The sequence below is a fragment of the Phoenix dactylifera genome, chromosome 2, assembly GCF_051530095.1.
Source record: "Phoenix dactylifera cultivar Ajwa chromosome 2, Ajwa_hap1_PhDact_Kaust_v1.1, whole genome shotgun sequence".
NCBI lineage: Eukaryota > Viridiplantae > Streptophyta > Magnoliopsida > Arecales > Arecaceae > Phoenix > Phoenix dactylifera.
Window position 1 is genome coordinate 39,396,640 of NC_143191.1, and position 61,806 is coordinate 39,458,445.

The window sequence follows — 61,806 nt, forward strand, 5'->3', positions numbered from 1 at the left end:
TGTAATCTAACCGATCAATGGAAGCTCACCATGTGGCCTCCATTAAAGAGTTCATCAAGGCCATTAAAACTTTGTTCGATGCCCACGAACACACATCCTGCACATTTAAGCCAAACATCATGCGTAATGTGAATGGTTACCGAGCAGTTAAAGTACATATCTGTCTTTCTCGATAACAAAAACTGATCGTCATTCTATGTAAACAATATCTAGAGAACCTCCTGGTATGCACACTCTTATTTTTATGCTAATTGTTATTTTCTCTCAAGCCTCCATGTTCTCCAAAATCTTCACCTTACTTAGGCATCAGGGATTTTCTATTGGACAAAATCCGAGGACCTAGGGTGTCTTATCTTCTGTTTTTAGGTCGAATTCATAGCCCCAAGATCAGCCCTCATTCGCCAGCTCATCCACTCTTTCTAGCTCGAATTTTGGACGGCAAAACAAAAGTGGGAAATGTTGTTAGTTTTGAAGGCATGGCAATAGTAGTCCATTATTGCTCACCTCTCTAGCCAGATTGGAAATATCAATTTTATAAACCTAAAAGCCCCTCTTGGACTGACCTATACCGAGAAAAGACTACCAAAACGTCACATACGATGATACGAAGCTTTGGATGCACTTTCCTCCTTTTTTTTCTGGTCGAAAGAGAGGGTAAATGGCGGGATAACATTTTCGCTTACCTAATTGTTGATTGAAATAACTATTTTTATGTTTGAATTATGTTCAACTTGCGTACACGGCATATATTGAACAAACCCTTCAACATCAAATAAATAATAAAAAAAACATCTTTCAATCCATCGCAAAGCCTTTCATGACAACTGGAATCTCAAGATCAATGGTTGTCATGCATGCAAAAGATTCTCTACTATGAGGTTCAATGACTCAAACTAAATACATCTTATGAAACTCTGTCATTGTATGCCTCCTCTGCACCCCCACCCTAACTCCTTTTTTTTTTTTGGTGCTATGACGGATAATTCACACAATACGTGCATGGATATATCCAATAAAGTCAGAAAATAAAATATTACAGAGCTTCCGAAACAACACCCTATTTTCTGTCCACACGGTACTACCGGCGTGGTTGGCCACGTAGGTGGCCATCCAGTCCGCAGCTTCATTAGCTTATCTAAACACATACTTAGTGTGGATAACTTCAAATGTCATGAAGCAATAGATGGCCACCAGTAACGACCCTCGGACTCCCCCAATACAATTGATGACCGTGGCTAAGTCACCTTCCAAGATGATTGAACTAGCTAATAGCATATATTGAGCATGTCGAAGATCCGCCCAGACTGCCCTCAGCTCCAATTTTTTTAGTCCAAGTTCCATGCGGTGGACCATCCAACCCCCCAACGCATACACACAAATAAATGTCTCCTACGTGCATGTATAAATAGAGTTAGATCCTTTATAATATGCATTCTGTGTCAGAGAGTTGTAAAATCCTCTATAAATGGCCGTTGTTGATTTCAGAAATTAAAAGGATCGTGTTTAGAAGCTAAACATAGCATGTTATGAGATTAAGTGACAAATGTCCGTATTCTATATAAATAATATGATAGCTATTCAGAGCTTTATATATATATATATTTCTTTTTTGCTAAGGTGAATGAATCATATCTGATGGATGCACTGAATAAAATTAAAAAATGAAATATTTTGAAGTACCTGAGGTAACTTTTCATTACTACGGAGTTTTATGACTTTCTGTGATGCAAAACATGTATCAAATATCCCAACTCTATTGTGCAGGCAGGCCGGCGTGCACAAATATTGTAGTGCAGGAATTTCACAAAACCCATACCACCCAAATGCATGTGAGGTTTACGCGTATGGATGGGTCTACAGGGTCAGACCAATGCATGACCGGCATCCATCTTTCATGACGAGGGCGGTGGCTATAAAAGGCGGCAAGTTCTGTTGTCTTCTCCTGTGTCTTCGCGGCTGCCCTCTATTCTTCTCTTGAGCACCCTTTTCTCCTGTCATCCATCACCTCTTTCGGCCGCGAGACATCGAAAGAGGGGGTCTTTTCCCTTTCCTTCTTCTCCACCCCAACGAAATTCAAAGAAAAAGGAGAAGTAATAGAGTGGAGAGAAAGGAAAGGATCCGAAAAGGAGCCTCTTTGCCGCGTGAATCCTTGTTCCTGCTGGTGCGTTCGCTCTGCCGCCTCTCTCTGTTTGTTTCTTGAAAATCTTGAGAAAGATTGGATCTGTTTGCGATTGTAGCTCGTTTCCTGAGTTTTTCTTTGGTTTTAATGCTTTGCGCTGCAGGTGAAAAAATCGGTGTTCTGTTGGATTCGTAAATCGTTCGGTTCTTGAGTTGGTTTTCCGATTTCGATCTGAATTCAGCCCTTCCCCTACCTTCCCTCTGCCCATTACGAAATCTGAAATCAGAAGACAAAAAACAAAGCAAAGAAGTGCAAGAAAGAGAGCAGAGGAAGGAAAAGACCTGACAACGAGAAACAGAGGAAACAAGAGGAAAAGGAGCATCATTGCCTTGTGAATCCGTGTTCCTGCAGGTGGGTGCGCTCTGTTGCCCCTCAAGTTGCAGTCCCTCCGCGCCCTCCTATTTCGATTGGAAGTCTGGAGAAAGATTGCTTATTTGGCAAACGTAGCTCTTTTCTTGAGTTTTTCTTTGGTTTTAATGCTTTTCTCAGGCGTTGGAGTTGAAAAAATCGGTGATTCTGCCTGCTGGTTTTCGGATTCCAAACTGAATTGAACTCAAAAAGGGGTTATTTTTCATTGGGGTTTTTGTAATTTTGTTCCCTGTCTCGGTTAATCAAGAACTGAGTGAATAAGGTTGCAAGATCAATTAAATTGGAAAAGAAAAAAAATGTCTGGTTACGTTGGGGTTCTTGTCTCCGATCCCTGGCTCCAGAGCCAATTCACCCAGGTTGTACTACGGGGCCTCAAATCCAAGGTAAGATGCTAGAAACCAGACTCAATTCTTTTGTTTCGATTTCAAGTGGCGTTGCTTGTTGGCTTGTTCACTTAATTATTTATTTTGGGGTGGGATCGAACAGTTCCTCTCTTTGAAGAGGGAGTCGGGCCAAGTGGCGGTTAGTAACTTGCCGGCAGCGATGGGAAAGCTCAAGGGTCTCAATGAGGTGCTCACCGAGGAAGAGATCTCTGCAGTCTTGTGCGAGTCATACCCTGATACCAGCCAGGAGATTGACTTTGAAACATTCCTTCGGGTATTGTCTTGTTTTCTGTTGTTGTCATTGTATCCTCTTCTTTATGTAGTAGGATTGGGGTCAAGATTTGGTGAAGAAGAATTGGTGAATTGAGCAGGCATATCTAAATCTCCAAGCACGGACTGCAGGCAAATTGGGCGTTTCAAAAGACTCATCAGCATTCCTGAAGACCGCTACAACCACACAAGTGCACACTATTAGCGAATCAGAGAGAGCTTCTTATGTGGCACATATCAACAGTTATCTTAGAGATGACCCATTTTTGAAGAACTATCTCCCGCTTGATCCGGGTACAAACGATCTCTTCAACCTTGCAAAGGATGGTGTTCTCCTCTGGTTAGTTGTTTGGTTCTTGTCAATCTTCAACAAATTTGTCATTGATTTATTTTCAGTGGCTTGAGATTCTCAAATTTTATCTTGGCTGATGGGATCTTGTAAGTATGTGTGTTCTAATGATTCTACTGGATGCATGTTAGATAAGCGGCTCATTATTTGGATATTGCTATTCTTATTTTCATGATTTTGCTTCAATTTTATTTAGCAAGTTGATCAATGTTGCCGTGCCGGGGACCATAGATGACAGAGCAATTAACAAAAAACGAGTACTAAACCCATGGGAGAGAAATGAGAATCACACTCTTTGCCTCAACTCAGCAAAAGCCATTGGGTGCACCATAGTTAATATTGGAACACAAGATTTAGTTGAAGGAAGGGTAAGCCTGAATGGTTTTGCTATTTGGCTTCATATGACTTTTCTTTAGTTATTTTGCTGCATTTGTTTTTTGGAGTACCAAATGTGGTCATGGCTCCCCACTTTATGTAATTTTGTTGTCATGTTCTTCAAATTCCCTTTTCATTCAAATAAGCTGAAATAGTTAGTTTTCATTCATCAGCTTGGTGGCCCATTGATTGAGCCTTATTCCATACTGTATGCAGTTGGCTTTTTGAATCCTTTATCAAGTTCTCAAGGGCTATTTTTTTTACCTCAAGCAGCTAGAGGGAAAGCCATGTTACTAATAAAAATAAAATTGTAGTCACTTTTATATTTTTGACCTCAATTTTTCTATCTTAGTCACACTATTAAGACACCCTTTGAATTCTTTTTTTATGCACGCATCTAAGCCTTGTGGTTTGATGGATGTTCAATGCATACAATTAGAGAACTCTCAAACTTAAGTATTTACGCATTGGTGAGTATTAGAGAGAGAGAGAGAGAGAGTTCATCATGATGAACTCTCTCTCTCAAAGTCATAATAGCTTACTTCTTTAACTCAAATTTCTTTAAGAATTTATCCTTGACTCAAATTTCTTCCTGTCCATGCTTGGATCAAAGTCATAATAGCTTACTTCTTTAACTCAAATTTCTTTAAGAATTTATCCTTGACTCTTGGAAATCATTTTATCTTCTGACTAAAGTTTAGTTAGGTGATGGGAGTAGCTTCTGCATCTCGATACTGCAGTGCAGTGAGAAATAACAAATTGACAATTCTTTTCTATTTTGCTGCAAATTGTAACTCTTACTATTGATATTTGGAGCAACTGAAGTTTCTTGCTAGCATTCAATTTTTCTTGTGATACCACCCTCCCATCTGTATTATATTGGATACTGACTATCTGCAAGAGTTTCCTTTGAAACCTGAGTTTGTGGTTTTACGTTCCAATGCAGAAGTTGATTTCTTCTTTCTATTTCAATTATTGTAACTTTATTTTTGAGGATTTAAACCTTTTTTTTTTTTTTTTGCAATGCAGCCACACCTTGTGCTTGGATTGATATCTCAGATTATAAAGGTACATGCTGGTTATTCTTGTCTCATGGGTAAATCTGTCATTACATTTTAGCATAGAATGGTGGTTCAGCTTATTTGGTGCTGGGCTCATTTAATTGCACTCTCTCTCTCACTCTCTCTCTCTCTCTCTCACACACACACACATGCATGCATGCATGCATGTCAAGGCTATTTAAAATTAGTATTGCAATTTCATATGTTGGAAAGCAGATCAGCTAAGTCCTATGTTTTGCCTTGGTGTATCATATTCTCAGATACAACTGTTAGCTGATCTCAACTTAAAGAAGACACCTCAACTAGTGGAGTTGGTAGATGACAGCAAGGTCAGCATTCGCTTTTTGGTCATTGTTTGGTTATTTTGGGTTAGCAGATTCTATAAAAGCATTGTTTTGTTAAGAGATGTTGGTGTTATGTTTTACAGGATGTGGAGGAACTTATGAGTTTGGCACCAGAAAAAATGTTACTTAAATGGATGAACTTTCATCTCAAGAAAGCAGGCTACAAAAAAAATATAACAAATTTTTCTTCTGATGTTAAGGTACTTTTTGAATCCAAGAAAGTTTATCAGATTCTGACATTCACATGTCATTTTTCAAGGTTTTAGAAACTCAAAATTGTACAACAATATAACTTAGTATAATGTATTTGTTCTCATAAATTTTCTTTGGTTGACATTTTTGCAATCTGCAGTGAATTTAACCTATATGCATATGGTTTTAAGCTAGATGATAATGTTGAGATTGATGACCATTTTATATCATCCACTGAAATGACATTATGTTCATTAGAAAGTTGAATTGGTATCCTTCTGTGTTTTTACAAGTTTCAGTACCCCAACCTTGCTCAAGCCTTGCAAGATTTTTGTCTTTGATTACACATATGCAAATCAAATGGGTGACTGAATCATGCTGAAGATCTAAAAACAATTAATATGCCAATAGTGCAATACTTTAGTGCTTAAAGAGATATTAGTCATGGGAGAGAAGGCTGTGGTGCATCTTGGTGTATATTTCAGCACCTCAGCAATGCTCAAGCCCTTCCAATACCTATATTTCTGATGACTCACTTGTGAATCAAATGGATAACTATTGAGGACTTAAGAGTATTCAGCAGTAAAGCAATATCTTAGTATTTCGTCTGAGATCAGTAGTAGTTATGAGAGAGTCTGCGATGCCTCTGAGCATTTATTCATCTGGTTTAACCAGGAATGGCCATAGTTGTATGCTTTTGTTCTGGCAAGGACCTGTTATCATTTCTTCATAAAGGAATAAGATATCATCTTATCCTTTCTCTGTTTTGTCCAGACTGACCATATTAAAAGCTGATATTTGTGATCCAGAAGAGAATAACGTACCCTACAAGTCACACTTAATAGACCCTGCAAGCAATTCCCATATAGAGGCGAAGCACCAGCTGTTGAGATGCATTCCCTAGCCGCTAGATGCCATGTCATTGATAATATATTTTCGGCTATTGTTATTTTAGTGTACTGTTCATTATACATGCAATGGTGGTTATTATTTAACATCTCATTTATTTATTAGAATATTTTTGCTGCAAAAGGTATATTTTACATGCCCATTGGTTACAGGATGGAGAGGCTTACGCATACCTTCTTAATGTTCTTGCCCCTGAGCATTGTACCCCGGCAACTTTGGATGCCAAAGATCCTACTGAAAGGGCTAAAATGGTGCTTGATCATGCAGAGAAAATGGACTGCAAAAGATATCTTAGCCCAAAGGATATCGTTGAGGGCTCACCAAATCTCAATCTTGCGTTTGTTGCACAAATATTCCATCATAGGTATACATGATTGGCTCTCTTTTTCTTTCTTCCTAGAACCTCTTCACCCATTGGATTTTACTGTTACATTCATCTTATTTGCACATATTTTTCCTGTCAGTACTGCAATGAAAGGTAATGAAAAGGTGCAACTTGACTGCATCTCGTTCTAAGAGAGAAACATATTAGTGAACATGAATAGCAAGTTATTCTTGACCTTGTGAATCTTTGCTACTTTTTTTTATCCAAAGTCAGGTCCTCATTACATGCTATTAAACTGATTTCAATTATCTTCTTATTGTGAATGTTTTGATCTTTTGATAAACATGATTTGCGGTGAAAATATGAATCATTAATTGTAGAGATATTGTGTAGGGAGAGGAACAACCTAAAATCACTCCCATGATGGTAATTATAACTGAGGGAATTTCTTGTTGGAAACCACATTTTGAAGATGAGAGCGAGCTAAGTATTCATTTGTTGTTTTTGTCGTTCGTCTTCTATTTGATGCTTGTGATTAAGTATTCAGTTTTGGGGTTATCAAGTTCCAAACTAATACCAGTTGGAAAGTCCTACCTGATAGATAACATAGACAGATGATATAGATCTCACACATTTAGTAAGTGATCCGAACGAGGGAGGTCACATCGCGTAGCCTTCGTCCTGATTGGAAAACAAGAGGGAGGAGATTGAAGAACAGTAAGCTTTAGTGGAAAGAACCCTCGGAAGTCCAATGGACTCTCTCTGTTACAAGAACCATTTTTTGTTACAGAGGCTATTGCTTTCTTCTTACCTCCAAAACTCCCCTCCCTTGTTTTCCTCCGGACTTCAGCTTTTAGTCGTCCTCCCTATCACAACTGACGTGAGACTCTGCCAATACGTCAATTCACTGGCTTCCCCACGTCCCACGTCCTCACAACGGAAAACGTGCATGACTCGGGATGGCTCGAGAAGTGTTTTCTTCCTCTCATTTATTGTGGCTCTCTATATCCCACGGTGAGGCTCGGGAGACCAAGGCCTGTCATGCATGGGATTCGGCACGTTGAGCTTCCTCCCTGCATGGGACTCGGGCACGTCAAGCTTCTTCCCGCTCGTCGTGCGTGGGACTCGGGCACATCGTTCGCACGTCGTTCTTTTTCCCGCATGGAACTCGGCACATCGTTCGCACGCCATTCTTCCTCCCGCATGGAACTTGGCACGTTGTTCGCATAGAACTCGACACATCGTGCTCTATCCATCCGAGATGCTCCCGAGTGCAGGAGATCGTCCCGGATCACGGCTCCCCTTCTTTGGGTGGAGCCAGCTCCTGCTGGTTCTAGAACTGAAGGTGGGGAAACTAAGACTGCCCAGTCTTCCTTGAAAACTATTTTGCTGCACTGGGTCGCTGGCCCTTCCGTCCAACCCGGAACAATTTCCTGGTGCCGCGCGTAGTTGTGGTTGTCTTCCTCTCCAAAATAGTGTCTTCTGCCAACACAGATTCCTGTTCCGTCACCAAATTCTCTATGGTCGGCAATGTCTCACCGGGCTCATCATCCAGCATTGATGGTTTGAAGGGCTTCAATTTCTTGACGTTAACCGCGTACATCTCCATGTAGACTGGTAGTTCTAGTTGGCATGCGTTGTCGCCGACATTTCGGAGGCTCCTGAAAGGCCCATAACGGATGGGTTTAAGCTTTTTACCTTCACCTTTCTGATAGGGGTGCAAATGGGTCGGGTCGGGTCGGGTTCTGAGTGATCCCCACCCGATCCAGTTTTTTGTTCGAGTCCTAATTTTGGACCCAGACCTGATCTGGTTGAAGATCGGGTCGGGTTCGGGTCCGAGTCAGGTCCGGGTCAGATGTTACCACTTTCTTTGTGCTTTTGGGAAAGAATTTGGGCAAATCTAATTTGGTCATATCATAATTATGAGGTGCTGGGTGACCCATGACTTGAAAGACTTGCAATGGACCTCCAGTCAGAATAGATGACCCATGACTTACTAATTCGGTCTACAAGCCAAATTTCATATCACACTATTTTTTATCTATATGACTGATTGGACGGAACTTGGTGTCTCCCTGCTCCCTTCTCAGGAGGACAAAAAAAATCCCAGACCTTCTTCCAAAATTCAATTCCATTGCAGAAAACTGGCACATGACCCATATTTAGTTCAGTGTTCCCTCACTTTCTCCCTTCAAAAGTTAAAAGAATCAAAAACCAAAAAACAGAAGGAAAAAAAAGGCCAGCTACCGAGACACTAGAGGTATCAACAGTGTAATAGATCGAGAGAGAATCCTGATGGGCCGAGGTTCCTTTGGATTCTGTGAACCTATGCTTGTTGCTATCCTTCCACGCTTGAACCCTACTCCCCTTAGGGCTGTTCCTCCTTTTTTTTTTTTTGGTACAAAGCTTTTCCTCCTCATTGGCTGGCATTTCCCATCCCTTAGAGAATAATAAGGCCATGGAAGCAAGATAACGAGCTCCTAAGAAACCCATATCTCCTTCATGTCTGCCTTGAAAACCCGCCATAAATTCACTTAAAAACGACCAATAGTACCACGACCCACACACAAAAAAAAGAAGAGGCTCTCTTTTGCTTTTCCTCTCTCTCTCTCTTCGGGTCCGTTCAGGTCGTGTCGGGTCCGTTCGGATAACCCAGACCTGACCCAGAAAATGATTCAGATCCAATTTTAGGACCCAACCCGGACCCGCGGGTCCTAAAATTCGGGTCATGTCGGGTCTACGCAGGTCATGTTGGGTCGGGTCATGGGTCGACCCAACCCATTTGCAGCCTTACTTTCAGACGTTCCTTTTCCAAATGCAACCAAACAAGGTCGCCCACCTGGAAGTAGCATTTGACTCGGTGTCGATCATGGCGTTCCTTATACTTTTGTTGCGCTTTTTTGAACTGTTGCTCCACCTCATGGTGCACCTTCCTAATGTTCTCCAAGAAGCATTGCGCTCGTACCATGCCGCCTTCTTCTTTGGTGGTCTGAGGTGTAGGCCCGTTCGTAAACTCCAGGTCAAAAGGGCTTTGTGGTAAGAAGCCCAGGCAAACTTCTGATGGCGATTTATTTGTTGAGCTGTGGATGGTGTGGTTGATGGCAAATTACAAGAAGGGAATGCTCTCGTCCCAAGCTTTTGGGTGTCGAGCGTTATATCCTCAGAGTAGGTGTACGACAGTTCTATTAACCACTTTAGTCTGACCATCGGTTTGAGGATGGAATGCGGTACTCCGTTTTAGCTTGGTATCCATCTTGGCCTACAAGGCATACCAAAATTTTTTTCAGGAACCGGCTGTCTCGATCAGATATATTCGAGCTGGGAAGCCCAAATATTTTCCACACGTTTTCGAAGAAGAGTCGTGCCGCCTCCTCCCCGGTGACCGTCTTCTTGCAAGGCATGAGTACCACCATTTTTGAGAACCTATCGACTACTACAAATAGGTAGTAGTGTCCTCACTGCGTCCTTGGAAGGCCATCCAAGAAATCCATAGCGACACTCTCCCATGGTCGTGTCGGAACGGGCAGTGGGGTGTATAATCCGACCTTTTGATTGGCGGGTTTGGATGTGCTGCACAATACACACCCTTTGACGAAACGGGCCACGTCTTGTTGCATTCTCGACCAAAAGACGTAGCGAAGCAGATTTTGTAGCATCTTCGTCGCCCCGACGTGACCGGCTATCTTTGATGTATGTGCCTTCTGCATGTATCTCATGCACTCGGCAGGTTGTGGTATGCATAAAAGCGCTCCTTTGTAAAGGAGCCCATCACGCAGCATGAAGTCGGATGGTTTTCTTGATTTTATGTCTACCAATGTGTTTTGAAAGTCGGGATCTTCATCATACCAGCCGGTATACTCATGAAAAGTTGGTTGTACTTGCATGAATATTGATAAGCAAAGTGTCGCTACCGGTGGTCGTCACAACATGTCCGCTAATTTGTTGTGAATGCCCTTCTTGTACTTGATCACAAGGTTGAATTGTTGCAGGTATGTCATCCACTTCATGTGTCGGGCTTGCTGCAGTCGGGTCTGCGTCTGTAGGTACTGTAATGGCCGGTGGTCAGTGTGCACTACTGTCTCCTTGCCAAGGAGGTAGACATGCCAGTGCTTGACCGCCTGGTGTAGAGCAAGTAGCTCTTTGTCGTACGTCGGGTAGTTCTTCGCAACACCTTGAAACATCTCCAAGTGGTATGCCACGGGTCATCCTTCCTGCATTAGGACAGCCCCCATGGCATATCCCGATGCGTTTGCTTCAAGCTCGAACCTCTTCTGTAGGTTCGGCAAGGCGAGAACCGGCGCCTCGCTGATCTTCCTTTTTAACAGGAGGAACGTATCCTCATGTTCCTTCATCCACGCGAACGTTTGATTGGTCTTTGTCAATGCATGTGGCTTAGAAGCTATGACAAAAAAAATTCGGATGAACTTTCGAAGGTACTAACAAGCTCCTATGAAGCTCTGGACCTTCGTTACCGATTGTGGACGCGGCCATTCTTTGATCATCTTCACTTTGTCGAGGTCGACTCGTAACTCGCTGCCACCCACTACAAACCCAATATATACTAAGGTTTGTTTGTCAAGCTCGCATTTCTTGCGGTTTAGGCGCAATTGATGTTGCTCCAAGATTTCGAACACCTTCTGTACGTGCATGAGGTGCTCCTCCCAAGAACGACTATAAATGAGGATGTTGTCAAGGTAAACGATGACAAAGTTGTCGATGAAGGGCGGAGGACGTTGTTCATTAGCCGCATGAAGGTGGCCGGGGTGTTGCAAAGACCGAATGGCATTACAAGCCACTCGAATAACCCCTGCCGTGTCTTGAATGCAATCTTCCACGTATCATCTTTGCGGATTCGAAATTGGTGATATCCGGATTTGAGATCGAACTTTGTGAAGACGGTTGCGTGCTTCAACTGGTCCAATAAGTCGTCGATGCGTGGGAGAGGGTACCGGTTTTTGATGTTGATTTTGTTAAGAGCTAGGTAGTCAATGCACATGCGCCACCCGCCATCTTTCTTTGGTACCAGCACGATCGGCGAGCCACAAGGAGAGCTACTTGGTTTGATGACGCCGGCTTCAAGTAGTTCGTTCACCTGCCACTTGATCTCCTCATTCTCCATCACTGAGTTGCGGTACATGAAAAGGTTAGGCAATGTGGAGTCCGAGATGAGTTGGATGTCATGTTCTACCGCCCGCTTTAGAGGTAACCTATCCGCTTCTGTGAACAAACTCGCATACTTGTCAAGTAGTTCATTCAACTTGTTGTTCAGCTCTTTACATGATAATGTTAGAGCTAAAACCTTTGCTTCAATTTCTACCGGCCGGATCATCAACAGGACAAACTTTTGATAGGCACTTACCATCCGTCTTGCTTGGCAAGCAGTCACCAAATCCACCTTTTGGCATGCTCGATTTTTGTTGACGATGTATTTCTTCTCGTCTGTCTCGAACTGGTACCACTAGGCGCGTCGGTAGTAGATAGCATCACGCTCCCAAAGATACAGACTGCCAGAAATCACCTGGCAAATATCAAGAGGTACCACTTCACACGTCACTTTGTCGATGTATTGACTAGTGATGGCGAAGCAAAATTTGCACTGGCGGTCAATCTTGAGTTCCACGTCCTTCTGGATCCATCTAAGCGGGTATGGTCGTGGATGTAGTGTTTTCTCAAGTCCTAGTTTTTGAACCAAGCTTGACGAGATCAGGTTCTTTTGACTGCCGGTGTCGATGATGGCCTCGATGATTTCTTGCTTCACTTGAATTCGCATTGTGAACAGCTCCTCCTTCTCATCGAGTACGGTCGGCGAACTCGAGGTTGTCTCCTTCGGCATTGCCATCAAAGACAAACTCTTGTCTGCTCCTATGATCCGTCTGAGTTCGATGTGGTCATTGGAGATTGTTGCCGCCGTTGTGCGTTTAGCACTTTCCCTTCTTGTGTCCTGTGATTTTGCAATGTTCACAGAACTTGTTTGATTTGGATGAGGAGGAAGAGTTACTCCTTTGGGCGTGCTTCTTAGGATGATGGTTGCCGCCACTCTTCTCCTTGCCGCTATCAGACGCACGTTGTCCGCCGGGTTTGTTCTTCTGCTCGATGGCCATAGCAATGCTACTAGCATTGGAGACGTTAGTTGCTTGATATAAGCGTAGTTCGTTTTGGATTTGTCGATGCAGGCTAGCTACAAACTTGGTGAAAACGTCTTCGTTGTCGAGTTAGATACCTAGCGTCACTGCTAGGCACCGGAATTCCGTAGTGTATTCTTGCACTGTTTGGTTCTGTCGCTGCCTTAAGTTGTGCCAACGCGACCATCAATCCTGTGAGTATCCCATCGGATAGAATTCTTGGCGCAGAAGGTGAGAAAATTCTTCCCATGTTACCTCCCTATTGTTGTTGGTCTTCAAGTACACGTTCCACCAAGCTAATGCATGGCTGGTTAGCTTTCGTCATGCAAACGTGACTTTCTCGCCACTACCAAACCCGTAGAGGGTGAAGTAGGTCTCTAGCTGGTCCACCCAAGAGTCCAGCTTCTCCGCGTCGATGGTGCCGTCGAACATTGGAATGTCAATTCTGGCCTCAACTTTGAAGGGTTGAGGCCTTCCTTTCGTGAACAATACAATACTAGCATCATCCCGGTTGTCATGGTCCTCCTCCTCCTTCAAGACCGAGGTACCCCCAGTCTTATTCTTCACGGTCGTCAAACGAGCTCGTGGCGGAGAAGGTTTGTTGCTATCGTTCTTCACCATCGTGGGTAGTGGGGAAGATGTTTGAGCTTGAATCCACGTTAAATTGAGTGGTCAGCCTATCGACCTTAGCTGAGAGGTTGGGCTGATCTGGTGTGAAATCATCGTCGGCCGACATTGTTGATGAAGATTCGGCCTTCCTTGTTGGCCGATGGTGAACTTGCAAGATGGAGAGAGGTTCGCCGGTTGTCTGATAGTCGGATTTGGTTAGAACCATGCACAGGTGGAAAACCAATGCTCTGATACCAAAACTTGATCCGAACAAGGGAGGTCACGTCGCGTGGCCTTCGTCTTGATCAAAAAACAAGAGGGTGGAGATTGAAGAACAGTAAGCTTTAGTGGAAAGAACCCTCGATAGTCCAATGGACTCTCTCTGTTACAAGAACCATTCTTTGTTACAGAGGCTACTGCTTTCTTCTTACTTCCAAAACTCCCCTCCCTTGTTTCCCTCCGGACTTCAGCTTTTAATCGTCCTCCCCATCACAACTGATGTGAGACTCGGCCAATACGTCAATTCACTGGCTTCCCCATGCCCCACGTCCTCACAACGAAAAACGTGCATGACTTGGGATGGCTCAGGAAGTGTGTTCTTCCTCCCGTTTGTTGTGGCTCTCCACGTCCCACAGCGAGGCTCGGGAGACCAAGGCTTGTCATGCATGGGATTCGGCACATTGAGCTTCCTCCCTGCATGGGACTCGGGCATGTCGAGCTTCTTCTCGCTCGTCGTGCGCGGGACTCAGGCACGTCATTCGCACGTTGTTCTTCCTCCCACATGGAACTCGGCACATCGTTCGCATGTCGTTCTTCCTCCCGCATGGAACTTGGCACGTCGTTCACACGTCGTTTGCATGGAACTCGGCACATCATGCTTTATCCATCCGTGATGCTCCCGAGTGCAGGAGATCGTCTCGGATCAGTAAGTTTATCTATAAATTCTGATTATGATAATAAAATAAAACTAGGAGAGAAAGAAACATAATCCTTTCTCTAAAACCAGTAGAATATCTCGAATTAGTTAGGAAAAGTGAAGGGAAAAGAAAAATATAGACCTCATTAAGAGCGAGTTGATGGGAACTTCAGTGTTAAAAAAGGAAAGGCATGCAAACTTCTATTAGGGCATGGCGTGAGCCCGAATCTTAAATGATAAATTTGTTGTAATTATTTAACAGAAATATTTAGGTGAATAAAAAAAATCTTGTAAGATAAGACAAGGCAAATGATGCCAAGGAGGTATTTAACTTGGATACTTCTCTAATATGTGTCGGTGAGGGTCTTAACAATGTGTTAAAAATGTCAGCAAATCATGAAGCAATCTTACAGAAAAATTTGTTTTCACATGTCATTGTGACTATTTAAAATCTAAATGAAATTTCCATCATTTCCTTTCTTCCAGTTGTGAAAGTTACTAAAAACTAACTGGATTGAACTTAGGGGTCTGACTTGATTTTTGGGAAAAGGTAATACAGCACAAACAATGATCGTTAGTGGCTAGTTAGCTTACTTCCTCGTTTAAAAATTTGATAAACAGGTACCGAGGGGAAAGACTATCGATGTACTTGATTTTGGAAAGAAACTTCTATGATGGGAGAAACTAGAGAAAAATTAGGTAGGTGTCAGGAAGAAAGTATCGTGATAGTTTTTATTCAGAGAAATAAGGACATGTAGAAGGTGTTAGGGCTCGTTTGGTTCGCGGGAAGCATTTTCCCTCCTAGGAATATGATTTCTGGAAAACAAATTTCTAGGAAGAGGATGCCTAGGAAAGTACTTTTGGCATGTTTGGTTGATCATGGAAAAGTGACAAATTTCCAAAGTGCTTATGTTTGGTTGGCCATCCACTTTCCTAGGAAAGTTATGTATAATTCCTATTATGCCCTTAATAAAAATTAGGTGTTTAATGCCTCTTTAATGCTTCTTTAATGCTGAAGGGCCTTTTTGGAAAAAAGTAAAAATGAAGTGATTCCCGCCTCATGGGAAAGTAACTTTTCCATGTTTCTCATGGAAAAGACTTTTCCATGAAATGTGGGAATCATATTCCCATGGGAATACAACTTTCTCGTCTCTCTCCTTTGAAAACTCCAACCAAACAAGAGGCATCTCATTACTTTCCCGTTGACCACACTTTCCCCCTTCTTTTCCCGCGAACCAAACGAGCCCTTAGTGAAAAATGTGGCAGTAGTTATTGTAAGAAGAATAAGTTTTTAGCTGCTGTGAGCCTACACCAAAGGTTCAGTCTTTAGTCCTTACCTCTTTATAGATTACATATCACCACCTATGGTGCATGCTATACAAACATTTAGTGTTATGAAATAAGAAAAATAAAAGGACACTATAAATCATAGTATTTGTTGAATAAAAATGGGACATGTTGAATGCAGTTTTACTTTGAATGCAAATGATTCTAGGCCCTAGACTAAGCGTTATTCAGTTGCAGAAAGTTATAAGGCAAGGAACGTAATTAAGTACATACTTGTATTTTAGAGAGAGGATAAAGTAATGATGATTGAGTTTGATGACAAGATAATATACCTTTACTAAAAGAGGTTCAAATGTGTAAACCAGTTGCGAAAGAGGGGGTAAAATGTTAGAAACATGGATTTAAGTCAAAGGAAGCATTTGTGGAGAAAAAAACAATAATGGTTGAGGATTTGCCGTTGGTAAGAATGAGGCTGATAAAGAATTTATAAATCTGATGTCATATAGATGGGATGTGATTTATTGGCTGTGTACGATTATTGGTGGAAAAGTCTATTTGCTACATAGCTTATTTGTTATGTGTATAATTATTTGTGAAAATATTGGTAGTATGTAGCGTTTTACCCATGCAAGTTCTTGGGGCTGACAATGTTTCTCCCGCAAGGTTTTAAATCCCATGGGACAAAGCTTTTTCCATGGAAGGGGTGTGCGGCTGTCCCACCTCGTCCCGATATGTGGGATAGGAGATGTCTTATGATGTGCCGATCGAGATACTAGAACGATGATGGGACCTGTCCCAACACGTGGAAGACTACCTCATCCTATTGTCCCACGGGATGTTCCACCAGGATTTGAAACCATTCCTGGGAGAAAAATGGTATCATATGTATCATTGTCATGTTTTACATATGAGCAAAAAGTCTTCAAATTTCAGCTCGCTGCTAACATAATCTCTCTCTCTCTCTCTAAGTTGAATATAAGATTCTGTTTAGCTTTATTAAATTAATAAAAAGGAAATTTGGATTTCTCCAGCATTTTTCATGTTCAAACTTCAAAGTATCTCTTTTCATGTTTCTGTAATTATTCCTATTAATCAATTTGTTATTCTAATCAGCTAACACGTTAACGTACAGTATCCTTCTTACTTATATCTTGGCCATTATATTTGTAGCTGGAATACGTGGAATGAACTTTATATTCTGTACCATAACCATCAAGCCTTGTCCCAACTGTTTGGATTAGCACAGTCTTTAAGATGTTCAATTAAGAAAAGGAAAATTGGAATGCGTGTGTTCTGTGCCATTTGAAAGAATCTGCATTTAGGTTGACCTAGAACTCTTGTTTTGTTGTATAAAATTCTTGTGACAATTCATCATTGTTATCAGAAAAAGAATAAGAGATCTTTCTTTCTACTCTTTTGGAGTAAGAAAGGTTATACACTAATCATAAGTCAATTTTTGCAGAAATGGTCTGTCTATAGATAGCAAAAAAATCTCCTTTGCAGAGATGATGCCTGATGATGTGCAAGTGTCTAGAGAAGAAAGGGCTTTTCGGTTATGGATCAACAGTCTTGGAGTTGATACATATGTTAATGATTTGTTTGAGGATGTCAGAAATGGGTAAGCATTTCTTGCAATAAATATTTGCCTTTTTGCTAATGTTGCTGATTGTTATCAGACTGGTACAGATGGGTTCTTTTGGAAGTACTTGACAAAATTTCCCCCGGATCAGTTAATTGGAAGCATGCAACAAAACCTCCCATCAAGATGCCCTTCAGAAAAGTAGAGAACTGCAATCAAGTTATAAGGATTGGGAAACAGTTAAAGTTCTCACTTGTTAACATAGCGGGTAATGACATCGTACAAGGAAATAAGAAGCTAATTCTTGGTGAGTTTATATTTACTATTTCCTGCAGGATTCAAGTTGACCTTTACTTTCCCTAGTTTCAATCCATTGTTCTGCAGTTTAGCAGCCTTTTTACCAGTTTCCTCCATGTGTGTTATCTCCCAAGTTTAATTTTATTGCTATAATATCTCTAAAATATTTTATCATCTTCATTATCATGCACATGAAACATACATATAAATTGTAATCTTGGGCTCTAAACACTTAAATATATTAGGTCTCAACAAACTCAAAAGGCCCAGCTTTGTTGGAGCTTCGGCCATGAAATAATCATATGTTCTGTTGTAACATGACATGGTTCTAGATTGTATAGTATCCATGGAATTGGACAAGTTTGCAGTTATATAATATTGCCAGATTACAATTCTAGATAGTTGCTACATTCATTTGGTAACCCGTTGTTTGTATTTGCATTGTGGGAAATTTTTCCTTGTTATGCTTGTATGGTATATTTTTCATCTTTGTATGAGTAATTGACTATATACGAGGACTGTATAATTATAGTCATTTTGTGGGCTATATATCAATTCCCCTGTTAGTTCACTTCTAAACCTATTTTTAATATCTGCAGTCAGGGGTGGCTCAATACATTTGGGGACCTTAGGCGAACTCATTAGAAGAGGCCTTTTTTATTATTATTTAAATAATAATTTTTTAAAAAAATATTTTAAAATTTTTATTTAAAAATAATTCGTCTAGCTTTTTGAGAAGCAAAATTACTAATTAAACTTTTATACTCAAGATCCATTAAAATACTATTTTCAATCGATAATATAGCTAATCCATTTAATCTTTCTTGTGACATAGTTGATCGCAAATAAGATTTTATCAACTTTAATTTTGAAAAACTTCTTTCAGCAGAAGCAACTGTTACATGTACTGTTAATAATATCCTATATGCAATGCATGCATTTGGAAAAGAATATCAATAGGGGTACTAGTTTCTATTTGTAAAAATTCTTTTAAAATTTTTAACTCTGAAAACAGATCGATACCATCAATATCAGAATATTCACCATGCTTTAAAAAGTTTTCAAGATTAAGACAACACTTTTTCAAATCATCTTCATTCAAAGATTTTAACTTTCTAAAATTAAACAAAAAACCAAAAATATTTTCATATACGGTAAATTGTTCAAACCTATTTTGAATTGAAAAAATAGCTTGATCTATTGTATATAAAAAGTAATCAATTCTAAAAGATTCTTCAGCTGATCTTGTTATCCCAAAACTATTATCATCTCCATACAGTTCAGTGCACGGTGGTTACCCCCCAGGGGCATCAAGAATGCAGCTGGCTAGCAAGAATTCTATTAGCATCTGATTAGCTTGATCTCAACTTCTATTGAAGGGAAGGGAATGCCACGTCAATACCATCTACTCATTCATTATGCACTAGGGGTTACCTATAATCAGTTTCATCTTATCAGGTATATAATTCCAAAGTTGCATGTTTTGAGGCTTTGAACATCTTTAAAAAAAAAAAATAGCTATAAAGATATGCAGCGACAGCAACATCATCGCCTCAGGGTTTTGAAAGGGCCGATGGTTGAAAATTCAGAAACGACCTTCAAATTAATCAGAGAAAAACCGGAATGAACCACAAGGACATGAAGGGGAACCCTAGAAGTTGCCTCCTTTGCTAAATCAACAAAAGACAATAACAATCCCATACCTCACGAAGCTGATGTGTACGCCGAGGCTACGGTGGACGGCCGAGCAGTCGAGGCAAAGGAAGATCCCGTACGTCACCGACGCCCATGTAGGGTTCTTAGCATTGCAATCAAAGCACATCTGAGACGGAAAGATCCACGGTCAGAAGCGATCAGATCTGGAGGATCCCGTCGGGATCTGGAGTTCCCGCAGCAGATCCCCCAAACCCAAATGATTTTCAGGAAAACAAGTGATCGAAATTGAGTCGAACCCAGAGCAAATTTACAAGGACAAACCTACGAGACTGATTCCAATATAAGGGGGGAAAAAAGCAAAAAAAGACGAAGAAGAAGAAGAAAAAGAAAGAGAAGAACTTGAACAGATTACCTTGTTCTCCGACTTAGATTTGAGCTTTTTGAATACCGCATTCTTGTCGGTGAAGCTTTCGGGAGCCATGGCTACGATGGTACGAGCGGGGAGAGAGAGGACGGGTTTTTTTTTTCCCGAGAGGAGGTTGGGAGGTTGAGGTGGGGGGGCAAGAACCTCCTCTGGGGAATGGGAGGTCGGAGACTCGGAAGAGGCGAAGAGCTGAGGAGGAAGTCAGACTCGGAGTCGGAAGTCGGGACTCGGGAGGGCTCGCCGCCTCGGTCGCCGTGAAGCTCGGAGGTCGGAGGAGACGAGGACGGCGACTCGGAGACTCGAAGTCGGCGAGGAGAGGACGGGAGGCTGGAGGCCCGAAGCTGAGGAGCAGAGGAGGCCGGAGCTCGGAGCCGAGGAGGAGGCAGCACGGACTGCACGGACGCACGGTGGACCGGAGCTCGGAGCCTCGGAGCTTGGAGGTCGGAGCTCGGAGTCGAGGACGGCGACGTCGGCCGTCGGCGAGGAGAGCTGGAGAGGACTGAAGGGACAAGGTTGCCCGCCCGTTGCTTGTCGTCGTTGTCGACGACTCGACGTTGGCCGAACTGCCGAAGGGACGCGCTGCAGCCTGCAGGCTGTAGGCCTGGAGCGACGTACGGGCGGAGCCCGGTAGCCATCGTCCGTCCCCGTCGCCAGTCGCCGTCCGTCTTCCAGACGCCACCGCCCACTCCCACTGTCCCACACTCTGCCAGAGTGCCAGCCAGACGCCACCGCCCACGCCAAGCGCCAGCCATTAATGGAGCAATAAAAAAAAAAAACATGACATGGCTGGGTGGGGCCTTCCCTGGGCCGGGGGCCTTAGGCGACCGCCTCGGTCGCCTAAGGCTCGAGCCGGCACTGTCTGCAGTACCAAAGTTCAGGGTTGCTATTCTTGGGTCCTTCATGAAATCTTTGTAAGCCTCTAACATGAGGTTCACTCATCCAAGAAGATCTCCTGACACGAGTCATTGTCCTCCTCTGTGTGATTGTGTCCTCCCTATGATTTGTTAGGATAAGTGGATTCCAACTAGAGTGCATCAGTCAGCAGCCAAGCACTGAGGATTAATTTTGGCTCACATAACTACTGTTTTTCTTCAAGATAGCAGTCAATTGCTTTTTCATGGATCACTCATCCAGTGCTTGCAGAATTGACTTCCTAGTTGAATGATGGTCAGAAATGGAAACTCAGCCAATCACAAGGACCACCTCAAGACATGTCTGAACGCAGGGGTCCTACACACCTCTCAACTCATGGTCTGTGTTGATTAGATAAAATGACAGTCATTAGTTTCATAATTTCATGAACCATTTAACCGTTTTATAGATAAGATGTAAACACACAAGTATCAACTTCACAATCAGTACAATTAGTGATTATAGGAGTATGGCAGTACATGATTATGCTTATCATAACTTCTTCCTGTGCCTATGATGATGTGAGGGGAAAGAGAGCAATTTAAGATTGAGAGGTGCATATATTTTGTCAGCAAACTATGCTTGCAGCAAGTTACTGCTTCTGGATTCTATCTGTCAAGCTTATCACCTTTGAGGTCAGTCCCTGACGTATATATGTAGATTTGTTGATCCTTTTTGCGATTACGAGATCAAATGTTGAAGCACCGCAATTATCACTTCCAACACTGCTCACATTATTCCATCCAAACTTATTTATCATTTTCACTATTACTGCCATGAATATTTACAGTTGTGTATTGCTTTTAGCGTCTTACATATCCTAGCATGACAATGCTTCCAATTCGACTAGTCCATGCACTGAGGTACTATGTGATAATTATTTGAGGTACTATGTGATGATTGCTTTCTATATTGATCCAGTTTGTTACAAAAACTACTCAACTGCGTAAATGGATAATTATGCATCTGTTTATTATTTCTGTTGAGCTAGACCTGTTATTTTTTTCTTCATAGGTTTAAAATTTATTTAGTGATGGCTTATTCAACCTAAATTGTTGTTCTATCCTTGGATTTCTTTTTCAAGCTTATATGTGGCAGTTGATGAGATTCAATATTTTACAACTCCTAAAGAACCTAAGATGCCATTCACAAGGAAAAGAGATAACAGATGCTGATATCTTAAATTGGGCCAACCGTAAAGTGAAGAGCACAGGCAGAACTTCTCAAATCAAAAGTTTCAAGGTATTCTCATCTCTTTTTCTGCAGTTCACTGGTTTATATGCTACATCATAGGAGCTCCTTTCATTTACTCTTATTTCTCCCTTCAGGATAAGAGTATATCAAATGGCTTATTTTTCCTCGAGCTTCTCAGTGCTGTAGAGCCAAGGGTTGTTAACTGGAACATTGTTACCAAGGGTGAAACAGGTATATTTCTAGCATTAGCTTTAAAGTTCCGAGTCTAGCCTTAACCAAGTAGGTGCATGAATTGAATCACTTTGGGCTTTTCTGTGTTTGTTTGTTAATTTGCATGAGTTTGGGGTAACAAGAGGAGGACAAACTATTAGCATCAGTGGAGGAATTGAGATTTTACAGTCTATCATAGAATGCAGTAAGTCGATCCATTCTCCTAACTGTGTGAATGTGCATATTATGGTTCTGCAGATGAGGAGAAGAGATTGAATGCTACATACATAATCAGTGTGGCGAGAAAACTTGGGTGTTCCATCTTCTTATTGCCTGAGGATATCATGGAGGTAAAAGCAGTATAATTTTGATCATTTTTTTGCATGCAGCGCCTTGACAATGCCAACCTAGTGAATGACAACTTAATCGCCGACCAATTTATTAATGCCCCATGTCTTAATTTCTCCCTGATCTAGACATCTAACCATTTGGGTGGTAGGCCATTGTTCCCAATGTCTAATATGTTCTGTTGGAACGATCGTTAGCTTTAAAAACAACATACTACACATGTATTGATCAGCAACTACATGTGTCAGATTGACTGTATTATTTGATGGGGGTAGTATTTGGGCCCAGGCAATTGATGGTTCTTGATTTCCTGTAAATATTTCTACTTAATAGCTGCGGTGTTTGGTAGCAATTTGGCTAATGAAAAGATTAAGAATTTGTTTGGGGTGTGTGTGGGGGGGCTGGGGGGGTGGGAATTGCACAGGGTTACGAAAGAATCAAATAATGAACATTAAAAGAAAATAAAAGGGAAAATAAATTAGTTGATATATTTAAATCATTATTCTGGTTCAAACAAGCATGGGAGACAACAACAAAGTCACGCCACCACCAACAATAGGTAGTGATATAAGTTGCAATTCATGAGTGACTTGAAGCTGAGTAATCTTATCAATTAATTAGAGATTTGATAAATAATTGACCATATACTGGTTGATTTGGTTTCCCGAGAATAATTTAGAAAATTTCTTGGCCAGAGAAAAATTTTAATACTTGTATTTGTAAGTAACAGAACTCCATTTATTTTAACTTGTTGGATTATTGGGGGGCTTGGATATGACTTTAAATCCTTCCTTGCAGGTAAACCAGAAGATGATTCTCACTCTCACAGCCAGCATCATGTACTGGAGCCTGCAGCAAGCATCCGAGGACTCTGATCGCTCTGAGCTGTCTGCGGATGATGCCTCCTCACAGAAAGCTCTGTCCGAGCTGTCTGCTGATGATGCTACCTCGCAAAAATCTCCGTTATCCGATGGAGAAGATGGAAGTGTTGCTGCAGAGAGCATTTCAAATTTATCCATAGATGATGCTGCATCAGACACTTCACAGGTAGAGAATGGTAATTCTTCTGTTGGGGAATGAGAACATGCAGAATGGAAACACCTACTCGAACTCTTATTCAAAGAGCAGCGAAAGAAAAGAGAATGTGTGCCTGCAGCTTGACGGCACCGTATATCCCATTTTCGCACTGCCATATGGAGATCTTCCTTCTCTGTATCTTAAAAGTCTTAAAACATATAGAAATCTGTGTTTTTCCCATATATTTTTTCATTTTAAGGTTAGAGGACAAATAGATACAGGTATAAAAATGCCTTTTAGGTCTCACCTTTTTTAGAATATATATTCATCTTGACAGTCAATTTATAAATCTCAAGCTGAATAAATATGTATTGAGAAATGATTGCCAGTTGAGGCTTTGTGGTTGATGATAGTTTTTTGAGATTTTATTTCCTTCAATATTTGTCTGATATATGTTGAATTTGGAAAGGAACGCGGTATGGAAAGTGAATGACTGAATTTGTACAAAATTCAACCACTTTTGAAATAGTTTTAAATTTACATTGATGTTTAGTTTGATTGCAATATAATCAAAATCTAAGTATCAATTGGGATTTTAGAACTGAAATAGCAGTGGATGAGAGTTAATTAGAACATGCATAAGAAAAAGGATGCATATTCAAACTTAAAGAAAAGGAATTAATACAACTCATATAGCAATTTTTTTTAATATTCTTATATTTATATATGCTGAATATACAGTTTGTGTGCATATGTTAGGGTTTTGGGTTTGAACATAGTAACATCCGAGTTTGATCCAATAAAAAGTCAGAACCTATATAGCATCCAACTTTGATCGGGTAAGATTATCAAAAATTTAATTTAAATCTGATTATTATAAAATAATCAGTTCCAGCTATCAAGTTTTCGGTTATTTGTACTTTTTAGTTAAATGTAACTTCTCAGATGGTGCATCAGGCTCCACTTTGGGGGTTCTGTCTTCAATCCATCCCATATGCAGCATGCGGTATGTTTAATATGTGCCAACAATTACACATGCATGAGTGGGCATCTTAGCATGCATCGGCATGTCTACACTCGGTGTTATTTAATATGATGTGTGCATGCATGTGTATGAATATATTTATGTATGTTTATAAACGTGCATACGTGTGCTTGCATGTATGGCATGTATCTATACCATGCAGTTGTATGGTATGTTCTAATACGTTCATGCATTATATTCTAATATGTTTGCAAGCGCGTGGCTTGTCTCCATTACTATTATGGCTAATATGTTCTAATATGTTCACGATTGTCTACTTGCTCGAGCTGGAAGCCTTGTCTTTTTTTTTTTGGTACAAAGGGATCAAGGATCAAAGTCGAAGATATGGAACACGACGGGCATCAACCATGATGAAGCGATTGAAATCCGTAGGGAAATGATCTGTTCTCATAACCGCCACCTGGTTCATGCAAGCCTCCTTTGCAAGGTGATCAGCTGCCTGGTTACCTTCTCCAAGGACATGGTTACGAGAGAAGTGAAGTAACCTAGAAGTCATAACCCTCATACTCCTGATAACTGGGTGTAAGGGAGGATTTTTACCATTTAGCCAAGCTACTACTGTAGATGAATCTCCTTCCCATTTCAATCTTATCAGCCTGTATCCTGTGTATAGCAACGCTTAACCCATGCCAGGCAGCCAGCATCATCAGCCACTGGAATCGACGTAGGAGAGATCGGAATCAATGCAGCAATCAAGACACGGCCTAAGTCATTCCTTTGTGCAGATTTAGTATTGGCCCGTGGGGCGTTGCGGTCCCAAACCCTGCACCAAGATTCCGCCGAGGGAGATGGATGTTGGTTAATGCGGGACTGTCTTTAGGGCAGGTAACACAACTATATGTTGCTATCTTTGGAACCTTGCCTATGCTTCTTCTTTGTTGGTGCTCGGCAGGAAGAATCACACGATACGAAAAACGGAAACAATAGATTCAATTCAAAAGACAACAATAAAAGAACTTTAGCAAGAATGGTAAGGGTTCATGCTAGCCTAATACAATCTAGAGGGAGTTGATTTACCCACCCCTAGCCCAAGCCTTACACAGCCGACCTTCTCCTAAGAGAACTAAACCTTTACAATGATCAATTTCCAAACTCCTCTCCAAAGGCCCTAATGGCTTCTTTATATAGACCTAATTGACATGTGCCACATATGACTTATTAGCGGAAACAATTTAAAAGACTTCCTAACCTGCCGCACAAAGGATCCAAACTAAATCTGATTCCCTTGCGGCTCACATGCTGAATTACTTTAGAATGGACGCACGGGATGTGCTGCCTGGTTGGTCGAGGCGCGTGTCCTGTTCGCCCGCTGCCACTTGTCCTGCGGGTTTCGAATTTGGTAGTTTATCATGCGTCTTTGGCTGGCCTTGACGCGGATCCTGCTTCTGGTTTTCTTGCGGATTGCTGACTTGTCCTTTTCGGGCTCATTGATCTCTCGACCTGATGCATCTAGGCCGCTACTACTCCCTGATTACCCTCTATGGAAGAGCCCTTGGACTCCTCCATGGATTACGCATGAGTACATTCCCACAATGCAGGCCTCACTTACTTTGCTCCCCTACTTGCGCTCGGATGGCTGCCACTTGGCTCGGCCTGTTGTTGACTTTGTCCTCTGCTGTGTTGGCCGAGAGCTAGGTGCGCTATCTGGGCGCGCATGGGTCCTTGGTTGTGCCTGCTGGTGCACGACCCTTTTGATTGTGCTTGGCTGGGCGTGCATGGTTATGGTTGGGCTCGGCTTACTGTTGTTTGATGTGTTTTGGCTTAGCCCGAGCCCCTCCTCTTATTGGCCTACTTGCGCTCGGTCGGGCGTTGTTGCATACGGCTGGGCCCACGCATCGGCCGAGCTTTGTGTAGTTGAGCCCATGTCTGGTGGTGCACTAGCCGTGGTCCACTTGATCGGGTTCGTGATGCTCCCAGGCGTTGGTGCGGTGCTGCGCATCTGAGATCGCTGAGTTGTGCCATTCGGTCGAGCACCAGCCTTGATCCACTGGACCGGGTGCATGCTGCTGCCGGATGCTAGTTGCATGCCCGAATGCTGGGCGTGGGCGCGGTTGGCCCGGATGCTCGGTGTCGGGTCGGTCCGGTGCTTGGGCGCTGGCCGGCTCGGATGTTGGGCGTGGGCGCGGTTGGCCGCACGCTGTGGTGCGGGCGAGTGGAGGGTCGCGTGCTGCTGGGGCCTTGCGCGCGCGGTCGACCGCACACTGCTGCGGTGCGGGCACGCGGTTAGCCGCTGATAGGTGCATGAAAATGTACATTTAATACTGCGATTTTAGGCTAAATTGTTAAGACTTAAGCATGATTTGAACATTTTTATGATATCTTTCTAATCTGAACTTTACTTCACAAAGTATCCAAGTCTTAATTGATTTTGGTGATTTTATTATAGAAATGGAGTTAAGGAGATTGAATACCCCATTGCGGTCTGAATGAAATGAAACTTGGTGGAGATTAAGTAGACATGTTAAGGTTTCATATGCATCAAGAATCAGGTCAATTGGAGCTCCGTAAAGTAAGTTATGAAGTTGCAAAGCTAGGTTTCTCTAAACCGCCAGCTTAGGCCCTGACAGTTGGATCTTTGTGTCGTATTTTGATGATTTTGGAAGCTACAGAATTCCAATTAAGCTGTTCAAATTTTGTTGGAAACTAGACTTCTAGAGATTTCCAATGACTATAAGAATGTGAAATTTGGAGATCAGATGCAATCTGGGGAGCCTCTCAAATTTTATGCTGCATTGGTGCTCGAGAGTAAAGTCGGAAAAATGCATGCAAGCACGTCTAAGCCGTATTTCCTAGGTTTTTAAGTCCCTAAACCCTATATATACTTTGGGGAGCTCACCGTTCTGAGAAAAAAAAGGCGGCATTATAAAGAAATTATGAAAAGGAGCCATAAATTTATGGAGAGCTAATTCTTTGGTGAAGCTAGGGATAAACTCGCTTGGATGATGGTAGTTTCAGTTATATTTGATATATATAATAGATTCTCATGTTGATACAATTCTTGTTTATTATCTCTCATCAATAGAAATTTTCTTGTGTTGGAATAATCTTGAACTGATTCCTTTCATAGATTCAGCTATGTCTTTTTTTATAAAATTGTTGAGGTGCTTGATTATGTCCATATTTGATTGTTTATCTAGTTAGTGTAATTCTCTACTGAAATATTGCCATTAAGTATATTTTTATTTTTGAATTTAAGTCTAATAGGATGACAATCTTTGGTTTTAAAAGAAAAAAATATTTTTTTAAAATTACTTCTAAATATTTTGATTGTAATGATATATCTTCATATTAAAGAATCTGGTGCTATAATCTTTAATTGAGTTATCCAATGAATCAAATATAAATGAAATTACCTAGTTCAAGTGAGGGGTTCATGATGTTTTGTTGCCGTTAATTCTGATTACATCTTTTCACTACTATAATCTGATTTTTAATTTATTTTAAAATATTAACATCATGTTTTACTGCTTTGATATTTCTCCTTAGTTTTGTAGTTTTTTTTAGTGTTTCTACCTCCTCTCTGTGGAATCGATACTTCAATCTATATAGCGACAGCCGTGTTATTTTTTGGGCGTAATCAGCCGCGCGCTGCTGCTGCTAGGGCCGAAAGCCCTGCGCGGGCGTGCTGCTGGGCGCTGCGCGCAGGCCTGCAATTGGCCTGTGTCCGATAACCTAGCACGCATGCACTTGGCTGAGCGCCACGCGCAGGCCGCATGCCTGCAGTCAAGGGGCCCTGCGCGTGGCCTGAGCGTGCAGCCACGACCTGAGCGCACGCGGGCCACGCGCTCAGGCCCCTCGGTCTGTTGCATGCCGTGGCCAGGCGCGCGGTCATTGGGCAAGGCACCGCGCGCTGGCTTGTGCCAATGGCCCCGAACATCACGTAGGCGCTGTGAGTGGCCTGTATAGGGTTTGATCGGTTGCTGGTGAGGTTAGTTGGGTCTGGGTAGACCTTCATGCAGTAAATTTGGCTCGAGTCTGGGCCTTGGCCGAGGTTGGCCTCGGCTGAACTTTCATGAATTTGGCTCAGCGGGCTGAGGGTCCTATCACTTAGGCCAAAAATTTAAAGCCTGATGAGTCAGGACGGGCCCGATAATAGGTTCGTTTAATAAACGGACCAAGCTCGGGCTTGGGATGCAAAGCATGGCCTACGGTCGGGCCAATTCTTTTTTTTATTTTTTGTTATTTGTTTATGTTTGATGTATTTGTAGACTTAATTGATGATCGTGGGCGATATGTAAACTTAATGGGATAGTTGGCGATATTTATTTATTCATATATAGTATTTTTAAATATGTTAAATATTTTTATTTTTAAAAAAAGTAAAAAATAGTCATGAGGTCCGAACCCTGGCCGGTCTAAGTTGTAATGACCTTTGGGAAGAACCCGGTCTATGAATTGGTCTAGTCTAGTGTCTGCATATAGGTATGACTATGTCAAATACTGGCCAGAAGCCCTATATAGATAAACTCATATAGATAGTTGTGTGTGAAACATACTAGATTCTTATGCTGAAAAGTTCCTGCACAATGATTTTGACCACTATATATATGATTTAGTATCCTTTATTTTGCATTTGTTGAAAAAAAATATAGAAAAAAATTGGTTAGAAATACTAGGGGAAAACCAAAAGGGGGGGGGGGGGGGGGGGGGGGGTGGCGCCGGACACTTTGTGTCTTCATTATTTTGTGTACTATGTTAAAGTAAAATTTCCATATAGAATGCATATAAATTCTTGTGTGCATGAGAACTTGCTTTTATAGCATTTATCCATTTCTTGGTCATAAGATCTTAATTTTTTCATCTCCTTTTACAATTCTTTCCGAGGAATCCAATCAAGATCCTCGAAGATTACACAAAGCAAGCTTTGCGCTCTCTCTCTCTCTCTCTCTGTGGGATATCTCATTTTTCTATTGTTGCTCTCTTTATGCCTTAATTAAAAATCAACTAATTCTCCACTGAAATATTGAATGCTTACTTGTTCCAGATGTTGTTGTCATCCTCTCGGCAGTCATCCTACTCATTCTTTTCCTTTTTCAAAGATTTGGAACAAGCAAAGTTAGCTTTTCTTTCTCGTCCATCATGCTTCTTTGGTTTGGATTCGCTGCATCTATTGGAGCGTACAACATCATCAAATTTTACCCATAAGTCCTCAAGGCACTCTCATGCTATTACATATACTATTACTTTGCAAGAAACCCTACAAAAGGGTGGGTGCTCCTGGGTGCATGACAAGTCAGTATTTGCTGCAAAAATATGTTGTTCAGGTGTTTATGTCCTCAGCAAAACAACAAAGTATCTACTTACTTATTTGGGATCTTTAATCTCTCTCTAATTTGGACATGATTCTTGTTTTATGCAGGAGTGGCAGTGACATAGGTAATGCTCATCACGACATTCTTCGTGGTTGTGGTGATGTCAGTTATTTGGGAGACCAACATATTCTTTGTATTATTATTTCGCATCACAACATATTTTTTGCAGCAAATGCTGACCGATCATGCACAGTGCGATTGCCCAGGAGCACCCACCCTTTTGTAGAGTTTCTTGCAAAGTAATAGTGTTTGTAGTAGTGTGAGAGTGCCTTGAGGACTGATGGGTAAAATTTGATGATGCTGTACACTCCAATATATGCAGTGAATCCAAACCAAAGAAGCATGATGGGCGAGAAAGAAAAGCTAACTTTGCTTGCCCCAAATCTTTGAAAGAGGAAAAGAATGAGTGGGATGACCACCGAGAGGACGATAACAACATCTGGAGCAAGTAAGCTTTCAGTATTTCAATGGAGAATTATTTGATATTTGATTAAGGCATAAAGAGAGCAACAATAGAAAAATGAGATATCCCACGGAGAGATAGAGAGAGAGCGCAAAGCTTGCCTTGTGTAATCTTCGAGGATCTTGATTGGATTCCTCGGAAAGAACTGTATTGTTATTTCTCATGGTCTACGTTAGCATCGAAGGCAGTGTGCATATGGCCTCCTTACTGCATAAGGTTCTACAAGGTAGGTGGGTTCCTTTTCCAATTTCTGCCTTCTTCTTAGGTTGAATTCGTCCATTGGCAGCATACAACACTTGGGTCCGGGGATATGCTTTTCTTGCATGGATTTGATTCATGGAATTCCCTGAATGTTGAAGTATGGTGTTTGTCACTGCGAGAATTCTTCCAGTAAGATCTGTCCTCCCAGAGGAACGTTTTCTTGTAACCAAACTGGGCTCAGAAGTTGTATACAGATGCTTAGTTCAGTATGGTTATATGGACAGGCACAGTATATATGGAGGGGGAAGAATACATTGCATCAGTTGTTTCAGCCTTAAAAAGAGACTGTTGAGAATGCCTGAGATGCTAGATTGTGCATTTAACAGTGGAGCAATCTTTGTGTTGGAAAGGATCATACTCCAGGCAAGCCGAAGGAGTGGCTGATGGAGATCTTTCGTCATCAATAACTTACTTATATAGGTTCTAGCAGAAGAACTCTGGGTGTAATGTTGCTACACTAAGAATTCCCCTAGATGAGATCTTGCAGGTAAAAATGGTGTACGAGATTTGAAGAGTTTCATGAGGATTATCAAGGCACGATTCAATCAGCTGAAAGATTTGCTACAGGTTAAACAATTTGTCATTGATCTGCTATGTAGTACTAGTATGTACCTAGCATATGTGGTCTGGTTGATTGAAAACTATGGAAGGAGATGTTTGATGGTTGGATGTAATAAGTTTGAATTATTTTGAATGAATTAATTATTACATGACTTTTAGTTTATTTAGTTTTCTTCTTCTAATTCCAAAATACGGGGAAATATGAGAAAGTTTATGTGTGTCAGATGAAGTGATTTTGCTGTTTTCTTCCTATGGATATTGAATATCCACTATAGTTGCATTTTCTACATGGATTATGTACATATGTATGGCCTATCATTTATTTCCATTTGAAAGCATTTGGGGCTAAATGCTCTTAGAAGCGCTATGGCATCTCTTTCTCTCTTAAATTTGGAAATCCAATATGGATTATGACCTGCATCAAATCGATTCTTTTTTGAATTCCTATACGTACGATTTTCGGGCATCTACCATTATACCCACAATGATTGACCATACAATCGCTATTCATAATGGAAAGAAAAATTTACTTATTTATATAACAGATCGTATGGTAGGTCTAACCAAAGTCTATATGGATGGTACACTATTTAGTTGTATCAAAACCAAGTGCCAAAGTGTGCTTCCTCATATAAACATGTATGAAGATACGTTTAACATCCCTCTCTAAAATTTTACCAGTTCAAAATTGATTGTTTTATCATCGTTTTTTTCCCCACTGAAATAAATAATTCGCCATAGTTAGGTTTCAAAGGTAGCACTAGTCTGATCTTTTTTAAGGAAGCAGCTGTGAATTGACCATTATTTTTTTCTTACCATAAACCGGAGTCCGCCTGACTTCTAAGCATGTAGCTCCTTGTAGAGTCCATTAGAGATGTTAATTCTTGATGTGCTCCCAATGGCGAAGGATGAAATACTTAAATGTTCCAAGCGGTTCTTCCGTGATTGGATTATGAAGCAATCAATACTCTTTTTTTCTACAAGACTTCTCTTTAACACAAAGGCCACAAAGAGATGGCCATGGCTTTTGAGCTTCTTATTCTATAACTATGAATCCAAAAAACTTTCTAGTAGTGACTCTCAAGTGCACTTACTTAGATTAAGCTTCATGCGATATCTTAGATTGAGCCTCATGCAATACCTTCTCAAAGTCGTGAATGCCTCTTGTAGGTCAGCCATGTATTGTTCGGCCTCCTCGATCTTCAGTAGGATATCATCAATATAAACCTCCATATTGCAACCAATCCGATCTTTGAAAATCTTATTGATCGAGGATAGTTTTGGTGTTATATGGTCAATAATCTTAAATTTCCATTGAATACCAAATAGGTTACTCATTGATATTCAGAAATTTTTGATCACTGAAATATAGCATACCAATCATGATGATCTTAGATTATCGGAGACCAGATTATCTTACGGTAAAAATCATCAGTAATCTAAGATCATCTTGGTTATCCTATTTGAGCTACCAACACCACCATAGAGGTTGCATCGTGCACAAAGATGGGCAGTTATATATAAAACTACAAGAAGTCACAGGGCCTGTATTTTGATTATGTTTATATCTGCTTTTTATTATCAATGCTTATTTTTTCCTTGCAAAAGTCTTCAATGTTGTGATGTGTTTTTAACTGCAATCCATGGATGACCTTAATGGGCAAGGAAGCCCATGATATGGATGTACCGGACCTGTTATTAGGAGTTTCATGGGCAAAGTAAATGGACAAAATTATTGATTGGTCTAACATTCACATCTGAGATTATGCTTCTCATCTATATAAATTTTTTAAGATTTTGGACGCATGCACCCCATATGCTCAAGAAAAGTGTTTTTATTGTAGAGCAAAGAGTTCCAGGGGAGATGCAACATTAATACACTCATGTTTTGACAAGACCAACTTCTATTGAAATGTTGGAAACCCATGACCTTCAAGCCTACCATGCCAAACTAGATAATCAATAAAAAGGTAATAAAATGTTATGTGCATTCCATTTTTTTGTTATAATGACAATATATTACCTGATCAAGTCAATGTCCAGCAGTAACCCAATGTTGTTAGGATTTTTTTATTTTTGTAAATTTATACTCCTCTCTCTCCCTATTTAACATAAAAATTGTAATACAAAAACTTACAGTGGAGGAACACTCATTTTTTATCTTCTCGCATTAATTTTTAAAATATCAATTTTGGGATGGGACACGATTGGGTGCATAAGATGGTCGCTGGTTATTATTTCCTTGACCAATTTTTTTTTTTCAATTAATGGAATCCATTAATTAGTTTCATAAATATACTCTTGCTTTTGAGTTGTGCACCCCTACCGTGCTACGTAAAGAACAAAAGCTGTAGTGGGTGTATTTATCAAATATGTGGAGTAAGAATATTGCTGGGAGTCTCGTTCCCAGTTCGAACCTAGCTGGGACACGTGGCAAGCGGCGCATGCGAGTTTGCGTTACATTAACGCGCCTTGCATGGAACCCGTCGCCGACGTGCGGTATCCAAGAGCGTGCGATTGCAACGCCGGCGTCCCCGGCCTCGCACGCGTGGGTTTTAGACTTCCTCGTTCTTATCGCTCTCTCCTCTCTCTCTCTCTTCCCTTTTCTCCGCCGCTGCCCGGAGCGCCACCGGCCCAAGCCGTTACCTCCTGAGTCTCTCTCTCGCTCGCTCGCTCGCTCTTCGCCGACGAGAGCCGGACGGCCACCGCGGGCCTCCGGAGCACTCGGCGGCTGCCGGCGCCTTCATTACCACCATCGTCCCTCTCGACCCTTCTTTCCCTCGCCGGACCCTTGCCACCACAGGCCCCACCCATCCACCGCCTGCCGCGCCCACTCCCCACCCCCCCAACCTCTCTCTCCCCCTCACGGCCGGACAACGGAGATCGCCGACGCACAAAGATGTTGATTGGCCGCGTTTTGGGATGGTTCGGTTTTTCGTCCATGTGGGGCCTCTGTGATTGGGGAAAATCTTGGGCCGCCCCCCAGGATTTCCATGAAGGATATCTGAGCCCTGCAGGTACCAATTTTTCACTTTTCTTTCTTTTTTTATTGCGTTTCTTGGGAAAATATGCGGTTCTTGTTTTTTCTTTGATTTTCGAACTTTATTTCCGTGCATCATTAGCTGTTTGTGTTTAAACTTCAGTTCTTGGACTTTGAAAATTTTGTGGAGGGTAAATTCTGATCTTTTGCTGCAAGTTTTGGTGCGTTTTCTTTGTTTTCATCTAGTCTCCTGGCTAAAGAATTAATCTGTTGCAGGTTACCTTGTTGATTGCTGGTTGCTGGCACCGGTATTTACATTGTGCCATTTCTGTCGGTTCATATAATCCGAATAGATGTTGACAGTATGTTATCGATCATGGTTCTTGATACATCTTTTATTGTTAGAGACTTACTCAATGAAGATTGCTTTGCTTATAAGTTTTGTTGCTTGGAACTTGTATGTATGTATTAGGACGAGGAAAGGCTACTACGAGGACACTATTAGGACGACCATGTACGCATTGGAGTTGCTTCCCCTTCTGAAGGAGAAGCCAACGTCATTGGATAAGAGCCTCTGGGATCATCTGCCTAAAGTTTCCAGATGGGATATTGCTTTGCATTTTGCTTGGTTTTATTTACTTTGGTGTTTTCTCTGTGATTCTCCCAAGTTCTTGAAGTTTGTTGCACAGAACGGTACATTTGAGGTCAGGCCTTCTGAGGATGATTCAGGGGTCATCTTTCACTTATTTAGCTGTTCACTGAGAGAGATGCGACACTAGCAAAATCTCAGGTATGACATTGTGATCTATGAGTATTTCAGTGAACTATTTATCTTGCAATGATATAAGTATTTCTATATGCTTATGTGGTAGGTCTCTTATGCGCATAGAATTGGCTACAAATGCAAAAGTAGTGTTCAAAACTGTGACCATAAATAGTAGCATCTTCTCTTTACTGCAGATCCCCTATAACCGTTGTGTGCAAATCCTCTACAACCATAGGAAATTTCTACAATCAGGGTATGTGGCAAATTTTTAAAACTCGCGGAGCTCTCGTCCATATCCAATTCGAAAAGGGGAGGTTGGTTGGAAATGGAAGGAGAATCCCTAACTTTTTGTTTTTTTTTTTGCTAGCCCATCAACATATGCCAACTACCAAAGTTTAATAAGTGGTAGGGACACTGCTGCCACTTTCTTTTGGAATTTGCAGGCTTTGAACCATAGAGCAGCAGGAGTTTTTTTTTCAAAAAAAGTTTGGGCAAGATTGCCAATCATGATAACAGTTTTTTGACTTTTAGAACGCATCCTTGTGTCTTCATTATCGTCATTAAACCACTTATGGTGAACTAGAACTATTTGGTGTGATGGTAATTGTTTCATGTTTGTACTATCTTCTTTTTATCTTAAATTTGTTTCTTAATCACTAGAGAGGAAGATAGGAAGCTGACAACAATTTGTTTCTTTTAGTGAATTCTCCAGGAATCAATTTGATTATTAACGAGACTCCATCTGAACAAAGGAGAATCACCACAAGATCTTAAAGAGCTTCTATAGAAGCTCTTATGGCACTGTAGAAACTCTAAATCAATCCTATCACTATATCTGAATCATCTATTTCATGTAAATTTTGTGTCTTGTGCTGATAAACCTGTTACTGAGTTGACTCCAATACAAGATTTGAGCGCTTTATTTTGATCTAAAAAAGGCATTCTAAAGAGATAACTACAGAATTAAATCCACCTTTGTGTATACCATATTAAAAAAAAATTGAATTTTGATTTTTTTCTCAGAACACTCTTCTCCTTTTTTCCCAAAATAACTCTGATTATATGTATGTATGTATGTGTGGCCTTTTTTTAATTCCCCATGCAATTGCTTATTGGTGGTTCACTTTTCCCGAGTTATAGAGAAGAGGACCAAAAACCATGAAAGACTGCGGAGACAAAAAGAAGGTTTGTGAAGAACAAAGAGGTGGTATGGCGGATAGTTGATTAGGTATAGTGGACTCCTACATGGACTGTATTTGGAGTCAGTGGCTCTCCTGGGTTTCCATCTTTTGGGATTTCTAGGGAAGAGAGCAAGTTGGCCTTGTGAATAGCATATGCACAATCTCCCTTCAAACCTTTGAGCAAAATGTGGCGAAGGAAAGGAAAATCCATGAACTGACCCCATCACTTCCACCTTATGAGAATTACAACTCTACAAGATCACCCTAAAGATGCTTTCAACATCCAGAGGTTATCCAAAGGTGTTACCCGTCGACTCTTTGATTGGGCAGTAAGACTTGGCTCATTCTCAAAACGGCATTCTTAAGTCAGTATGGATATATATTCATGTACATATATGTTTTATAAACGGCCACCTTGGTTTGTAGGAGTTGGGTTTCTCAAAAGAGCATAAAAAAGAACTGGTTATCATTGTTCTGAAATGTGGTCATTGCATCTGCACAGGCACCTGCATACGCATCATAATGGGCCCATGCTGTCCTCATATCCAGTTGGGCCAAATGATGGGTTTTCAAGTGCTTGCATAGATGCTGGATATGGGATCCAAGCACTAGCTTGTTGGGCATCTCGATCAATGCATTGGTGTACTTTAAATTATAACAACTTTGTGGTGGGTTATGCTGGCTTCCAAATAAGTGTGAAAGTGTGTGCTTAATTTTCTGTCTCTTCCCTCTGAATGTTAAGCCATGTATTTTCTACTCGATCACTTGTTTTCATGTGTTATTTAATGAAATTTTATAGATTTTTAGTATTTTACAGTACCAGCAACCGACCATATTTTTTTTTTGGTTCAAAACGGTATGTCATTCATATACCTCTAATGTGAATACAGCCAGACATATCAAAGAAAAGTAAACAAAATAAAGCATGGGGACCGCCATCTAAACTAGACCAGAAGACCTCCCCAGTATGCCAGGCAACATAAGAGGCGACCCAGTCTGCTGCACTGTTCACCTCTCGGTAAACATGGGCAATCTGACAAGAGATCAGCTCCCGCACCAAACTGCGAGTGTCCCGTATCAGAGGATGACCATCCCCATACGTGTCCACACCTCGTATCCAGTCAATCACTGTAGAATAGTCACCCTCGAGAACAAGTCTGTCAGCCCCCAGCACCCGTCTCACATATAAAACATCCTCCCAAGCAGCCCACAGCTCTGCTCCCACATCAAGTATGCTTTTGCATATGGTACATGCATTTTGTACTACTGCAGTTGTCTGTGTACGATGGTGACTTTTAAGAGTTCTCTATTTTTAGAACTATATTCTTCTCGCAAATGGAATGGAGATTTCAAAGCTTCTTGAACTTTGGATGGAAATTTGAATAATAGGTGTTATAATATTATAATGGGCAAATAACGGTGATTATTAAACCTCTGTTATTTATGTCCAAAACATGATATGAGGGGCTAGAAGCCAAAATACTAGCCATTGTATTAGTTCTAATATTATTTTCACCATTATTTTGTGTATTGATATTACCCAATCAAATTCATTTTTTTAATATGCTATATTATACTGCGACACCAATGTGGCTGCATGGGACGGTTTTATTGCTATTGATTCTGTGCGAGGCCCAGATCAGGTGAGTAACCATCATTGCTGTTGTGGATGAAAATCTTAATGGCATAAATGGAAAATAAAATTTTTATTTCTAATAATTATCAAACATTGATGGTATTGTGTCCATCCATCAGAAACTTATCTCACTTTTGTATCTCTTATATTTATTTTATATTTTATTTCCTGTAGTTTTGTATTTTTTTAATTTTATTATATTTTGCAATTCATTTTTGTAGGAAGCATACAATTGATGAAGACCTTCCAACTGCAACAAGAAACCGTATCATATTTCTGATATTCCAGAAAAAGAAAAGTCATAGATTTGCAGAAAAATAAAGTTAAGCTTTTGGCTAAGAAGAAAAGCCTGGTTTCTGATGAATCAAGGATCGGACTTCTATAAAGCCAATAAATGTGGCAGAAAAGCCAAGCCTTCTAGTGTAGAAAAAAGTCATTCCACGGGAAAAATTAGCAATTGCACTACAGGGCAAAGTACTTGACGACTCTGAGAAGAAAGTAAAGACTTTAAAGGAAAGTTCACAATCTGACTCATGTGAAGCTGATGGAGCTGTTATTGAGGACAATAAGATAACTAAGAAAGAGAAGGCACCAACTGTTATTCCAAAATCTTCTGGAAAAACAATAGAAAGCTCCTTTCCTGTGCTAGGTAATGGAACGGTAAAGAAGTAAGATACTTACCTGTCTTTTTTTTTTTCCAATGTCAATTGTAGCATGTGAACGTCTTCATATGTTGAGTATGCTTGACTGTAACTGTTCTCAAATCAAGCCTAATTTCGAATTCCACCAAATGGATGGGTTGGCAACATGAAAATGCCTCTATAGCCCAAGTTGTCATTGCCTGTTTACTCTTTCTTTTGGGTAAAGAATCTCTGTATAATATTATTTGCCCTGTAAAACTGTTGAGTCCTTGGTCAACGTTTCTGCCTGAGTTAACGTTTGAAAGGTAGCAAATTTAGGTGACAAAGCTTTTTACAGAATGCAGAGTTCTGGTGCTTTTTGTTGGTCTAGAATGTGATTGACTTTTGTCTGCCTAAACCTCAACTGTAATTCAAGGTCCTGTAACTTTGTGCATTGCAGAATGATTTCTCTAATGTGGGAGGCATCTTCTTCTGGAACCTTTGAAGATGTCAGCAGAAGCGCCAGTGCCTTCAACTACACTGGGCAAGGTTGAGGGTCCTGTTGAGGTATGTCATTGATGGCAATGTTGATATGTGAAAAAACTGATAAAATTTGATTTTTGTAATATTTCAACTTGTTACTCCTTGCTTGTTGATTTGGCTAATTGAATCTGTATATATAGGCAACTCGAGCAACTCTACAAAGGCTATAAAATAGGGGCAGTATTGAGGATGCCAAAGCTGTCTGTGATGAAACGAATACTGACGTGGAGTGTATGTAAATATTATTAACCATTGTAAGAATACTTATTTTTATTGATCTATATTTGATATAATATCAAATGCAACTAGTGTTCAGGGAGTGTTGTACTATTTTCGTCCACAGTTTTTTGACATTTTGGCCTGTTTCTTGTTTGTTTGGCCTTTATTTAGTGCACAATCATGACTTTTGTTTTTGGTATTTGCATATGTTTCTTGTCATTTGCACAGTTTGCTTTTGCATAGCCAGTTAGTGCTGGGTATATATGGTGCACATTGTCTGTTCAGGAGGGAGAAGGATTTTGTTGATGGCTGTGATATTAACAGTCATAATTGTTTGGAATAGATTTGGTAATATACTCTTCGTTTCAGTTTTCTGCTTTCTTTCCCTTTCTCAATTTATTAGGGAGTTTATCTACTAAAAGAATAGTGTGTTTGGAAATGAAATGAGTTATGTGACTTCATGCACAGGCATCCAGCATTGTAGATAGCATAGATATTTTGTATAGTTATTTATTGCATTAATTTATGGAGTCATTTTTGTCTGTGTTGAATCATATTAGTCTTTAGGGAGACACCGACCGACCAATCAAATTAACATATCCACTCATGACACGCACCGTGGGTGCCATCTAATTCTTTAATATGCATTACGACTAGTCTATATTATTTAGTAATTTATTTTTTGTGGATCTATAATTAATTGTTATTTTTTAGCTTTAAAAATTATTATTAAGACTGAATCTCGCAATGGCAAGAGCCTCATGCACCAGCCAGACTGCCTTTATTAAAAAAATACTTGTCATGGCTTGTTTTTGCTATTGTGGACAAAAATAAACCGAAGCAATGAAAATATTGCTTCTTTTTGTTTGACCAAAAGATTATTTTAATGTCTATATTTACTTCATATGTTGATTAACTTATTCCTTTCTCAAGTCTCAAAAGCCATTTTTAGGGTATTGCAAATGTTGACATATAACGAGATCAAATTAAATAGAATATTCAACGTCAAAAGAAACTAATGCAATTGTTTCATTTGGTTTGAGAGCATGCTAATTGAAACGAATATATGACACCCTAGGGAAACATGTAAAGAACTGTTTTATTGTACTGTCTTTGCAGAATAAACACAAAGTCTATGCTGACAAATTACAAGTAAAAATAAACAAAGAAATTTAAACTTTAGAAGAAACAAATCAATAGTTCCATCTGGTTTGAGAGCGTGCTGATTGAAACAATATTCAATAGAATCAATACTATAGGACAAGATGTTAACAATTGTTATTATTGGTACTATGCTTTTGCAGGACGAAGCCAAAAAGCTTATATTTCACCTTTTCTCCATGGGATGCATTGCACAAGGTTATCGGTGTAGCCGTCTCAAAAGTGGACAAGCTTAAAGAGGTATGTGCAAAATAGTAGGAGGTCAAAAATAATTGTTGACTTATATCTTCTATGTTCTGTTCAACCTTATAGATGTTGTCAAATGCTCATCGATAAAACATTTTGGACTTGCATTTTGATCTGACAATTTTCATTTAAAATGAGCTGTCATGGAGGGCATCATCCCGTGCTCATTGTGCTTCCTCTTTGAATGGATTCATGTCCAAAAAAAAAAAAGTCAAGATGATGTTGTTACATAATTTTGAGAAACTTTTCTTGGAATACATGATTTCCTGACCTATTTGTTAAAAAGTTAATAATCTCCAACTGTCCATAAAATATCTCTTGTAGAGTATCTCAAATTGTTACTTCGGAAATGCATTATTTTTTATGATTTTTAGGAAGTAGTAGAAAATACAGCAAGTTTTCGTCGTCTTGTTTAACATCATCCCGCATATTTACTGATTAGGGATTCCTACAATAAATCAATTGGCCTGGCACAGTGGAGTTCCATTTATTCATTCATACATGAATGATTCATGAATAAGATTTTCTAATCTACTTGTTTTCCATGATTTGGAGTTTTATTTCTATTGTTCTCTTGGCAGGCCAATCTTTTTCATATATTCTTGTTATTTTCTTATTTTCTGCCTGGCACTAATACAATGGCAATTTGTGATCCAATTCAGGTTTGGCATAAGCCGATTCTATTGCTCATGGTCGACCTAACTTAACAGCTTTATTAAATGAGTTGGTTCGCATTCAGAGTCCTAACCCATTTATTAGTTTGCTCGAGTCAACATTTATTAGTTGGTTACAATTAAATCGGTATCGATTCGTTTAACACATTTAATCTGATCTAACTTGCTGAGGTCGGGTTGGACGACATACATCGTCGGTTGGTTCCACCGCTACTAAAGATCGGACATATATAAAATCTATCTTCTAGAAAAAAAGAAAAGAATATTTGCATTCGGCGCACTTGTTTGTTAAATGAGTTATGCAGGTCATAATAAAAAGGTCCTGTTAAGTTTTAGATTTTTGACCGGTTAATAAATAAGTTAGGCTCGGATTGGCAAATATTTAATCTGACCCAGCCAGACTCAGCCTAATTGCCGCCCCTAACCAGTACCCATCCCAATTTGGCCTCAAGATGGACCAATACAATCACTGACAACAAGAATGAAGATTAAAAAAATAAAAAATAAAAAAGTTGTTCTTGGAGACTAGGCCGTCCTAATCTATCCTATAGGCTCTCTGCTGTAAATGGAGGAATATCAGCAGTCCAGAGATGTATTCGTTTTGATGAGAGACACTATGAAAGGACCGGCCAAAATTTTTGGCCCAGGTGCAGCCCCCCTTAGCAGAAGTGCCATATGTGACGACGTTGCCGGAATGAGGTGGGACATGCCTCCCGACTCATGTGGGTTCTGCATCTGGATCATATATGTCATCAAGTAATACTTCCTCTTGCTGTTTTCTCTTTTTTTTTTTTTTTTTTTGGCACAACGGCGGCGACTCACAGCATACACACGTACGCATACCTAAAGAGATTAGAATGAAAAATGCAATGCGACAAAGGAAGTATATCCTTCTAGAGGAAGGCACCCAAGTGGTATACAGCAAAGGAGACAATCCAATCGGCTACACTGTTCACAACGAGGCAAGCCCTTCCACAAGGTGACCTAAGTCCCGACAGTGGGTGCCGATCCGTCCGACCATGTCCACTCTGAATCCAGTCAATTCTCTTGCTGTTTCAAGAGAGTTGTATGTCATGTAGCTTACAAGAGAGATTTTGACTGAAAGCCAAAATCCGCTTGTCACTTTGTGATGCTTGAAGGCGGGAAGAATGACTCGAGCACCGTTTCTGAGTCTGGACGTGCTCTGATCGATACCGTCCAAGTTTGATGCTTGCCTGGCAATGAGCTCTCGTGAATAACAACATGTTTGAAGAGGAGCAAAAATGCTCTCAGCAGGAAAACAAATCTTATGGTCGCGAGTCTAGAGTTGTCCCAGTTTAGTAGGGTTGTCTTCTTTAGGCAAAGTATTTAGTAGGTCGTTGATGTTGGAGGCTTCGCCGCCAGAACAGCAGCAACAACCAAAAGAAGGGAATAGAACAAAATTGGGAATATAGTCTCTTGGTGGCATGTCACCCTCCTTACTTTGAATGAATATGTGAGGTCTCGTCCTTGTTCAACTAAGGGTTGCAATGTATGTTGAATCTGGCTCTGATGCATTTGTTTCTCAGACCAGATCGATCGTATCTTTTGTTTCCTTGACTGGTTGTTCACTGTGAGCAAGGCCGGGTCTAAATTTTCTCCACTTAAAACTCATGTCAAACTCAAACAAGAGGTTCGTTAGAGAGTGACGCTTCTATTTCCCATTTACGTATGCGTATCGGTTTTTGCTTACATAATGAAGCTAGACTAACATGATAGATGAGCACCACGAGGGATGGATTTATGGTCGCAAGTGCAAAGAAAGAGCAGTTGATGCCCAAAGCTGCGAGGAAGAGGGAGTTCTTAAGTTCATCTTTGATCAAATCCTATATTAGATCCAGCATAACTTTTGCTACAAAGATTGGGAAAATCACACACAAGCATGCCCCATCTCGGGTTCTCAGTAAGAAGATCGCTGTCTGCTGGGATCTAGTCAGCACTCGTATCAGAATCTGGTAATTATTCTAGATTCTAGATCTGGGAAGAAGATTCAAGCAGAACCCCCTGATGGATTTGTGTCTCAGATGTGTAATTATTCTAGATCTGGGATTTTAAATCTGGCATGCTATGAAGAAATAATAAGGAAAAGAGTCAGAGAATATTGAAGAGACAATTTAATGATGACCTATTGGCTATTGAATACTAACCAGGGGTGCATTTTCAGCAAAGCTTCTGATCCACACCAGAAATAAATCTTATAATGAAATGCACCCAAGAATTTTTGGCCAGTGGCTCCATCGACATTATTTCTCTGTGTTTTAAATTATTGCTTTGCTTAAACAAATAAAAACAATTCAGAGTTTAAAGGCTTGAAGCTATAACCTTGTGACTGTTCGTTGCATTACAAAGAAAAAAACAAAATCTTCATACATAACCAAAGAAAATTTATAGGGCTAGTGCATAACCAAACCCTAGTTCCATGTGACATTTTCAGATTTGTGTTTTAGGCGGTGCCTGGTCTTTGCTCGTAGGGATGCAGTCTTACACCATCTCTCCAAAAGAGCATCAACCTCAGTCTGTGATTAGAGAATCTGGCTTCGAATGTATTGAAGCTGATTATTTTCTATCCATCTTCAAAGAATTCAACCGTCTGAGTCTTTGGTCTAGCTCGGCCATGACAGCTGGTTCCTGCTTTTTCCTTTGCTTTGTTATTGTGTTCGTTGTCATAGAACCGATCTTATCAAAAGCGACCTGCCAAACAATGAAGAGAGTTGCATTACTTTTTGGGATGAGTAATCAAGGATCAGGGCATTCTCCTTCAAAGAATATTTTACTTGCGAACAGGAATTAAACATATCAATCATCTGTTGCAAATCATAGCCACCACCCAAGTCTATTTGCATCAAAATGGGGCTTGCTATGGATCACCGCTCTTACATCAACAGGCTCAATGGACTGAAACTACTTGTTATAACCAAGTGTCAAATTAATATTGAGCACTACCGGGCGGGGCATAATAGCTGGCCAAGGCAACTCATGAAAGAAAGAGGCCTACCAACTTATAGCCCATTAGGCATAACATCCTCTCATAGTTTCTGACTTTCACTGATTGAATGGATCCTCTTAACAATAAACCCATAATTGGACAGCTGACCTGAGATGGTATAGTACTAGAATGACTTCTAGAAAGTAGAGAGTTGACATTGATCACAAGTTCGCAACCATACCAAGGTTAGCCTTCTCAGTGCCGAACTCCGTACTGGTACCATACTGGTATAGTGTTGGTATACTCGAAACGAGAGTCAATTCAGTGTATCGAGTCTCGGTTTGGTTCCGGTACGTAAGGTATACCCGGTATGAGGCAGAGAAAAAAGGGTACCATGAACATTGACGATAACCATATTATCAAGGCTCACAATGAACTGTTTTGCAGTAAGTTAAACCAATCGTGCCTGCTCTGGCTGATATTCAATACATAGTCAGAGTGTTGAATCAATAGTCATTGTGTATCATAACTAACGTAGTTCAAGAGTCGAAGTTCTGATGTCAGAAGCTGGTTCACTAAGTTTAAAAATTTGCCAATTACTCGCAAAATTCTGGGACTAACCCTTCAAACAGAAGTTTCAAAACTCTTGTTGCAACTATATCTATTCAATTAAAAACATTTGCATTTTCAATTCTCTAAGGTAAAGAAATGTTTCAGAAAACTTTCTTACCCTCAGCAGCTCATCAGGGTCATATAGATGATGCGTGGTTGTTTGCAAAATATTAATCACGTCACCAATTTGATGGGTACATAGTAACTCCTCTTCCTTCATCTGCAATTAATCTCTTAAAATTTAGAGTTCATGCCATGGGAGACTATCATTTTGCTTTATGTTTTATAAAGACAGACTTGCAACTAGATTCCACACTTTTCTGTTACTATGCAACATGAATTGATGAAAAAAAGACTACTTGTTCGTGTAAACTAAATAAAGCCAATACATCAGTTAAAACAGCATACCTTAAAAATTGCCAGGGCAACGTGAAACAGAACCTTTGCTCCCTCGTTGAACAAAACATCCCAGACCCGCAGAGTTGTCTGGGAACGAATGCCAAAATATCATAAGTTAATTCTCGAAGGAGATCTAGCCAATTTAAAAATTTTAGATGTCACTTTAACTGAATGATAACCAACTAAAGGATGATCAGATCTTGCATTGTCCAAGTGGCATGTACTGAATGAAACCATTAATACAAGGCCAGCCTTATAAAGTTCCGTAATTATGTCAAGCATATTTTCTGCTAGGAAGACCATAGCGAGGCAAAAATAGGTTGAGAGAAATCTGATCAGGTAGTCTGAACTTGAATGATGAGCTTTCTTTCCAAGTCAAATAGGTAAGAATGTGGTTCAACCTATGTCAAGTTTTATTCAACATTAAGGCAACATTACTCACAAGTGACAAATACATAGAACCTATGACAAACAGACATTATTTCAACGTGCAAGAAATTCCTTTATTCATATTATCGGGTATTTTAGGTTTGATCCCTGAAAAAATAAGAAATGTGCAGTGGAGTCGTCTAACCTCTGAAGGCAAGCTCTTGGAGAAGAGGCACAAGAACCACTCCGTGGCTACAAGCGAGACATCAAACTCCATGGCTTCTAGATGAGCAGCTATCCTGCATTTTTATGTTTCTAAAAGTGAGAAAGAAAAAAAGACATGCATATGGCATACTACAAGAACCAACACAAACATTGATGAGCCCTACAGAATGGCAGTAAAGAAGATGACATAAACCTTGGGCATTTTTTAGCAAGCAGGTCTTTGAACACCCTTTGCTCAACATGGCAACCAGAAAGGTTATCGGTGTAGCAATCATTCACCAACACATTTTCCAGCAAGACAGCAAGCATCCAAAATGCATCTTCTTCTGTTTTCATTACTAGCAACAACAGTGCAGCTACATAATTTAAACCCTGTAAATTATTCAAAGTCAAAGTTTTTATGAAGGGTCCGAAGTTGACCATTTAAAAACAATAATGGTAAAAAAAAAATCTGAGTGGAAGAACGAAATCAAATTACCTGGCAATAACCAACATCTGAATCTCGAAAAGAATATCCAACAAGGACACGTCGAAGAGATGCCTGGCCTTCTGGAGTGTCCAACCAAGGATGACACGGGAAAGTTCGTGGAAGATCCTGTATATAGTCCAGATGATACTGATGAACATAATCATGATGACACTGCTTGAGTGATATAACTAATTCCTGTATGCTTCCAGACATTTATATCTTTATGAAATATATTTTAGCAATATTTGTATTACAAGCAGCTTTCCCTCATCTTATTTAATATTGAAATTGATAACATAAACAAGAAAAGAACTGCATAATAAAGAATTTTTTTTGAAACACTGTTAAAATGGTGAAATAGGTTTGGTACCATATATTCTTAATACCAAAAAAAATGTATATATATATTGACAAGAATAGGAAGGCTTAGGCCACCTTTGGTGACAAGGGGATTTACTAGAGTTCAATTGACATCACCTCCTAGTTAGGCAGAAGATAAACTCATGATCATTACATGTAAGATGGCATTATTGGTGATGCATAAGTTTTATTATGTCAGCAATTTAAGAGAGACAGAAACCATTAGGTTTACACTTACAATCTTTTCCATACACCATAGACATGCAAGTAGCTTCTGATATGTTTTTTGATAAACAAATGAATCACACAGCTAAATAGTTCCATTTAATTATCCATCAAGCAATAAATGTACCAAATTCCTCTTTTTATGTTCACAAACTATGATTACAATGAGCTTATGATCAATTATGACCATTTTCAGATAGATTGTTAGAATACCACTTACTACTTTTGCTAATATTTCCCTAGTGCTACTGGCATATTGCATTTTAAAGCTCAAAAATTAGGACATATTGAATTAGATACCACCTTTGATGCAAATCATATCAAGACAGTTCAGCACAATGGTTCCTAAAGACAAGATCCTTAGCTTCTAGATGAGATAGGAACCACCAGTAAATGGAGGATCTATTTTAAGAAGGTTTAGATAAGACAAACAAGCCTTCTCACACCATATCAAGGTTTGTTGTACCGAGCATACCGTTTCGTACCATACTAACACTCGGTACGCCGAGCTGTACCATACCAATCGACGTACCGACATTGGAATAAGATGGTACCGGTATGGGGTCCAGAGATAGCAAACCTTGCACCGTATACTTACCCCACCCTCTTTTTCCTTGACAATAGTTTTATTTACAAAAGCAAGAAAAATATTTCCACAAAACAGTATGAACCCCAGGTTTTGCTTACATTAAGTTCATTCAGAAAATATTTGCGAAAGACTTGGCTTCTTTGATATAGCAAGAAATTTGTCTTCAAACCATTTTAAAAATTCTGTACTTGTGGCACTAATTTATTTGATCTTGTGAATTATTTTTAATGAGCTAATACTACACAGGCTGTCAGGGAACTTTTGAATATTCTTTTTATTCTTTATCCTTCCTCTGTGTGTGTTGGATGCGGCATATTGGGTCCTAGCATGTCCAAACTAGACACGAATAATCTTATCCTCTCAACAGCACAAAGACATACCAGTCGTCCTCCATTATCTGTTAATGGGAAATAAAGCTTCTTTATGATTTGAAATTCTATAAAGATCATTTATTCTCCATATATAACCTCATCAAATTCCAATCTAGGTGCCAACTAAATTACTCATTCACGTATACCCAGAAGCAAGATCAAAGGAATGGCCTATATATTGGATTAATTCACCTTAAAAATTCAGTCAAATCATGTAACTTACGTGATCGATTTGCCGTGTGGCAGGCGTGGCCTTCCCCTCGGTAGCCATGATCAGATCATCAAAATAGCTATCCGGCACCGTCGACCGCTTCTTTGCAGCGCCCGAGACTGAGAGCCACACCTTGGGCCTGAGCACCGGTGGTATCCCCTTCCTTATCAGCTTCTTTAATGTGATGGTGTTAGCGAGAGTCGACAGCTTCAGCGAGGCGACGGAGATCCCCTCGCCATTGGATGAGATCTCCGGCTGCAGGTACCAATTGGCTCCCTTGCTCGCCTCCAGGGCCCACCAAACCCTGCCCTGCTGCCTCACCCTCTCCCTCACCTCATTCAGCACATTGACATCGTCGATGTTCCCCTCGACGGTGAACCCGTAAAGGTCCTCAAATTTCACAGTGAGCATGCTGGCCTTCCTAGCCATTGAGGTGGTGATGGGGGGGGCGGCGGCGGCAGCCGCGGCGGCTGGGGAGGGGATTAAGGGCTTCCAATAGAGTATTCTTCTCGGCGAATACTCATTGGAGAGTTCTCTCTGGGCTTGGGGTCCAAACATTCTAACTCTATAATTCTATATGGCTCTTGAAAGATTAATGGCGGATTCCTGAAGAGATGGAAGGCTGCGGTCGAGATAGAAGAATAGGCATTTGCTCACAAATAACAAAGATAATTGTAACAACAGCAGCGGCAGGAAAATCGAATTTTTGAACGCATGAACGATTTGTTCATCTAAAAAACAAAGGAATGGGGTTGTGAGAGAAGGAGATGGGGACAAGGTGGGATTTTTACAGAAGGGTTCTCTCCATGGGAACGAACAAAGGCTCTTGCAGGCGAAAAAGCTTTGGCTAAATGCACGGAAGGGGGTTCGTTCCAAGCATCGAAAGCTTGAGCAATGGCGACGGAAAGAGATTTTGGAGATGGGATCGGAGGAGGGGAAATGGTCAAGATGCATCCGGTGCCGAATGCTTGCATTCTGATAAGGGAAAGTTAAAATTAAAGAGCAAAGAAGCAAAGGAAAAGGGTTTTTGGGAATGAGTCCCTTTTATATGACAATCCAAGAGGAATCCAGATATCTCGTAACCACAAAGTCCCCAAAACTTGCCTCCCATTGAGATTAAGATAGAGAAGGAGAATGGCAACAAAAAACCTCTTTATTCCACTCCTTCGAAGGTGTCACCTAACGCAAAAGAGACAGCAATCCCCATTGATAAGGCCAGGGAAGAGGAAAAACGCCATTTTTTTCCAATTGGAATGCCAAAGTAGTTGCCTTTCTAAGGTGGATCTTCTCATGAGGCGGAGGGGAGGGGAGGGGAGAATTTGCGAGGTGGTGTTTGGATGGGATTCGTGATTCGGAGACGTTGAAGGGGGTGATGGTGGTGGCGTTGGTGACGATGGTCTCTCTCCTAGGGGAATCTAAGGATGGGCGTCATGAGATGGTATGATGGCCGTTGGAAATGCAATGTAAGATCTTGGGACAAAGCAATTGGTGGGGGTGGAAAGGGCAGCTACACACGCCCCCTCCATGTCCGGATTTTCTTGTTTTGGATTTAGGGTTCACAGGACTCCAATGCAAGTTGTTATTACTCAACTGCCCTTAGCCATGTTGGCTTGTCCAAATTGTCATACCTGACTCGATTTAAAGAGTTGGGTGCAAGCCCATGCTTCAGGGGTCTAGCCAATTAGATCAAATTTGATTCTAGCTTAAATTCCAGAACTACCTGTCACACCTTATTAGATCAATTTTGGTTTGAGCTTGGACCGTACCCCTAATTTGAATAGTTCATGGGTCTAGCCATTACCTAACTTGATCAATTTGCTTGATGTATGTCTGGTGGTCATATGTGCGCTTTTTTCAATCAAAGTCAAGTTAGATGCTCTTAGGCTATCTCTTAGTAGTAACAACTTGAGAATATTTCTATTCTAATTTGGCCAGCCTATTTAAAATCATAATGATTGGAGAACTAAATGTGAGTTAGATTTCTCAATCGATTACAACTTCGTCAAGCCAAGAGAAGATACGTATTCGAGATGGAAGATTTACATCATTTCATATTTTCTTTTAACATAATTGCCCAAATACTCTTAACCCATGTTGCGTGTATCATATATCGTCGGACAAATAACATGCAAGTGCATTGACTTTGATGAAGATCTGGTTCTATTATATTGAAGCTACTTTCTCAAGGTCAAATTGGCTTATTTGCTCCTTGAACATAGATTAAAACCCTTTGTCAAGCATCCTAAATTTGACGTTGGTAGTTATCTACAATTGACCAATAGAACTACACTTTTGTTGAGCTAGTCTCGTTCCAGCGGATGCCTTGCTTCAAAAAACGCGAGGATGCTTTCGTCATTTCCTGGAATATAACGTGGCTTTATCTACTTCAATATTTTAGGGTATGGAGGGCGTTACATATTTTCCGGGAGGCAAATAGTGCAGCAGACTGGGTTGCCTCTTTTTGCCCGACATTCTGGGGAGGTCACATGGACATCTGTAGGAGATATTCCTCCTACCCTGTATGCTTTACTTTCTTTTGATATGGCTGGATGTACTCAAGTTAGAGCTATATGAAATGCTGCTTTTATCAAAAAAAAAAAAAAAGAAAAAAAAAAAGAGATGGCATGTGGCGATCAAAAAGCTGCATGCAATCACGTGCGACAATGGCGACGGAATGTAAGACGGAGTCGCTCGCTCGGGAGACTCCGCCAGATCTCACGTGCTTTCCCGAGCCGGTGCAGTTGAACGAGGAAATCTTCCCTACATGCAACACCTTTACTGATTTAAATTACACATATATCCTGATTCTTCAATAACAATCATATACTTTAGCCAAAATGTAAGCAATTTTCTGTGCTTATTTGTATTCCACCTAACCTAAGTTGCTTGATCATATTTCGCGCCTAACCTACTTGTAATTTTCTCTTCTTTCAACTTTTGATATGTTAGCGCTGCTCACTGCCACGACATCTACGAATTTTTCCATCTTTAGTAATACATCTCTTCGTACTTTAAATTCGGTAGATATTCTAAGTAGCAAATAAAATAGTACTTATATCATATTTTTATTATTATTATGAAATGGCATATATGCTATATATGCATATGTATTGGATAATACATGATAAATAAGTGTTGAGCGTTTTTTTTTTTATTCGAGAAATAGGAGCGGGTATAAAAACAAGGTATGTGTATAATTATTTATATAAGAATTGATGTAATGAATAATAGATGTTGAATAATGATGTGGTAAGGAATAATCAAAGAATTATTTATACAAAATATATTTTTTTCTCCAGAATTTAAGTAGGTAGCTATGCCCTTGACATATGATGAACCTTTATTTGAAGATGGATAGTGACATAATTTATGATTCATTTTTCTGGAACAAATAAACTACAAATCTCAAAAAAAAAAAAACCTTTAATATTACTAGATTTGCAATTCTGAAAAAAAATATTAATAAAACTTTCAACCTTGGTAACACAAATTTGATGTTATTGGCAGCAGTTTTTTTTCTAAAAGAAATAAAAAGGAGACAAATATGTTTACTAGAAAGCAAGGAGTTTATCTCCCATTAGCAAAGTCTGATGGGAGTTGGATGCAAGTTAATTAAAGAATAAAAAATAAGGGAGGAGGTGGGGATTACGAGGGAAGTGGATGAGGTAAAGGCACAGCCGGTACTCCGTAGTTTCCGCCATTGCTTTCAAGGCGGCAACAAAGCAGCCCCGCTTTACACGTGTTAGCCAAAAAAAAGCCCTCCCGGCCACTCGTTTTCTGGGGCCCAGCTTCCTTGGCCGCACGGGTGGTTGCCGCCCCTTTCCGCCTCCGAGGATCAGGTGCAACCCCTCTGGTAACTTGCCGTCTGATATCGATCGGACGTCCCAGGAATGATTTTTCTTGATCGGGTCCATCTAACAAGCTGCAATATGTTCCAACCATCAATTGCATGAGGAACTGAATAGGAAAATGGCTTTGAGGTTGATTTGATCAGCTCAAATTCAGGCTCTGTTTCATTTAGACCAAGTCTTATTGTTGGAATTTTTCTACATGTACACCATGTTGATCGTGAGAAATTAAGTTGGCCTCATGTGTGTGATTAACATGATATGGGAGAATTATGCTGACATTTGATTTTGCACTATATTATTATAAAAATACTTGTGTGATATATTAATTTCTCCTAGATATAAGAAATAAAAATGTTATTTCAACAATTTGATTGCCACCGGTTATAATGTATTTTCAAAGTAGCGTTGGTTGACGATTAATCCCTACTTTAGGGCGTATTTGGCCATTTCTATAAGGATTGAGTTGAAAATCTTACAAGATTCATAAATTGGATCATTCATGGCTCCTAATCAACCAAATTCCATCTGTTCCAAATCCTATGAGAAGAAAAAGAAAACTCCAAAAGTCCTTTTTTTTTTTTCATACAGCCCAAAGGCTAGAATTTGGGTTCGGTTTAGACATGTTCTTGGAAAATAAAAACTAGATGAGCCAACATGCCCGATTCTTTTAGAATTTGATTTGGATCTTATGTCGAGCAGGATCAAAAATCAAGCACCGGAAACTTTTTTCATCAAAAATAGAATGTGGAATGGCTCGAGATATAGATCAGTTTTTTTTCTTATATATATATATATAGAGAGAGAGAGTTCAATGTTGTGCGTGTCCAAAGAAGGTTGGATGTATTTTGTAATAATTGAAGACTTCAGCCAATAAGGTTAGTCGGAAGATATTATTTGGATTTCTTGGTTCTTTATAAGTACCTAAAATCTATCCAATGCATAGCCGATATAAGACTAAATATACACCTGTACAAAATTATTAAATTTATTCATATGTCTATTTTTAAGATATTCTCTTGGCGTAATCCTCTTTGTTCAACTAGACACGAGAAAAGCTATTCAATTCATGAACATGAAATGATGGAAGATCGCGGTTGAAAGTGATTCCTTAAACTTGATTGAATTGATTCAACGTGGCAGGCAAGTTCCTTGGAATCTTTGATGGTGAATTTTCTTGCAAGCTTCAGCATTTACGATACTTATTAAGAGGCTAACATTGCTACGGACTGGTTAGCACGTGTTTGTTTGAAGAAGACTTTGACCCAGCTCTCAACTTGATTGAATTTTGATTACTTGCTAAACCTAACATTCTTTTTTTTTGTTTTAAATTTCGTGCGTGCTCAGTTTGATCCATTTCGCCTCCATGCTACGTGATTGGCACGTAGGAGAGCCCCGTGAATGATTCCTTCACGCATTTCCCTAAGCAAATGATAATTTATAGCAATCTCCAAGAAGTTTCCTCTTCCCACCAACCCAACAACTTTGCTATCTCTGGTTACATTATTTGTATCACATGCCCCTTGATGAAAGACACATCAAGAGATACGAAAGCAGTGAGAAAGAAATATATAATTTTTTTATATAACCTCATAAGTACATACTTCTTTCTTCTTCTTTTTCTTTTTATAGAAAAAAAAAGAAGGGGGGGGGGGGGAGGAGGAGGAACAAGCCCACCCCTATATAGCAGCTCCCATTCCATCAAGAGAATGTTCGATGCGGGTAGAACTGATCGTGTGTTGGGCACGCCGGCCGTTTTTACTCATATCCTCCTCATCCGTGGCCCGGCTCAGTTACTTCTCTAGGTCCCGATCTGAACCTCCGTGTGAGTACGTCACATCCGACACCACCGAAGCTATTAGCGGACCAATAAACTCTTCCATCCTACGTGTCCGAATGGGAGGCATCCGGAAGTATGTAGTTCTACGCAGCAACAAAATCGTGTCCGATTGGTTGGGATAGCGTCATGATAGACATACAATCAATCAACTATCATCATCTTTCCATAACAATAGTTATATAATATTTTTGTTGTTTATCTAGAGAAAATTTGATATTCACTTCATTATTTTTTAAAAAAAATCAATAAACAGTGATTTGAGGGGATAATATCATCATCATACACTTTTGTCCATTCTTATAATGGCCATCCGTTTTTGTCATGTGCAATGATAAGACACTAGTTTTCCATGGGATTCTCTTATTTAGAATTTTTTTTTTATATAGAGATGTCAAAGTTATTGGAAACTTTGAGCTCATGAACGAAGGAAAAAAATTTTCTTTACTAAATTATTTTTTTTGAAAACATAGAATATAATGATTTAAAAAATAGCTCTGATATGCCTGAAAAAATAGCATATTTCAGAGTAGCTTATATTGATTTTCTTAGAAAAATTGTATAAAATATTTATTATATTTTTAATAAAAGAAAAGGTTTTATCTATAAGTTTTGATGACTTAAGAGTATTTTTAAGCGTAGAAAGGTAATTCTTTTATGGTTTTTATAGATTTTTTTTATAAAATATAAAATTATTATTTTCATAAAAATACTACTTTCTATTTTTTTAAAAAAATTCAAATTATATTTTTTTATTTTTTTGTTGACTATTTTTTTTTTCTTTTTGCGAATCAAACGGGTACTTGATTTGGGTTAGCTAGGTCGCTTCACGAGGTTACTCGTGCGGCCATCAAAAAAAAAAAAAAAAATCTAATAAACATAATTGGTAAAAGGGTAGGGCTTTTTGGGTTCTCGTGCAGAACCTACTTGCACTTATCACTGTTCACATGGTCCCAACTACCGCTGCTCAAAGTTTTTTTTTTTTTTAAAATCAAAATTTGGATGCTGTTTTAGTAACAATGATTCTCTCACAAACTTGATCCTATCTCCTGAGAAATTATTAGTTGAATTATGTTTACCATGGACCAGTCCATTCAAAAAGCAATATGTGTAATTGTTATCACCTTTTCCTCTTCTTCCTTCTTTTTATATGCAATAGCATGAGCATGCATTAGGATAAAGTTAATCTCTTTTTCTTTCTCTTTTTTCTTTTTATGTGTAATAGCAACACAAGCTAGGATGAATTTATTAGTGATCTACGATTAACCTGATCCAACTAATAATATTCCTTGTCCCACTGTTTATCTCAAAGTTTAAAATTAAATTTTTGTAACACTGTCTTGTGCTACGATTTAACAGTAGATAAGATTCCTTTGTCCAATCCTGGTTGGATCCGACCATTTTGGTCCCATTTGGGTCCTTGCATCATAAAACCTATAAAAGTTTATGGTATTGCTCTAGTTAAAACTCGAGAGAATGTATAACGAACTTTGGAGCGGACTTTGAGTTGACAAAGTCATAACTTTTAAAAAGTATTTATGGTTTCGGAATCCTAAACCAATTCGAACAGATCCTTGTGCATTCTCAAATTCGGACAGACCCGGCCCTCCTCATTCTATTATTATCACAACATAAAATTTCCAATGCCCCCTTCCATCATTCATGTTTTGGTAGGGCATCTCTTATTCTATAGATATCCTCTTCTTTAAAATATACATCCCACTAAAATTACCTTGCTTGACGTAAACTTGAGGTATATTTGTCCATTTAATTAGATTGAGGGAAAAAAAATAATTTAGATTTGATCAAAATTACTTTTCTTTCATCCCATCTACATGTGCTCGATGCTAGCTTAAGATTATGAAGATTTTTTTCTTAATAAAAACTGATTCAATCGATCGATGGATTGTCTCATTAAGTGAACTTAAAAAATGCTAGGTCCTCAGATCTTAGCAAAGTATGCGTTATGTCTGAGTTCATAAGAGTCGGCACCTAATCATATCTTTTTGTTTCCCCACGTAGTTGATGACCCTTCGATTAATTAAATTCATTAATACTTCTCTTCCATCCAATTAACTAAGATGAAGCACTTCTTTAGCTCAACTTCGATAATGACTAGGCTTTTCGGGTCATACAAGACAGACACGCCAATCTGCGGTTAAGAGTAACCATGTGTAGGATTAGGGTTTTGTTTTTTAATGTAAAACAACGCAGGCACGTGATTACAAGGCAAATATATTAGATGAAGGATGCTACAAAGATGAACAGTAGCTCAGTAGCTTAAGATAGATGATTAGTGGGCAAAGGAAGAGGGATTATAAGATTATGATAAGAGGGTGAAGTCTTATGTGAGAGCAAGAGAACAGAGTGCCACGTCATAATACGGTCAAGCTTAATATCCAAATATCCAATATGAATGGCTCTAAGTAGACCACATATATCCAAGTCAAGGGAAAAATTTAATTTATTTATCCACTGCAGATGCCCTTTCACCGGCCCATGAGATGCACGGACCAAAGAAAAGGGGTAACCCTACGGGCGGTGACCGCATACCGACCTCATTGCTTTCCCTACAAATCGGCAAGGACGTCTCGGTAAGGACGAAGAATTGCAGGGACGTTTCCGATCAAAATCTTACAAATCAAGGGTAGTTTTGTCATTTTAGAAAATTTTACATCAACCAAAACGCCCTACCCTTATACGAATTACCATCCATGTCCTGTTATGTATTTCTTCTCCCACACTGAGGATGCAGAGCTTGGGATTTATTCGGCAATGAACAAATATTGGAGATCACAAAAATTATAATCAAAAGTTTGAAAAAAAAATTGATCGATTAATCAACAAGAAAAGCATTGATATCTTCTATACAATGGTCAATTTAAGTAATAACAAATATAAATAAGATAATGAGTATTAATGATAATAACACTATGATCTAAAAAAAACAAAGAGCATAAATAATTTTTTATCCATCAGTGATCTTCAAAAAAAATATATTTTAAATGATTTTTGATTTCGTAAGTGATCCATGGTATTTCTCGCATATTTGAACCAATAAAAATCTACTAAATATTTTAAATATATAAAAATTAAATAATTCACTATTAATATAATTTCTAAAAAGTAAAAATGCATATATCCAACTATATATATGAACTATACGCTATCATCATGCTACCAATCATTGCATCATGTGCAACTTAATTTTTTTTATATATGGCAATTACCAGATAAAAAATGATATAATATAAATAAATAATTTAGTGATACATAATTTTTGGCCATTCATCGTCTATCAATTTAGACAATAATAAAATAAAAAATAGAATAAAACTACTTAGTATTTTTTATGCTATTAATAATAGGTAACTTTATTTATTCAATCCGACTATATCCATCAAATGGTGCTATAAAAAAATTGCTATCGGTCGTATGCTAATTCATAATTCTAGTTTATCATATGTGGTAGCTAAAAATCAATATAATGCACTAAGTTGTTTATCTATTTATTTTATACAGTGTCAAGTTGGGGGACGGGGAGAAAAATAGTGTTGTGCTATTGGATATTTTTTTATGGATATCTTTATTTATTAGATATCTTACTAAAAAAATATATTAGAAGGGTATTTTAGTCCAACCAGAAAAGGCCAAGTTATATAATTCAGCGCACGAGAAGGGGTTTTATGCAAATTAAATTGGGTTTGGCGAGGAAAAGAAGGGGAGAGAAGGCAGCCAGCAGCAGGAGAGGGGAGAAGCTAACCTAACCTAGCTCCGGAAACCCTAATTCGGCCTCCAAGAAGCTGATTCTCATCCTGAAGCTTGAATCTTTGCAACAACCAATCTATTGGTCCGCCATCCTCCTTCTACTTCGATCAATCTGACCTGTTCAGGGGTTTGCGGAGGAAAAAAATCAGGTTTCTTCTTCCAAAAATCTAGTCTTTGGGATCCTTCTAGGCCTTTATGTGATTGCTTTTTGTAAAAATTGGATCTCTGTTAGGGGTTTCATAATCTCTTGCTGTTGTTTTGATGTGTGTTGTTATTTTCTTGCCTTGGGATAAAGATTTCTATAGTTTTTGACGTTGATGGTTTTCTGTGTTTGTTCATTCCGTATTAACGTTGAACGATGAAATCTGTTGACACCGGACTGATCTTTCGGTATGGACTCAGTGATTAGGGTTGCGATAATGGATTTTAAATTGTTTATTTGTTCGGTAAACCAATGCATGACAGCTGCGTCGACCGACTTCTTGTTTGGGGTTGTTTTTAGGGTATCGTGGAATTTGGGAAATCAGTGATTAGGGTTTTATGGCAGGCGTGCTGATTCTGACGGGGAAGTAGATCAGATTTATCCATAATTGGTGTAGCTATAAGATGAGATAACTTGAAAGAGCTCTGTGTGTTTATTGTCTTCATGATTGATGAGTGTGCTTTCTGTGAGATCTTTTAGGTTAGTTTCTATTATAGTTCTTTCACGTCTTCTGCTATCTTTTTGAGACTTGACAGATTTTTCTTCTTTCTTTTTTCTTTTCTCCCTTTTTTGATAGAAAAGCAGGACTAGCAGCCAGTAAATTGAGCCAGCGAAAACATCGTGATGTTTTTTCTACTGCATGCAGTTGGTCATGTTGATTGATGATTGGGCAACCAGTTAGGCATGTTTTTCATTAAGCATGCCCCAATCCTTTTGTCCCTTTTTTGCGAGAAAGTTGCATAATCCCTTAATATGAGCAGTAATGCTGTTGCCATCAGATATTGGGAGATAAGAGGATATGTTTAGACTTCTTGTAACCTAACTACATTTCACACTTGAACTTGGATGAAGTGGCCATCACTGAAGAAAGCCTTACAGCGGACTAGAGGAAGAAATTGATTAAAAAGAAAACTCCTTGTTATGTGCCTGATGAACCAAATTGCCGAGTGATTATACTTTAGCATAAAGTGATCCTGTTGCAGAACACTTTCCATGTAGTTTATCTACCTCAAGTTCTGTGGTTCTCTTCAAGGGTATTTGATAAAAGTGATTTCATCTTGACTGTGTATATGATTGGATAGCCTGTGGACTTTCTCAACTTGTATAAAGACAAGTGGTCATTGAAGCATCATTTATTGCTTTCTATTGCCTACAGATAGTTCACTTTGATTGTGGGAAGGGAATGGCTGTTATGGTGTTAGCAGTAGGCTTTGGTACTATTCTCTGAATTAACCTTATTCTTTATACTCTGGGCCTATACATAGAAAGTCATCATAAAGACCTAAACTAAGGGGCTATTCATAAGGAGGTTCCAGAAAAACACAAATGATCATATACTAGTCAGGAATACTTGTCCTTTAGAATGTTCAGGAAGTTCTAAAGATATATGATTTGGGAGTCTAACAATGAGTACATGAGTCAACTACTATTGAGAAGCCATCAATCGATGGATGCTCCTTTAGTGCATGTAAATATTTGATTTGAAGATGATGCTCATCTTTAAAATTTGTTCAACCATGGATGTTATGTATGATCCTAGTTTGAGTGTGTAGGATGTAAGAAGTGATTTAGGTCATATTATCATTGGTGTTCTAGGTTGATTTTGGGAGCCCTTGTTAGGCTGCCTTTCCAAGTAACTAGTTTGACAATTAATAAAGTTTCATTAAGGATTTTCTCTGGTGGTTTGCATGTGCTTGCAGTCACGTCCTTCAATTAAACTTTTTAACATGATAAATAAAAAACTAATGACATTCACTTGCACCGGGCTCAACTATTTCTTGTGAATTTTGTTTTTGCCCATGGATTATGTAGTTTTTGTCTTTATGATTCACCTTGAGAACTCAATATTGCATAAGAGTAAGGTGAGTTAAGCTAGTATTGTATCAACTAAAAAGTTTACTGCTGGAATTCCAATGTCCTGTAATGATATTTGACTCATTGAAAAGCGCAATTTTTGTTAAGTGTGGATCATCATCCACATATCACTCTTATTTTCTTTCTTCAAAAAAAGCATAAGTCATTAATTTAATTACTAGATCTATTTTCATATTTCTAAACTAGAGGATCAGACTTGGTGCAATGGTAAGGTTGTTCCATTGTGACTGCAACGGTGGGAGCCTCATGCACTGGGCTGTCTCTTAATATTTATATTTTTAAACCATCTCTTAGGTGGTTGGATGCGTGGTTTGATATTAGGAAATGAGATTAAGCAGCTTCTTTTTTTTTTTTTTTTTAACTTTTGACAGTTCATTACCTTTTCAAAGTGATAATCATCATTGAACTAAATACCGAGTATATAAAATTGGGGTTGATTGAATTTGGGTCCTAAATCGTTGGCCACATGCAGTCTGAATAGGGGAGACTTATCAATTAATATATAAATGCTTCTCCTTCTTGAAGCAATCACTGTCTTGATTCTTTCCTTTTCTTTTGACAGTACATTACTTTTCAAAAAAATTAGTAATCTTGAATTAAATACTGAGTATCTAGAATTTTGGTTTACTAAAACAGTGTCCGAAGTAATTGGGCACATGTAGTTGGAATAAGGAATAGTATGTTGACTTATCATTTAAATTCCAAATATTTGTGTCCTTGAAACAATCATGGTCTTGATTCCATGCCAGGATATAAAATTCAAATATTTTGTACTACCTTGTGTCTGTCAGGGCAGTTTTGGGCTGTTGGATCAGCATTTAAGATTAGTTCCTTGTACCGTTTATTCCTTTTTATGTTGCATAAAGTTAATACCTAATATTTTTTATGCTCAGTCCTTTGGCTAATTTATTGAAATTTGCAGGTGGAACCTAAGACACATTTGCAGAAGATAAAGAGGGATAATGGCTGTTCCTGGTTTCATCAAACAAGTTATATATGATGATGCTGATGATGATGATGGGCCTACAATTTTTAAAAGGACAAACCCTGCTTCCAAGCGAAGTCAGTTAAATTCTGCTTCTAAGAAACCAGCATCTCAAAAGCACATTAACTCTTTGGGAAAGCTCGCAGATAAAGGTACTCCAAATTATGGGAATTCCAATTTTCCAAAGATTGAGATGACTTGTACTGTGAAGGCACCAAGCGAGAAATCTAAGTCTATAATTGCTGGCTCAAATTCTAGGACTGCATTACCTGATCAGTCAAAACATTTTGCAGAACAGAAACTGACAAGTAATAATAACAAAACAACACATTATAATTTTTGTGCTAATGCTGAAAACTCAGATGATTCAGATGATGACAAACCATTAAGTCACAGACTTAATGCAGTTTCTACGGTGGTTCAGAAGAACAATTCCATGCATATGGAGAAAGTGGTAAATCATTCTTCTGAACATAAATTGGCAACTAGCTGCAAGGGGAAGATGACTCTGGATAAGCCATGTGGTAAAAATGAGGATTCTGATGATTCTGATGATGATAAGCCATTAAGCTCCAAATTTTCTTCGTCAGTGGTTGCTGGGAAAAACAGCTCCTTGCATGCCAAGCAGGCGCTCGAGTCCCCCAGGCGTACCTCACTCTCATCACAAAAGCCAAAAGAAAGTACCAAGGAAGATTCTGATGATTCAGAAGATGATAAGCCATTGCTCTCTAGGTTCCAACCAAAATCCACTGGTGGTGCATCTACAAAAAATTCTCACTCTGTTGAGAAGCCTTTGGCTTCTAAAGTTAAGCCTAATGGTTCCATCAAGAAGGAAGCAAGTAATGAATCAAATCCAAAAGGTGCAAACAAGCGTCCTCTTGGTGATACCAATAATCCTATATATTCTTCAATTAAAAAGGCAAAAGTCTCTGATTCCTCTCACCCTATAAAAATTAAGCAAGAAGTTGTAAAGAAAGAAACAGATAAAGATGACGATGACCATATACCAGTTGCACAAAGAATAAAAAAATCAGGGTCATCAGACAACAAATCGTCCACCAATAAAGTGATGAAGAAGATCACTTCTTCGTCATTCAAGAAGGATGGCAAGAAAATGAAGAAAGCATTGAAGGGTTCGAAATTCTCAAAGTCCCTGAATGTGCCTCCTGGATCTGGTGGGGGTCAGAAATGGACTACCTTGGAGCACAACGGTGTTATTTTCCCTCCGCCTTACAAGCCTCATGGGGTCAAAATGCTCTACAATGGGCAGCTAGTTGATTTGACTCCTGAACAAGAGGAGGTGAGATTTTATGGATCTTTATATTGCCTTGGTTGATCGTACATCCTTCATCTTCTATTTTCTTTCATTCCTTGCTGCATGTTGCAGTTGCTCTGGATTCACTGTTCTTGTTACCTCTGGAAGAATAGCAGTCCTTTAGCAACTACCTGTCAAAATTTGATGAGCTATGCTCAGTTAAGATTAGAATTATTATTTCGTTTTGTTCTGAAACTCTCAGATTGC

The 61,806-nt window shown here is 39.5% G+C and overlaps 3 protein-coding genes and 1 long non-coding RNA gene across 7 annotated transcripts in view; 3 read left to right on the forward strand and 1 right to left on the reverse strand.

The window, feature by feature from the left end:
* The first annotated feature begins 1,943 nt into the window (after positions 1-1,943).
* LOC103713561 (fimbrin-4) lies at positions 1,944-23,715 on the forward strand. 2 transcript variants are annotated; one of them, XM_008800537.6, is made up of 16 exons: positions 1,944-2,161; positions 2,283-2,530; positions 2,669-2,931; positions 3,035-3,205; positions 3,303-3,541; positions 3,747-3,918; positions 4,955-4,993; positions 5,247-5,315; positions 5,414-5,530; positions 6,584-6,795; positions 17,153-17,308; positions 17,377-17,576; positions 21,643-21,800; positions 21,887-21,983; positions 22,221-22,312; positions 23,109-23,715. In XM_008800537.6, the coding sequence occupies exons 3-16, from the start codon at positions 2,845-2,847 to the stop codon at positions 23,388-23,390; spliced, it is 2,091 nt and encodes a 696-aa protein (XP_008798759.4). In that variant the 5' UTR covers positions 1,944-2,161; positions 2,283-2,530; positions 2,669-2,844; the 3' UTR covers positions 23,391-23,715. The 2 variants fall into 2 exon arrangements, with proteins under 2 accessions (XP_008798759.4, XP_089785102.1); XM_089928976.1 differs by having other exon boundaries at positions 1,945-2,161; positions 2,283-2,931.
* A 9,772-nt stretch (positions 23,716-33,487) lies between these two features.
* LOC113463134 (uncharacterized) lies at positions 33,488-41,102 on the forward strand. Of its 3 annotated transcripts, XR_016399346.1 has the most exons (7): positions 33,488-33,986; positions 34,226-34,311; positions 34,422-34,739; positions 37,754-38,181; positions 38,613-38,719; positions 38,836-38,949; positions 40,219-41,102. It is a non-coding gene; the product is annotated as an uncharacterized LOC113463134 (long non-coding RNA). The 3 variants fall into 3 exon arrangements; XR_016399347.1 differs by having other exon boundaries at positions 37,754-38,200; positions 38,836-41,102; XR_016399345.1 differs by having other exon boundaries at positions 38,836-41,102.
* A 2,204-nt stretch (positions 41,103-43,306) lies between these two features.
* LOC103713557 (uncharacterized) lies at positions 43,307-49,381 on the reverse strand. Its single transcript, XM_008800531.6, has 7 exons — positions 47,782-49,381; positions 46,023-46,139; positions 45,738-45,916; positions 45,525-45,618; positions 44,960-45,037; positions 44,670-44,771; positions 43,307-43,704 (listed from the first exon to the last, which is right to left on the reverse strand). The coding sequence occupies exons 1-7, from the start codon at positions 48,325-48,327 to the stop codon at positions 43,570-43,572; spliced, it is 1,251 nt and encodes a 416-aa protein (XP_008798753.4). The 5' UTR covers positions 48,328-49,381; the 3' UTR covers positions 43,307-43,569.
* A 7,759-nt stretch (positions 49,382-57,140) lies between these two features.
* The window catches only part of LOC103713556 (DNA topoisomerase 1 beta-like), a 12,164-nt gene continuing 7,498 nt past the window's right edge, over positions 57,141-61,806 (forward strand). Inside the window, exons 1-2 of the mRNA XM_039127365.3 lie at positions 57,141-57,371; positions 60,222-61,584. Of these exons, the coding sequence (XP_038983293.3) occupies positions 60,262-61,584 (1,323 nt within the window). The 5' untranslated portion in view covers positions 57,141-57,371; positions 60,222-60,261. The remainder of the gene's footprint in view (positions 57,372-60,221; positions 61,585-61,806) is intronic.

Coding starts and splice junctions, on each gene's coding strand:
- LOC103713561 (XM_008800537.6), top strand. CDS start 2,845: ATGTCTGGTTACGTTGGGGTTCTTGTCTCCGATCCCTGGCTCCAGAGC. Junction 2,932..3,034: donor TACGGGGCCTCAAATCCAAG/GTAAGATGCTAG, acceptor GGGATCGAACAG/TTCCTCTCTTTGAAGAGGGA. Junction 5,531..6,583: donor ATTTTTCTTCTGATGTTAAG/GTACTTTTTGAA, acceptor CATTGGTTACAG/GATGGAGAGGCTTACGCATA.
- LOC103713557 (XM_008800531.6), bottom strand. CDS start 48,327: ATGTTTGGACCCCAAGCCCAGAGAGAACTCTCCAATGAGTATTCGCCG. Junction 45,619..45,737: donor CTTGCTAAAAAATGCCCAAG/GTTTATGTCATC, acceptor ATAAAAATGCAG/GATAGCTGCTCATCTAGAAG. Junction 45,038..45,524: donor CCAAGAGCTTGCCTTCAGAG/GTTAGACGACTC, acceptor ATTCGTTCCCAG/ACAACTCTGCGGGTCTGGGA.